Raw genomic sequence first — 72,089 nt, 5'->3', positions numbered from 1 at the left:
AATGTTATTTTTAGCATTTCTTGTTGTTATTTTCAACTCTGCCTCTCAACAAGAAAGGAATTCAACTCTATCCTGATCCTGAACCTTTGGAATGTTATGCATGCAACACTTCTCTCTAGTGTTGTTGCTCTAGCAACTCTAGAAACAAGAAATATCCAACCTGAATCAGAATGATGCCTCTGTCATCAAAGTCTCTGATTGTTATTGCCTCTGTCAATTGAAAACTCTACGCTTCTGTTGACTCTGCCTTTCTGCACTGTTGTCAACCCTTCTCTACGCTCTTCAGCATCTGACTGCTCTAGCCTCTGTCACTTTGATCTCTGATCGCATCAATCCTACTGATTCCTCACGCTACTATGTACTTTGGGCTCCCGTAGCAAGGTACGGTCCATGAGATAAAACCTCTCAATGAACCCTTCCCAATTTCAGCCTTCATGGGACTATCACTTCACATCACCCCACCTCACACCTAGAGGTATGGTTGCATGTGATCCCTCTACCCAATTGGCTCAAAATTTCCCCCTACTAGAGGTCTCTGCATGAGTGGATGCCTCCACTCGGTCTCCTCTCAGCATCTCCAATTTTGGCTCCTCCACAATTGTCTGAGACTTCTTCTAGGACTGCAAATTGAGAGGTAATTTACTCTCCCTCTCAACCACCAAGTATCTAACCTTTTTCTTGCTCCTCGAGGCTTTGCATGCATCTTGTACCTCAAGTGCATATAGGTTCTTGGCTAGCACACCAATCTGTTTCATCTTTCCCACCGTCACAAAATTTTCTGGAAAAAAAAGAGTTGATTTTAAATCAGTGATATCTCCCTCATCCGAACTCCAATTCAGCCGATTTTTTTTTGAATTTGGGTATTTTTTCGCAAGTAATCCAGATCTACTATTTGTTTCTGAAAATTTTGCACAAAAAATTTCAGATTTGCTCTGCAAACTCGCGGCCCAATTTTATTTTTTTTAATACTTCGAATTCTCTTCTTCGTATACTATTCACAACTCCGATAAACTTGGCTCTGATACCATGTAGAAATTTTGGCTATAGATTAACCTGATAATGCAATATAACTAAAGCAAAATACTTTAATCTACTTCTACAATCAAACTTGCAGAAGATTAATAGATTTGAGCAAGATCAAGCGGAACACATATAACCAAAAGAAGAATCAATACACATGAAACACGGAAGAATACTCTGGGGAAAGCCTCAATTAAAAACCCCACTATCTGTATTATCATACAAGGTGGAAATACATCAATATTACACAAAGCCTTAGCTCCCATAGCTAACCAGCTCTCAGTACAATCCTCTTGGATGCTCATAGGCAAACAAGGCTTCTCACAAACCTTCTCCTTTGCCCTCCTAGCCTCCTATTTCCTTGCGTTGTTTCTCCTAGGTGATCCTATTGTTACCATGTGTAACACTGATCACTCACACTAATCTCACACCATGTAAAACTGCGCAATCCTCAAGGAACTTTGTTCCTTTTGCATGGATGAGTTTCCTTTATAGGAAAATTCCTCCAACTGATTGTACAATGTCCCTATCTTTAATCTCAACTGGGTCTTTGTTTGAACTGACATGCATGAGTTATTTATGAGACAATCCTCATTTATCTGGAGCACACTAGTTGCATGCATGCATGCATAAACTGACTGAACTCACAATTAGTTCCTCAAACTGTTTGGAACTAATTTAACTGGACTTAACTCGGTTAACTGATCTAACTAATTACAACTCATCCTTATCTCCTTAATTAAGGGATATTCTCCTTAATTTAAGGGATAACCGTTGCATGACTTCACAAAGTCTTCTAGCTTGAATTTCTCCAACTAATTAATCCAATATGAATTAATTAATTATTTTTCAAGTAGCTGGTGAGACTAAATTCGAATTTTAATTCAAGGACAAATTAAAATTGGAATATACTGAATGTTATTTTTAGAATTTCTTGTTGCTATTTTCAACACATAGGACTAGAGGGATTGTTTATGTCTACAGAAAGGATTGCCTGCACAAGGAAATGGTGAATCCATTGGGGATTACATAACCCTTCAAGCCTCCTTTGTCTTTGGTCTCTTTTGAAAAGTTTGCCCAACCTCTTAGTTATCCATAACTTTGATTGATTGTGGATCCACATTTCTGAGTGGTGTGTGGTTTAGAGTGTGAAATCTAGGTCCTTGTTCAACTTTGTTTGTTTTCTTCTAATTTTTTCTCGTCCAACACGGTTTTTTATATAAAACAGAGTGCTGGCAGCACAGATTTTTCTCATTACAGTAACGTTGAAGACCCTGTCAACGCGGATTTTGACCATTACAGTAGCGTTGGTACAAAAACGAGATTTTTTAGGGTTTCTGATGGAATACCTAGAATGTCTTGATCTCTAAAGTCTTTCTCCTGCTCTGTGTGCATAGAATTTTGACTTATTGTTGTTAGATTCTTTGTGGTTTGCAAAAGTTTGTTCCATGTTTAAGTAGTGAAAACAAACTTTGGTTGAATCTTTAGTTCTTTAGGTAATCAAATTTATTGTTTTGTTGCTTGCATGTGTTACTGATTTGTTGTCTGATAAGCATTTTTAGTTCTTTTGGAAACCAGAAAGAAATTGCATTTGTTAAGCCTTCATCTCAAAATTGATCATTACTTCTAGAAATTGCATTAGATTATATTTCATTGGAAAGTTTTTTTGAGATTGTCATTGAGCATAGATTACATTTCTTGGTGTTGAAAGTTGATAAGTGCATCTTCATTCATTTAAAAAAAAAAAAATCATGTAGGTGAACTTTAGTGAATTAAAATTCATTTACTTTTTGGTCGTTGCATTGGAATTGTGGAATTGAAAGATCGAGCTAGGAAGTTATTGTTGGTTGCATATTTGATTGTTGTATCAATGTTTGCACTTCTTCCCTACACTAGATAGCTTTCATTGAAATGAAAAGAATCATTTTTTCATATTAGTTGCTTCGTAGGAGTGTTTAGGTGACATCAATTTTTGAGCATTGAAATCAAAACATAATTCAATATCAACTTTAAAATTTATCTCAATTAACCTAAGGAGTATTTAGAACATTAACGCAAACATCTAGAGGTCTGGGCTAGAGATTGTAGAAATTTTGAATAATATAACACTTATTCACAGAGATTATCCTGATTATACACTATTTGCGGAATGCATGCATAATATATAACCTCCTCTATCATTGATCATCAATTTGTGGAATTAAAAACAATCGCATGCGCACATTGAAACATCAATCACACATATCAACATAGTATGTAATGGGGAAAGCATACAGCTGAAAACCCCCAACTATATGTATATTATAATGATAGAGAACATGTAACAATACATAGTACAATACTCCTCACAAGTACTCAGGACTATCTCCACCTGCTACACACAAACTAGCTCAGATCTGAACAAGTCACGGGTTCAAATCTCCTCCACTATTTGCCTGCCTCTACTGCGCAATCCAAGTTGAGAATAGATCAGATCCAAGTTCGAATTCCCTTTGGTTGTACTGCGCAATCCTCATTGGCAATCTCCATCAATGATTGTGCAAATCTCATTCACAGCTATAGTCACAACTGATAGTAGTCTCACCCTTTCACCCACCTCTAACACTTGTCTCCACTGAACTGTCCATGCACTGAGTTAACTAATGTATTCTTTAGTTGATTTATGAGTTAATAATTAGTGAATTAATTAATAACTAATTCACATCACTCATCACTAGTGTATTTTTCAGTTAGACTAAATACAACTAGTTCAACTAAGTCAAACTGAACACAACTCCATCAACTCCTCAATCAACTCCACCAAACTCAATCACTTGAGTTCCAACTGAAGTCCATCATGCAATAGCTCAACTAACCCATAGGAAAAGCGTATTTCCTTCTGACAGGCATGTGCCACATCTGTAGCTCAAACTAAAGTGCTGCAAGAGGATAAGATAATGTTTACAGTCCAAATATTATTAAGAGCTAATAATATTCGACTATTCTATTTTTAGACTGACAGTCTAAAAATAGACTCCGCCCATATGTCTAAAAATAGAGGTCCATCTATTTTCACCAACATGACCAATCATCCATAAATAGCATCCTGCAACTCCTAGACCATGATCCATATGTCTAAAAATAGACATAGTCTAAAAATAGACTTTGCGCCAAAAATAGCCTGCGGGCCCACTTAGTGAAGGTGACTTCTTTTCACTAAGCTCCATCATCTTGTTGCATTTTCAACAGAGATGTGCTCTGGCATCGTTAAATGTAGGAGTTGTGATTTTTTCCCACCGTTGCATCCTGGAGGTGAAATCTTGTTCCACGTATGTAAGTGTATAGCATCGTTCTCCACGTACCTTCGAGTATATCGGACGATGTTCCATGCATGAAAAGTATAAAGGAACACTCTCATCGAATGGTTACACATTAGACATCACTACTACGGACTGCATGCACACATATCGTCGAGTGTATTTTGGGAGTCCTCTATAGGTCGTTATCCATCCATAGGTAATTGAGTTTGTCGCCTTGTATACTGTGATACACTGACCACAACATTCAGGGAGATTGGTTTTCGTATTAAGTCCTTGGTTCGCCTAGTTACCCTTTTCTTTTGTTTGTGTCTTTAATTTCTAAAATCAATTAATTGACCACATAACAATATCCTTCCTATGGAAACACTCCTTAGTATATCTTAGGTTGAGACTAATGGCAACAGTTCCTGAGTCCACCAATCAAGGAAACCCCTCAGATAAGAATCCTGGTCCTTTTTCGTATTTTGGAAATATTGGTGCTCCTTATATGGAAACTTTATCCCTTCTCGGATTTAGCATTGGTTATTTTCGACCCCTATGGTTTTGAATGTCCGAACTGCTTCTCAACCGGGTTCTCCTCCACCTGAAAACATCAACCTAATGTTGATCCTAAATTTGACCCCTTTCCTTCTTCACCTGTTGTTTCTTCATCCCTTTCTTTCTCCTCGTCTGGTGAAAGTCTTGATACTAGTAACTAGAAAGCTAAGAAGAAGAAGAAGAGGATGAAGAAGAAGAAGAAAGATAAGAAAGGGGGCAACCAAGCAACCATTGCTACAAATGAAACTAATGTGGAGAAACCTTCCAATCAGCCTCGCAACATTAAATTCCCTTGAAATTTATGTAAGGGTGATCACCTTCTTAGAGATTGTCCTGGTATACTCAATGTATTAGAAGTGTGGTCCATAGGCTTACATCAGCCTTTGTCATCAGCCTCTGGAGATCATGCTGGTGACCAACCCTCAACTAGTGACAGTAAGATCCATGGGAAAAAGGATAAAGTCAAATTTCCCTGTAGGTTTTGTGAAGGGGATCATCCTATTAACCTTTGTCCTTATATGGGTGAAGCCTCAAAAGTGTTGGAAAAACTTACATATTCTCAACCTCATCTTCTCACTTGTTATTGAAAGCTTTCCCCTGATCCTCCACTATTTGACCAAGTGATTGATCAGAATTCATCTCTAGTAAATCCCACTCTCTCTTAATGTGAATCCCATGAGCCTGTTCCCGACCAACCCTTGGTTTAGAAAATGGTTGACTCGATTCCACCTTCAGTTGATCATAGCTTTCCCATAGAGAGTGAACTCCATACTGCTCAGGTTCTTATTGTTTCTTCATATTCCAATGAATTGGGGGGAAATCATCCCATTCCCACCGTACTGGGGGGCGATCCCCCCATTCCCATAACGCAAGGGGGTAGTTCTCCCATTCCCATGGTACCCCTTCCAAGTAGTATGGTTACTTCCTTTGATTGGATTCGACTTATATGATATCATCTTCCTCCTTATGTGCCCTTCAAGTTCATAATATAGGCTTATATTATACTCGTACATGACACAATTATAGATGAAGGTGCATCGGTTAGTATTTTATCTTCAACTACTTGGCAAGATTTAGGTTCTCCACAACTTATGCCTGTTACCCAGAATATGTTGTCTTTTAACAGAGGAACCAGTCAACCATTAGGGATCCTTCCTAACTTGCCTATTACTTTAGGAGGAAAAATAATCTATATCGACGTGATGGATGTCCAAGGCCATTTGGATTTTAATTTACTCCTTGGTTGTGACTATGTTTATGTCATAGAAGCTCTTGTCTCTTCTCTCTTTCATGTAATATGTTTCCCGCATGAAGGAAGAATTGTGACCATTAATCAACTTTCGTTCGTTGGTCCTAATTTGACTCCCAATCAACCACCTACCCTAAACAGTCCTTATAAGGAAATTGGTATCTCCCCTACCATAGGTTAATTATGTGGAAACCTATTCCATGCCCGCGTCTATGATGATCTAGTCAGTGATATAGTGCATCATGTACTAGGGGCATTGGAGCCTGATCTTTCCATTAGATCCCTTGATATGTATCCCTTCTAGAGTGTTGTTCTCCTATCCGTTGTGAACCACTTGGAAGCCATGGCCTCTTATGGGCCATGATCAAGGTTCCTGGATCACAGTTCCTTGTCCTGTGTCAAGCTCCTTAAAAATGAATCGAGGTTCTCAGAGAAGAGTCCCTTGTCTTGTGTCAAGCTCCTTAAAAAATGAATCAATTTTTTTTGGAGCAGAGTTCCTTGTCTTGTGTCAAGCTCCTTAAAAAATGAATCAAGGTTCTCATAGTAGAGTTCCTTTACTTGTGTCAAGCTCATTAAAAAATGAAACAAGGTGTCATGAGCATGACTCTTCCCCTGTGTCAAGCTTGTTAAAAAAATGAAACCAATCTTAACCATAGTTTGTCTCTATTTCAATCTTGTGTAAAAATGAAACCAATCTCAAGCATAGTTTGTCTATGTTTCATTCCATCCACCTGTTAGTAACCAGTAGTGCACTTAGGTGAATGAAATGAAGCTTGGGGGGTATGTACCTCGAATTGAGTCATTATGCTGGGGGCATGAAAACTTATCTCAAGCATAGTTTTTCTTTGTTTCAAGCTTGTGTAAAAATGAAACCAATCTCAAGCATAGTTTGTCTCCATTTCAAGCTTGTGTAAAAATGAGACCAATCTCAAGCATAGTTTGTCTCCATTTCAAGCTTGTGTAAAAATGAAACCAAATCCAAGCATGGTGTTTTCTCATATTTCAATCTTGTGAAAAAATGAAACCATCTTCAAGTATCCTCAAGCATAGTTTCCCATGTTTTAAGCTTGTGTAAAAATGAAACCATTCCCACTTTACCTCTCATGATTATCATTTTTATCAGCCTATTTTTGCGAGATGAGCCTTGGTTTTTTAATTCCATCATCACCATCTCTTTGGTTGATCATACGCTTTCACTTGGTTGTTTTACCCTTGCCTTAGGAACATCTGCGATGAGTGCTCATATAAGTCAGCCTCTTGACCTTTACATGTTTTGAGCAATTCCATCATGACTGAAACTAGTTGCTACCCTTTATATTACTCGTTCGTCTAAGAGGAGTCTTCTTTCAGCTCTTTTCAGACTTCCAAAATACGAAAATATTGTCGAGCACTTGTCTATTTGAATTCGTAAAATTAAATGAAAATACGTTTACTCAGTATAATTTTAACCCTTTTCCAGACTAAGACAGACTAGTTATGAAAAAGGAATACCTTAGTCCAATGTGGCTAAGAGGTTCTCTTGGATATTGTTTTCTACATTTTCGGAATCGAGAGACTATTTACGAAGAGGGACATCTGAAGTTTTGTTTTCCCCTTTTTTTCAAATTCCCTAAGCATGAAAAATATGCCAAGTTACCCCTTTGTTGGACTCGTAAAACTAAAATGAAAAAGGACTTGTCACAATGACGAGACCGACCTACTCCTTCCTAGGGCGCATTAAAAATACTAGGATGGATTCATCCGAAGGATTAACTTATACGACAAGCATATGGTATCCACTTCAAGATTGAGATTAAAAATAAAGAGGTACTTGCTAGAAATAGTGGGGGAAAATGGAAAGAAACATATATCCTGTATTTTGTATGAAAGGTGGTATGTCGCTCTTGAACATGACACTTATCTGTATCTCGTGTCAGGTTTTGGTTATCCTAACTTTGTCACTTGCCTTACTGGGTTTGGGAATCCATTTGCCTCTCATTTGAGTATATCCTATTGTCACCATGACCTATGATCCCATTTTGAGTCAAATGTTTCCAAATTCCAGAGTCATGTCACCGATATGTTCAAGAGAAGTCCCACTTGCAAATTCAAACCACTTATACCTTGTTTGAATTTTTTTACAACAATCCTAAATCACTCTTGCCAACATTGCAAAATCCTATGTTTCGTGTCGATGATGTGGGAAACATTATGGCCCTCCTTCTATGAATCACTTCATGTCGACTCCAACTCATTAACCAGAAAGGTGATCTAGAAACTCCCTTTCAGTACATTCGAGCTTGCATGCTTCAATGGTAGGTTATTCACATTCAACGATAGGTTCACATCATTGGCCTTTGATTGAATGATTCTATGAGTGTTCGACTTTAGCTTCATTGTTCACACTTGTGGATTGTGTTGTAGTACAATACTCCTCACAAGCACTCAGTACTATCTCCACCTGTTACACACAAAACTAGCTCAGATTTGAATCAATCACAGGTTCAAATCTCCTCTGTTGCTTGCCTGCCTCCACTGCGCAATCCTGCATGAGAATAGATGAGAATGGCTGATCCAAACTCATATTTTTCTTGGCTGAACCACGCAATCCTCATTGGCAATACTCAATCCATTGATTGTGCAAATCTCATGCACAACTATAGTCACAACTGACAGCTGTCTTGCCCTTTCACTCACCTCTAACACCTGTCTCCACTGAATTGTCCATGCACTGAGTTAACTAATGTATTATTTAGTTGATTTATGAGTTAATAATTAGTGAATTAATTAATAATTAATTCACATCACTCATCACTAGAGTATTCTGCAGTTAGACTAAATACAACTAGTTCAACCAAGTCAAACTGAACACAACTCCATCAACTCCTCAATCAACTCCACCAAACTCAATCACTTGAGTTCTAACTGAAGTCCATCATGCAATAGCTCAACTGACCCATAAGAAAAGCGTATTTCCTTCTGACAGCTGCATGTGCCACATCCGTAGCTCGAACTAAAGTGCTCCAAGAGGATAAGATAATGTTTATAGTCCAAATATTATTAAGAGCTAATAATATTCGACTGTTCTATTTTTAGCCTGACAGTCTAAAAATAGACTCCGCCCATATGTCTAAAAATAGAAGTCCGTCTATTTTTACCAACATGACCAATCATCCACAAATAGCATCCTGCAGCTCATAGACCATGATCCATATGTCTAAAAATAGACTTTGCGCCAAAAATAGTCTACGGGCCCACTTAGTGAAGGCGACTCCTTTCCACTAAGCTCCAGCATCTTGTTGCATTTTCAACACTCCCTCTCAACAAGATATGGATTATTTTCAACCCCTATCCTGCCTCGGTGGTATTCGAATTTGCTCCTGGTGAGCGCCTTCGTCAAGATATCAACATCCTGATCCTCTGTTGGAATGTATGAAAGTAACATGATTCTCTGCTGCACACAATCTCTGATATGATGGTAACTGATGTCAATGTGCTTGGATCTATCTTGAAATACTGGATTTTCCGAGAGTTTAATGCAACTCTGGTTATCACAATAAATCATAGTAGGCTCCAAGTATGAACCGAACAACCCGACCAGGATCTTCCTCATCCATATAGCCTCGCATGTAGCCAAACTTGCTGCCATATACTCGGCCTCTGCTGAACTGAGTGCCACGGATCTCTGCTTCCTGCTGTACCAAGAAATTGTTGTCGACCCGATACTGAAAATCCCTCCAGATGTGCTCTTTCTGTCTATTAGGCTCCCTGCCCAATATGCATCCATGAAGCCACATAGCTTCACCTCATCCTCCTGTCTGTACCACAATCCATATCCCAATGTGCCTCTGAGATAACGCAATACATGATTTCCTGCCTTCTAGAAGAGCTTGGTTGGCTTAACCATAGCTTGTGAAAGCTGGTTAACAGCATAGCATATATAGGGTCGTGTATTGACCAGATACATAAGCGACCCCACCAACTGTCGATAAACAGTGGCATCCACTACCTCCGTTGAAGTAGCATCCTCCTTCCTCCAACCTCCAGGAAGAGGAGTATCAACAGGCTTGCAGCCATGCATGTTGAACTTCTCCAGTATCTCCCATGCATACTTACCCTGAGAAACAAATAGTCCATCACTGCGCTGCCAAATTTTCAATCCCAGGAAATAATGAAGGAGGCCCAAATCCTTCATCTCAAACTCCCTAGCAAGATCATCCTTGCATGAAAGTATCAATAGCTCATCACCTGTCAGAATCAAATCATCTACATAAAGTATAATAACAAGCAACTTACCCTCCACCACAATCTGGTATAGGTTAGGATCCGCCTCACTCTTGGAGAATCCAAGTCCGGTGAAATAACTATCTATCCGTGTGTACCAAGCACGTGGTGCTTGTTTCAACCCGTATAGCGCTCTCTTGAGCCTGTGCACATACGACTCGCTTATGAAGATCTCGAAACCTTCGGGCTGCTCTATGTACACCTCCTCCTCAATGACTCCGTTAAGGAACGCAGTCTTCACATCCATCTGATGAATGTGCCACCCCATCTGCGCTAAGAGAGCAAGAATCATCCGTATGGAAGAATACCTTGCGACAGGTGCAAAGGTATCCTCATAATCGATCCCCTCTATCTGTGAGAAGCCTCGGGCAACAAATCTTGCCTTGTACTTCTCCACACTCCTGTCAGCTGCCTGCTTCACTTTGTAGATCCATCTTGAACCCACCACTGATTTCCCTTCCGGTCTTGGAACAATCTCGCATGCACTGTTTCTGACAATCGAATCATACTCTTCCACCATGGCATCTACCCATGCATGATCCTCCACGGCTTCCTCGAAAGAGGATGGCTTAGTCATGACACATTTGCTCACAAGAGCCATGTATCCAGTGTACCGATCAGGTGACTGTCTCTGTCTGCGTTGAGCTGTAGGTGGTCCTACAACCTTCTCTGCATCTTGAGCCAGTCGCTCAACTTCTATAATGCGCTTTCACCCTCTGATGGTTGGCGCTGCATGAGTGGTCTCTTCCACTCCATGAACTTCGTCCTGTGGCTGATCCACGTCCTGAAGCTCATCCTTAGGAACTAATAGCTCCTCATCTGCATGCAAGTGTGGCTCCCTCTCAAGCGAACACTTCATGGCTTTATCCTCCTGAAATTTGATATCCCGTCGCACAACAGTTTTGCGACTGTCCGGCAAATATGCACGATAGTTGTGGGGCGTATCAGTGTACCCCACAAATATCCCAACCTCTGCGGTCAGCTCCAGCTTCTTCCTGGCATCCTTTGTCACATGCATGTAAACGTTAGAGCCAAAAATCCTCAAATGAGAAATATCAGGCCTCTTACCATAATAAGCCTCCTCGGGTGTACTCATGCCAAGTATCCTGTGAGGACAACGGTTCTACACATATACTACAATATTGCATGCTTCCATCCACAAGTGAAGGGGTAGGCCCTGATCATGCAACATCGCCTGTGCAGCACCCACGATCGTTCTGTTCTTCCGCTCAGCAACCCCGTTTTGTTGTGGGTTATGGGGAGCTATGAGCTCTCTTCGAATCCCTTCTGTGCTGCAGAAGTCCTTGAACTCGCCAGAGATGAATTCACCACCATTGTCGCTCCTAAGATCCTTCACCTTCTTCCCCAATTCCTTCTCGACCAGTGCTTTGAACTCACAAAACTTTGATTATGTCTCGCTCTTCTTCTGCATGAAGAAGATCCAACACTTTCGAGAGAAATCATCAACAAAGATCACATAGTACCTGTGCTTTGCTGTCGAAGCTACTGAGAAAGGTCCACACACATCTGTGTGAATTCTCTCAAGGATCATTGTGGCGCAACTATCCTTCTCGTGAAAGGTGGCCTTCACAAATTTTCCCAAAGTACACCCCTTGCACTGATCTAACTACGCAAGAGTGCCTTTAGGAAGCCCAGTAGTAATTTGCTGCAGTATCTTCAAGGCTCCATGGTGAAGGTGGCCCAATCTCCTGTGCCACAGCTCGCCATCATCCCGGCTCACCAATCCTTCTGCCTTGCATGCCATTGCTACACAGCCATCTACATGCAACTGATAAAGGTTCCTGACTCGAACCCCTATCTTCCGGGTTTATCTAGTTGTCTTGTTGCGCATGAAAGCCTTTCCCTCGCTGAAAACAACATCATATCCCTTGTCTTCTAACATCGCCACAGAGATAAGATTCTTATTCAATCCTGGAACATGCATCACTTCCTTCAATATGAAGGGTTTACCAGACTCCCTCTCAAAGGAAATGGTACTGATACTGGTTGCATTGTGTCTACCATCATTGCCCATCTCGATGTGCACTCCAAGATCTTTCTCCTCCAGATCAGAAAACAAATCTCGATCTCCTGTCATGTGAAAAGACACACCACTGTCCAAGAACCATACCGATCCCATCACACTTGATACCAAGCATGCGATCAATGAAAAATCCAGTTCAAACTGCGAGGCTAAGGCCTCTCCCGTTGTAGATCCAACAGCTTACTTATTTTTCTTCTTCTGTGGACAATTTGTGGCATAATGTCCGTGCTGGTGACAGTGAAAACACTTCACCTTGGACATGTCCTGCTTCTTTCCTTTTGCACCGGAATTAGAAGCTTTCTTGTTCTTCCCCTTCTTTGCTTTGGCAGCCAAAGCGCAATTTTCTTCATCAGGTACCTTTGATGAAGATCTGTCCCTGGTATTCCGCCTGATCTCCTCCTGCACAAGATCTGACCAAAGTCTCTCCCATCCTGGCAATTTCTCCCGACCATTGACAGAGTCCTGATAGGAATGCCAACTCTTCGGAAGACCAAGGAGAGCCAAGCTCACCAAGTCCTCATCATCGACCGTCACCCCCACAGTTCCCAGCTCATCCCAGCATTGAGTGAACTTCGTGAGATACTTGGGCATATTGTCTCCTTTCTCACACTTAATGTTTCTGAGTTTATCCTTGAGCGCCAACTTCCTCTAGTCGCTCTTGCTTTGGAATAAATCTGTCAATCCTTTCCACATCAAGTATGGAGAAGCCTTTCCATGCAGGCTGGACACAATGTGATCCTTCACGCCCTCCAACAGAATCCTTCGACACTTTGCTGTCTTCTTTTGCCAAGCCTCAAATTGAGCAGTATCAGTAGGCTTTGGGACCTCAGCCTCTATGAACTCCTTCAGCCAATTGTCATCTAACACGACCTCCATCCTGTCTTTCCATGCAATATAGTTCGAGCTGCCTTCAAGAGCATACTCCAATCGCAATCCGTTGAAAGACATTTCAACTTTGACACCAAGAAAACACTGCTGCAAATTCGAATTCCACCAGCTCAAAACTCAACCACTTCTGATCTAAAATTCGTGAGAAAAAAGTATTTCTTGTACATAGATTGACTGTATGGGCTTTTACTGGATATCTCACCTTCCAAAAGAAGGATGAATCCAGAGGCTACCTAGACCGATTACAGACTCTGCCTGAAGAAATAAAATGTAATCACTTTCTAAATAATAGATCTGATGATCAACTCTGCTTCGATACCATGTAGAAATTTTGAATAATATGACACTTATTCATAGAGATTACCCTGATTATACACTATTGCAGAATGCAAGCATAATACATAACCTCCTCTACATTGATCATCAATTTTGCGGAATTAAAAACAATGAAACATCAATCGCATGCGCACATTAACACAGTATGTAACCGGAGAAAGCATACAGCTGAAAACCCCCAAATATCTGTATATTATATTGATTGAGAACATGTAACAATACATAGTATAATACTCCTGACAAGCACTCAGTACTATCTCCACCTGTTACACACAAAACTAGCTCAGATCTGAATCAATCACAGGTTCAAATCTCCTCTGTTGCTTGCCTGCCTCCACTGCGCAATCCTACATGAGAATAGATGAGAATGGCTGATCCAAACTCGTATTTTTCTTGGTTGAACCACGCAATCCTCATTGGCAATACTCAATCCATTGATTGTGCAAATCTCATGCACAACTATAGTCACAACTGACAGTTGTCTTGCCCTTTCGCTCACCTCTAACACCAGTCTCCACTGAACTATCCATGCACTGAGTTAACTGATGTATTCTTTAGTTGATTTATGAGTTAATAATTAGTGAATTAATTAATAATCAATTCACATCACTCATCACTAGTGTATTCTGCAGTTAGACTAAATACAACTAGTTCAACCAAGTCAAACTAAACACAACTCCATCAACTCCTCAATCAACTCCACCAAACTCAATCACTTGAGTTCTAATTGAAGTCCATCATGCAATAGCTCAACTGACCCATAAGAAAAGGGTATTTCCTTATGACAGCTGCATGTGCCACATCCGTAGCTCGAACTGAAGTGCTCCAAGAGGATAAGATAATGTTTATAGTCCAAATATTATTAAGAGCTAATAATATTCAACTGTTCTATTTTTAGCATGACAGTCTAAAAATAGACTCCACCCATATGTCTAAAAATAGAAGTCCATCTATTTTTACCAACATGACCAATCATCCACAAATAGCATCCTGCAACTCATAGACCATGATCCATATGTCTAAAAATAGACATAGTCTAAAAATAGACTTTGCACCAAAAATAGCCTACGGGCCCACTTAGTGAAGGCGACTCCTTTCCACTAAGCTCCATCGTCTTGTTGCATTTTCAACACTTTGTGTCGTCAATGTCGCAAGTGTCACAAAATGATGAAATTTGTCGCAAACAATGTATTTACCATGAAACATGTTTGTGGTTATTAAAAGAATATCCCTAAAGAAAAGGAAGAAAACTTGCCTTGAAAGCATTCTGAAGTATTTTTCAAAAACCTTGTTTTGCAAGACCAACACTACTTTTATCAGGAAAATTTGTGTTGGTAACCTCTGGTATAACACATGACTAGCGTTGCCAGGACTAATTTTACCAGGAAAATCCGCATTGGTCCTTTTTAGGTAGTTTTTCCCAAAATGGAGGAGAAGCTTCCCTTACTAGAAAGCTCGAGAACGATGATGTGGTTGCAGGTGAATGAAGATTGGAACGAGACCTCCCATTCCTGGACCTACATCATAAGTCCATGGATCTGTCCCTTGAGATGTGGAACTTCCCCCTCTTTTCATGGATCCTCAACTCCTTATTCTTCCTTATAAATTAATTTCCTACCATCCACTAATGGTTGGTTGTTGGTTGGTGGGTTGCCATCCTACTACTGGATTATGCCCATTTGCAAAGGATAAAAGTTGTTTGAAGTATAAGGCTTGGACTTGGAATCTCACTTGAAGGATGCTTCCAACATCAAGGCTTCATTGGTTGTAATGCTGCCCTTTTCATCTATTAATAATACAATACATGATTTATTTCCATAAATGTGTCAATTATTGTCCATTTATTATGATTCTCCTTGATGTATTACATAATTTGTATTAGAAAATATTATGCTTTGTATAGTTTTGTTGTCTCCACTTGATCTTTCTTGCAGGCACTCATCTACATCGGCAAAGAGGAGATCATGAGCTTGGAAGCCAAAGAGTCAAGGTCGAAAACAAGGGTATTAGCATTAGAGAGGTAGGAGATTTATCCTCCTTTGTATTTTCTAGTATGAATTAGGAAATATTGCATGTAGTCATCTTCTGTAGTTGCTAGATCCTCCCATGTAACTAGGGGGATTGTTTATGTCCTTAGAAAGGATTGCTTGCACAACAAAAGGTAAGGATGTTGAAGTCTTGAAGAGGTATCTGGTCTTGTAGCAGTTTCAGGATGTATTCCCAGCAGAAATTTCAGAGTTTCCTCCTCACAGGGAAGTGGAATTTTCTATTGAGTTGGTACCAGGAGCAGCACCAACATCGAAGGCACCTTACAGGATGAGCACTCCAGAGTTAGTTGAATTGAAGTTGTAGTGGAAGGAAATGCTTTACAAGAGATACATTAAGCCAAGTGTGTCACCTTGGGGTGAACCAGTGTTGTTTGTGAAGAAGAAGGATTGTACTCTCAGGTTGTGAATTGATTACAGGCAGCTGAAAAAGGTAACCATCAAGAACAAGTTTCTATTGTCGAGGATTGATGATTTATTTGACTAGTTGAAGGGAGAAATGATGTTATTGAAGTTTGATTTGAGATCACGATATAATAAAGTACACATCAAAGAAGAGGACATCTACAAGACTGCTTTCCGAATCAGGTATGAGCATTATAAGTTTGTTGTGGTTCCTTTTGGTTTGACTAACGCTCTAGCTATTTTCATGTGTTTGATGAATAGTGGGTTGTGTCCTTATCTGGACAAGTTTTTTATGCATTGATGATATATTGATATATTCTAAGAATGAGGACGATCATGACAAACACTTAGTAGTAGTATTGAGATTGCTAAGAGAGGATCAATTGCATGCCAAGCTTAGTAAGTGCAGCTTCTTTTAGACAAAGGTATATTACTTGGGACACGTTGTCTCCAAGGAAGGCATAACAATGGATCCAAAAAGGAAAAGATTTATCATGAAATGGGAAGATCCTAGGAATGTGGATAAGTTCATATTATTGATGGGTTTAATAGGTTACTACAGGAGATTCATCAGGAACTTCTCATAGATTTCCTATTGTATTACATCCTTACAGTGAAAAGGGAAGAAATTTGAATGGACAAGAGGAATGCATAGCTAGTTTTGAGCAGTTGAAACAATTGCTTACAAATGGTCCATTTCTAAAGATTGCAAATCCAGATAAAGAGTTTGTGGTGTGTATGATGCTTGCAAGAGAGAAATTGGTGGGGTCATGATGGAGGAGGGACAAGTGGTATGCTGTGAGTCAAGCAAACTAAATGAGCACAAGCAAAACTATGTGACTCATGATCTTGAGTTAGAAGCGATCATCCAGACATTGAAGATGTGGTGGCACTATCTTCTTGGCAGGAGGTTTGTATTAATGAGTGATCATAGTGGGATGAGATACTTGTTTGAACAACCTAATTTGAATTTCATGCAACCTAGATGGTTGGCCATGCTTAGTGAGTTTGACTTCGAGATTAGGCACATTAAGGGAAATTAGAATAGGGTTGTAGGCGATCTTAGCGAAAGAGTGTAGGTGAATCACATAGAAATTATGAGCTCATATGGGACATATTTATAAGATCAATATTATAGGTAGGATAGCGGGATGACAAGTATAGGGATCTTAGGCTCAAGTTACAACAACAGGGTACAAGTGATCAGGATGTGGATTATCATCTCAAGGCAGATGGTCTGGTGAAATTTAGGGATAAGATCTATGTGTCGATCAATAGTGAGCTCAAGAAGTTTATCTTGAGGGAATTTCATTTCAAGCCATATTCAAGTCACCCAGGATATCAAAAGACTCTAATAGTTGTAAATAAGTTCTACTATTGGTTGAATATGAAGAATGAGGTAACTAAGTTCGTCACAAGGTGTTTTGATTGTCAACAAGTAAAAACAGAGTGCAAGAATCCAGGTGGTTTATTATAATTGATTCTGATTCCAGAATGGAAATAAGAGGCCATTTCCATGGACTTCATTACATTTTTGTCGAGGACATCTAGACAGCATGATTCCATCATGGTTATGGTTGACATGCTGACTAAGGTAGCTCACTTCATTTGAGTGAAGTCTACTTATTCGGCTAGTGAGGTAGCATAAGTCTTCATCAGGTAGATAGTGAGTTTGCACGATATTCTTAAGAAGATTATATTTGACAGAGATGCCATGTTCACTTCTAGGTTTTGGAAGGAGTTGTTTGCAGGTTTGGGTACAGAGTTGGCCTTCAGTACAACTTATCATTCGCAAAAAGATGGATAAACAGAGAGGTTCAACAAGATTATGGAGGACATGTTGAGGATGTATGTTATGCACCAGTAGAGGAGGTGGGAGGAGTATCTTCCACTTGTATAGTTTGCCTACAATAATGGGTATTAAGAGTTACTAAGGATAAGTCTATTTAAGGCACTTTATGGGCAGAGTTGTAATACTCCCATCAACTGAAGTGATTCAGTGAATAGGGTACTGATAGCACCAGACATGTTGGTAGAGCTGGAATAGGAAATGCAAGTTATCAAGAAGAATATAAAGGCACACGATATAGAGAGAAGAGTTATGTAGATCAAAACAAGGCATTTAAGGAGTTTTAAGTTGGGGAGCATGTGTACTTGCACATCAAGCCAAAGAAGAGATCCTTCAAGATTGGATCATGTGTCAAGTTGACACCTCGATATTGTGATCCTTTTGAGATACTTGAGAGGATTGGACCAGTGGCCTAAAACTTGCACTGCCTCTGACAGTGAAATTCCATGATGTTTTCCATGTTTCATTGCTTAAAAGATATGTGAAGGATGTTAATCATGTGATTGATTGGCCTGTATTGTAGGTGGAGCCAGAAGGAGAATTCTAGTCGGAACCTTGGTGCATATTGCAGAAAAAACAACTCATGCTTCGGAACCAAGCAATCGAGCAATTTAAAATGCAGTGGAACCGCTTTAATTGAGGTGACAATGGTGGCACTCTTGTGCGTTGCACCTTATCTAGGTCACTTAGTGAGGCTTTACACTAGGTGCTAGATTTTGTTGTAATAATACCAATAGTGATTTGTTATTGTTTTAGGGCCCTGGTAGTCTACTATGGATCATTGAAGCACTCATATTATACATACTCATTGGTGCTCTTTTGTAGCATATGCCCATTAGTGAATTATTAGGAGACATCCACACATGTATGCATCACTTTGTACATAGCCATATTATAATGTGTGGCTGACATATGAGTGCACCATATACTCTCTAATGCAAACATGGTTTGGCTTTCTCGTGGTTGTGATGCTACACTTATAGTAATTGATGACAAGGAAATGCCTTTCAATAGAATTACCATGTAAATGATGCACCACATCATCACATGTGCACCAACACTAGGACAAATAAATCAATGTTTTTTGTTGGGAGTATGACATATGAAAATATCAATAGTGCATCATGATAGTGTGCTAGTTAACTATGGGCATGCCAAAACACCAATGCACATAATAAAATAGACATACATTATATATGTAGACCTACGACATCACACATATCTGAATGTAACATTTTGTGTGTAGAATTATTTAGAAAAATGCCTTCAGGATCTATCACTTGAATGTATTAGTTGCTAGCGTGTTTCGAACCAACTAATGTGGTTCATCATCAAGACAAAAATATGGAGAAAATCTCACATCACACATGTTTTGAAAAATATAAAATGTTTTTTTTTTATAAATAAATGGAAAACCAACAAAGTAAAAATGTTAAAAAATAATAATTAAAGGGTTGCCTAGTTTGGTGCTTGCTCCTTAAGCTCCATAACACCAAATATAGATTAAAATGAAAATTAGGAATTTTTTAGGAATAAATTTAAAAACCATTTTTCAATGGATAATGAGTAATAGTGATGGATGGATGATAAATTACTAATATGACAACGTGGAGGACTTCATGTGTGAAGGTGAACCAAAATGGAGTGTTGAGAGTGAATTTTATGGTAAAAGTAAGAATTAATTCTTATTATTTATACTTTTATATGTGGTATGTTGTGCCTTCCCTTCTGATGCATTGATGCACCTCCACTCTCGGAGCACCAATGAATTGTATTTTAGATGCATTAATTAGAGATAACTTCTTAAGTTACCTTAATTTCAATGCATCTAATGCTTTTTGATGCATTGCCAACATTGCATCTATGAAGTAATGACACTATTAAAGGACAATGCATTGTTAAAAAAATAACACAATATATTATAAAATTGTAGGTGATGTACATGACACATTAATGTATGCCCAACATTAGATGCAAATTTTGGCCAAAGGAAGAAATGCTTAATAAGAGATGCAAAACACTAAATGTGGTGCACCTTTTGAAATGTTGCACATCGTCCTTGTAATGTGAGCGGATTTTTAAAAACAAGCTTCCCCTAGTTATGTGCCTTTTTCTTAAAGGCCATAAAGCATTTATGAAACCTATGCAAACCTCAAAGGGAAACACATTTTTTATGTTTAATTGCATAGTGTGGCATACAATAATAAGTGCATGATATGATACATCAATGGATGTCTAATATTAAATGCAAACCATGACCTTTGAGACTGAATCATTTTAATCTATGTGGAGCACTATTTATGGTGCATCTTAAAAACCTCCACACATTGTATACCATTTTTTTTTAAAGAAACGTCCCTTTGTGGTAAACTATGGGTCATTGAGTACAATATCATTTCAAAGGTGTCTTTTATATCATTGCTAATCAAATGTGCCTATGCCATAAAGCACTTCTCATACAATTATTTGTATTGAATGTATTGATTTGCTATTGATGTGTTTATTGGTACATCAAGGCATAGTTTAATGAAACAACTTTTCGATTTTTTTGCTAGAATTCAATATCATAGTTATTGATTAGATTGTAATGTTTTATCATTTATATTGCATTTTTAAATGTAAAAATACATTCAACTCTTGGAAAACTTGTTGCAAAATCAAATTGTGCAAACTCAATAATTCAAAACTAGTTTTTTCTAAATTTCCTATTAAATTTTAAATAAAATCAATTAAAAATATATACCTAAAAACCAAAAAATATTTTTATTAAACTATTATTTTCTTTCTTTCATTCCACAAAACGTTGCACGGCCAAATCCACAAACATTCTTATTAAAAAAAAAAAAAATTAATCACCTTAAAAAAAGCTTACACTACACGCTTATTTCATTTTAATCTCTCTTATGTACATATACTTAAAGGCATCTGTCTTTACCAAAAGGAAAAAGAGAAGTGTCTTTATACTTTCATATCTATATGATAATATATCAATCAAGGTTTATTTTTCAGCCATGAAATTCCTTATGATAATTACTTAGGAATGTGAAATCTCATCTAATGTGTGCCTTCCACCAAAAACTTTATTCCCAACGAACTTGAGAACAAGGATGAGCTCTTTCTTTTTTTTAATACCACCGAAAGATGACCCTCACTTTTCAACGCTTTTCACTGGAATCATAAGTAAAGAGACTTTTTAGGACCATAGTAAACATGGCGAGAGCATGGAAGAATAGGACCCAAAAAGAATGTGCGCGCAATAAAAGAATGGTATAAAATACCAAATCTTCATTTAAGATAAGATACTTTATCCTCTTATATGTTTAATCCATTCATTGTGCGGATCTTGAAAGGTTGAAAGCTAAGTTTCACATTTTCTTTATTTGAATTAACTTTTAATTGGGAATTGAATTATTATAGCTTTTAATTATTTTTATTTTTTTTCTTTCTTTTTGTATATCTATTTCAAGGAGTTATATTTATTGGTTTATTAATAAAGTTAATGATCTAGGTGGATGTTGGTGGCCACCCACCTATCCTATTTGGACCCCCACAACTATTTCTTTCAATCTTTTCAGTTTCCTTAATTATAGCACAATTTACTATTTTTAGCAGTTTTTCGGGTCCTAAACTTCCAGAGCCGTTTTGAGGCCCTAAACGACGTTTTTTGGGAAATCTACCGCCAGCTAATTTTCTGTCAAAAAATTGTCTTTTTTGTCGTAGTCCTCGGAGAGATATTTCCAATGGGCTATCATGCGTGTCAAACAGAGATAATATGACCAATTCGCGGCCCCAGGAAGTTGATGTACCAACTTACCCAGAAACGGGGCCCACAATTTGACGTTTCATCTTCTAGGGTTAGGTTTTGGAATGTGAAGGGTTTTCCATTGTTTCTCAACAATAAATAGGCCTTCGAGCCTCATTGTAGAACAATTCAGAGGCATGTAGCCACCACATCTCTTCTCAGAGATAAGCTACCATCGCCTTAGCAGGTTTATTTCCATTTCTGTTTGTAAGCATATTTCAGTGTTTTACAGTAATGAAATGAAGTATTATTTCCGCTACATATCTGCCTTTATGATTATCTCTATATTTTATTGCGTTCCTATTTAAATCCGGATCAGTTAACTCCAAGGGTGTCAAGGGGAATTAATCTCATAATTTTTCATTAACAAAATGCTTGTAGTAATGATGACTCAACCAATTGAACTAACACTCGACAGTGACTCATTATAACTTAGTTTAAATAGTAAGTGTATATGATAGATATATGTTTTATATGTATTTTAAGATGTTGAATTACATTTTAAATTTTGCGTTAAAAACTTATTAGTACATGATTGATTTTATTATTATTATTATTTTTTTTTTCCTGTAAGCTTCACAAGGCTACATCTTCATCATGTCCAATATATCAACCCCAATTGGCGCAAGGAATTGAACCGATAACTTCACATGAACGAGTGCCTTAACAGAGCACCCAATCATCATCTATCGAAGACCCCATAAACATAATTGAAAATTGATTTAAAATTTACAAAAATAACAAATTAGTTTTAAATCTATAAATCATTTAAATATTTTTTATTAGTTATTAATTTTTTTAAATCTAAAAAAATCATATTCCATTCCATTTAGATGATATATAATTATATTATGATTTAAAAATTTCAATATCTAAATAATAATTAATTTTAAATTATAGTTAATTAAATATTAAATATAATAATTTTTTAATTTAAATTAAGGATTTTTTTTAATAATATAAATGATAATTATTGCGCTGAGAGGTCCTCTCCAACCTACTATGGAAGATATGTTGTAAGGTTATGTTATGTGAACATTTTGACTCGGTCGAATTACATGGTAATAAAAGTAAACGTAAAATACAATTAAAATTAAACAATTAAAGAAAATATGAAAATAAAATTATTAATAAAACGTTTTGACTAGGTGAAATTACATAAAATTCAAAAAAAATATTAATAATAAAATTAATCATTATAATGATCAATTGTTAATAATTAAACTAGCCTAGATCCATCTTAACTCCATCTTAACTCTGGATCTACCGAGCACCGAGAGGGATCAAATATCTTGAGGTGCAAACTTCTTTTAGAGTGAAAAGAGATTTGATCCCTCTCGATGCTCGGTAGATTTAGAGTTAAGATGGATCTAGACTGGTTATATTATTATTAATTTAAACTTTGTTTTTAAGGGTGGTTCACGGACATTGAGTGATCACTACATCCACAGGAAAACACATGTAGATCAACATGAAGGGATCTACCCGTCAGCCAAACTAGCAAGGTCTAACCCCAAGGACCTCGAGGAGATTTGACCCCTTGACCTCCTGATAAGTGAGGTACTTAATAACAAGAACTCGACCAAGTGAGCTATCCCTCGAGGCTTATTAATTTAAACTTATTTAAACCTAAAGTTAATATATATTTCAAAATTATATATTTCAAGTTACGACAATAAACTAGAACTTCTAAAAAAAATTAATATAAATGCACATATTTTACTGAATTAGTATTTATATTTAATAGGTTTTTAAAATGCAATGTAGTGTTATATGAGTATTTTAAAAGATATTTTATTTTATTTTTTATAATATTAAAATTATTTAAGTAAATATAGATTAATGTATTTAGTATGTCTATTATATATTATATAGTTAACATATTGTTATATTAATGATTAAGTGGTGATGTATCTATATTTATAGTATACACCTTGTTTTTCTTAATGTGATGAGATTTGTAACATGCATATAAGATATGTCTACTTAGATTTAGGTTACTATTTATATTCAATGTACTTAATGTGCCATCTCAGTTTTGTGTATTATTTCATGCATATACATAGAATTGATGAATCAACCTTTTTTATATTCGCTGTAATTTAATAATATAGGAAGTCAGAGTTCCCATTGATTTGAAATTCCAACTAGATTTCAATAATTTAGGTTGATTCATGATCACATGAATCCTTAAGGGCATCATTCAACCATGCAAAAAACTTAGATCATAGTGGAACTCTATGATCTAATTCTAATTAGATATGTGGCTAGAAAGAAGATCCCTACAATATTCACTTACTCTAATGAATCACTTCCATCACAATTTGGAATATAAAATCCACAACATTCTCTCATGTGCAACCTTGAGTTTCACAAATGTTAATGTGCCAATTATACTTTTTTAGATGGGTTTGAGCTATTGTCCAACTCAATGTGCCACATACATAGTCTAGATTTAATGTACCATTTCACAAGTTCATTAAGAATTAAATATTAAGTCACCTCTACTCATTATATAGAATCCACCTCACTCTTTATAATGCAATGACACATGAAATTTAAAGGTACATATCAGATGTGTTAAGATGAGTCTCGGTTGATGCTCATGCACACACATGAAGAGTTTATGAATCACCCCATCTTTACTCTTATTATAGAATGCACTTTGCTTCCTGTGATTGAGTGAAGCATGTATTCTCAATCTTCACAATATCAAAAAACATATTAGACTTCTTTGAGTGGATTTGGGCTAGTGTCATGTAACATTATACCAGATTAAGAGTTGATTAATCATCCTATCCACAAAATATACTATCACACATGTAATTGTTGATAAATCACTTATCCCATCCAAAATGTAAAATGCTTTTCATTTCTCTTAATAAAATGAAATATGATGAGTTTCATTAAATGAAATTTGATTCTAAAATGTTTCTAGATTTAACACAAAAACACCTACCAATAAAAATCCCCAAAAAAATAAATATAATATATTGCAACAAAAACCAAACTAATTTTAATAAAACATCCCATCACTTTATTTCTTTTACTTATTTATTTACATAATTGATATTTTATATAAGTTTCATTAAATTTTCCTAACTTAAATGTTTAATTATACATTTTTCCTTATTTAATTAATACATATTTGATATGATATTTTTTATTTATTTAATAAATATCTTATATAAATCTAATTGATTTTTATTAACTTTGCTTATCATGGTTTTCTTCCTTTATTAAAAAATAAATAAATAATTTATTAAAATAATATTTCATAATATCTTAAAATTAAATATTTTGAAAAAATCAAATAATTTAAATGCTTAAATATTCTATTTTTCAAGAAAGAAAAATGGTATTCTATTATCATATAAGCATTACAAGGCAATTTATAGACTCGTTTGTGATTCAATGAAAGATACCTAAAAAAATTAAAAATAAGGACACTGGTCCACTCCCTCCAAACACAAGATTTATGTGCTTTGTCTTTAATTTGAACTTGTCTCTTTCTCCACACCGTGACAAACTTTTTCTTAACATGGATCTTTGAAATTTCTCTATCCCACAATCACCATGACTTTAATACCATATTAAATATATGCAAGACACAAGCACAAGAGACTAAATGATATATCAATGTGCTACTAAATCACTAGTGGTGTTGTCTATATACATAGCAAGTTCCATTATTCTTTTTAGAACCAATTAACTAATTATGTGGATACATTAACATAAACATCATTTATTATATATAATTTATTTCACTTTATGACATTATTACTTTTGTACATAACATTTGTTACTCCTAAAATAAACATTATAATGGCTAACTCATCTTTAACGCTTAATATTATAAAGTAAATAGACGAGACTGTAATACTCTTTGTGCTTTGTAAATAATAGTGATTGTGAATGATTATGACATACATTACATTGATGATAGGTCCCTCAAGGTTCTTAATTTCTAGACTCTTAATTTGAGATTTATAATTAAATTTTAATGGTTTGTTCATGTTTATAATTCTATTAAATTTCACTTTAGTCTTTAAAGCTTAGTTGCTACTTAAATTTTGAAATGATTCATCATGCATCATAGAATGATTACGTAGACAATAGTATATTGTAGGCTGTAGCAGACTAATAGTACTTCTTAAGTTCTTGACAATGGGCAATGATGATGAGATTTGTTTTTGTGATCCACAATGATGATTAGAAAATATTAGACTTCAGTATTTTATTTTTTAATTTGAATTTCAAAATTAATAATAGTTCTAATTTTTATATTTTAATTTATCATTCATGTTTATGTTGAATTACTAAATTTTAGTTTTTTAATAAATATAAAAATTAGTTGTTGCACTTGTCGTCCCCAAGCCACCCTCCTTCAAAAATTTTGGATGCGTCTCTAGTCGTCAAGGAAACCCATCCCCCGTCCCCACAACCAATACAACATAGATAAAATTTTAAATGACACACACACACAGACATCTAAATTATTTTTTAAAATTATATATAAACTTTGTTATATTTTATTAATTTATAATTTGATTGTAATATAAAATAATCTATAATAATTATTTTCTATTTTACTAACAAACACACACACATATATAACCAGAAAGAGTAGTATATTTATATATAAATCACGCTCGTTCGCGTTTAAAATCGGGATTTTACATCAAAATTTTGAACTTGCTAAGGACTTCTGAAAATTCATTTGTTCCCCATCCCTTCCCTGAGAATTTTCTCCATAATTCCAACAAAAATATCCCATAATTGGTAGCTTGTGGCTATACATTCTACAATATTGATATAGTAAATATTTACACGTATAGTTTGCCATAAAAAAACATTTTTAAACTGAGAGAGAAAACAATTTACTCCTCCAATGGCACTGTACTGTTAAGATCGAGTCCATTATATTCTTCTTCAATCCTCGAGGTTGTTCTCTTCCATTTTGAGCTTCAGATGCTCAATTTGTTGTGTTAGCGCATCCACCTCGTCCTCCAGTTGCCAGATGCACTCCTTCTTTTCGAGCTGTTGCTCCTACATAACCAATGTCTCCTTTTGCTGGTGATGGACACATCTATGCAAAATAACGATACCCTCCCTGAATTCCAAATGCTCTTGCACACATTCCTTACAGTTATGCATATTGTTGTCACCTTCCCAAGCTCCGCCCTCCCTTGACCCCCCTGTCCTAGGCCGACGACCATAATTTCCCATCTTTTCACTTCGTCCTTCATCCTTACCCATGCCTTCCTCCCACGCGCGGTCTAAGCAATTCAGAGCAAAGGGATTAAATGTTTTTCACGCTCTCCCATTATCTTACCTTCTCCTGTGCTGGATCACCGGTTGTTGCAACATTTTCTATGCCGTAGGGGTTGGGTTCTCACGATGTGAGACCTCTCGAAACCATGTGAAGTACATACGTGAAGGGAGCAACCATGTTGTTGTTGGGAAAAATGCCCGGGGGGGGGGGGGGTGAATCTGTATTTTAACTTTCACAATAATGATTTTCCTTTTCAAACTGTATACGTTATTTTTCTGAAACCAACTAGCATATGTTCGTGCCTATAAAGAATGAAACCAACGTATATATAATAAACTTTGATAAACAACTAATTCATTGTCTTAAACCAGAGTGTGATGCATTTACTAAACAATAAACACATGTAGTAAGAACAGAATAAATCAACACACATGAACACCAAGATTTTTTCAGGTGAAAACCCAATGTGGGAAAAAACGACCGTTGTTGTCGTCTCAGTATTCAATCTTCTTATAATAAAAAGTGTTTACAAGTTTTGTACTGGTGCAGACTTTTCCAGTACACAGGCATATACTTGCTGAAGGATACAACCTTCACTCGTTTTCCAGCTTCTACTAGAAGGAAGCTCCAAACCATCAGCTCTTGTACTGACTGATATGTTTACTAGTATGTAGGCGTCGACCTACAGAAGGCTACTACCTTCACTCTTCCTCCAGGGACCACGTTTCATAAATTTTCAGACTAGATACTCTTGGTACACAACACTACAATATGAAGGCCACGTTTCATCAATTTTTCATACTAGACCCATCAGTAACAATGAAGCTCAAAATCAATCACCACTGCAATACAACCATCAAATACAACTGCATCAACAATCAGTAAATCTGAACAATCAGATTACTGTCACCAGAACACAAAACTGAACCCAGAACATTGCATCAACAACCAAAACCAATTGCAACCTCAAAAATCATATGTCAGAATGTATACACTACTTTAGTGAAGCCAACCTGCATGTATACGCTACTTCCTTTAACCCAACCTGCGTATACCTCTAAAGATACTGAATCATAAAACCTCTGAACCACAAACTGTACCAATCAGTGACATTATGAAGATCTACTGTCAATTTACAGAGTTCTAAACAAATAGCAGCAAAAATCACCCTTCTCACTTAATCAATCAATCAACCAGACTCAATCTCCTTATACAATCATATTTACTTTCAGATCTTATGAAGACATCATTGACAAACAATAGTAAAACAACAACACTGATCAGATAGATCAGTCATCTCTGAACAACAAGTTTTTCTTCTGCATACGCTACTTGGAAGTGCCGAATCAACGTGTATACGCGCCTTCACCAAGGCGAACCAACGTATAGATCTGCAAATAATAACTTATAACTTCGCAGTTATTTCAGACTTCAGACATACCAGATCATAACATTTAAAGGACAAAACATGCGTTAGCATTTAGATCTAGTCCATCCATTATCAGATCATACAATGATAAGTCATTTCAGGTCTCATGATCCTGATCCAACATTGTATCCAATGATGCACAAGATATTTCAGATCATATCATAACCACAACCTTTACAACATAAAATATACTTCAGATAGATGTATTCATGGAAAAACCTTTCACTTGCACACTTAGCCCTTTGATCTTCTCCTCCTTATATAGTTTTAGCCTTTCTCAATACCTCGGACCAAAACAACACTTAGAACCTGTGGTATTCTTAGACGAGATCAAGTAACCATTATTTCGCTCAATATTGTGGGCTATTACCATGGTATGGACCCTTGGTATTCATTAATCTTAATTTTCCATCCCATATGCACTTTTCCTCTTGTGAAAGTGTGTGCATACGTATACGCGCCTTTTGTTCTGTGAACCCGCTTGTATATGCTATTTGGACTAGGTGAACCAACGTATATAACTTAAAACATTCTTTTTCTTCAATTACTTGATTATGATATGTAGTCCTTTGTCCCATCATCCCGTTCTTCTGTACCATTACCTTATTACCTCTGAATTGACCTATTACAATGTGAGTTGCCCTTTATCAAATCTGAACTGACCTGTGAGTGGGTTGCCATCAAGGACAACACCTATACCATAATGCCAACAATTGTTACAGCGAGGCAAGCATATCAATGCCACGAGGTGCGAGGATGGGCTGGGCCGAGTAAAGGTTGATGAGACAGGGACCGGGGAGCGGGAGATGAAATGGAATGGAGAAGGGTGGCATATCAGAATGGAATGGAGGAATATCAGAATGGAAAGGAGGCTTATCAGAATGGGATGGAGAAGGGTGTCAAGGGCTAGGGAGGAGAAGTGAAATGGGAGATGAGGGGAGGGGGAGGAAGGGTCGGGGGGTATAATAATGAGAATGAAGGGAGAGAGGGGGGCACAAGGGATATATATTTACGAACCCCAAGTTTTCCATATTGTTTTGATTTCCTAATCTCTTGGTCGAGCCAAGAGTGCCTACCCTAGTCCAATGATTGAAAACCTTGACCATGATTAGGGAATGTATAGTGTTTCCTCTATCTCATTCACTATACTTCTTTCTGCATTCAACTGGCAGGCCAAATTTGCTTGCTTATCTGCTTCCTAGTTATTCCCTCTTAGGATGTGAAAGAATGACACCAGATCAAAGAGAGGAATCATACCTTGGGATCTCTGAATGATTTGATTTAGATTCATGTTGTTTGCTGATGAATTGTATTTCATATGTTTTATAATCAACATTGAGTCTCCTAAGACTTGGATCTTTTTGATGCCCTTTTTTTGAGCCAAGGAAAGTCCTAGAAACAAACCATAAGCCTCAACTTGATTGTTTGTCTTCCTACCCAGGTCCCAAGCATATATGTTTTCGGTGCCTTCTTCAAGATTAATAAGAATCCCTCCCCTTCTTGCCACTCCAATCTTTATATTTTAAATGAAAAAGATACATGCTTCAGTTCCTAAAAAGTTATTTAAATTCAATAATAAAACTCAACAACATTACAACAAAACTCATCATATAACTTCTTAGAATTAAACTTGGTAAAAAAAATAAAATTCTTACTAACTACCCAAAATAAAATCAATTAAAGTGAATGCTAATTATTATCCTAATAAATTAATTCATAATTTTTAAAATTTAATTAAAATCAATTTACATGAAAGTTAATTATTATCCTAATGAATTAATTCTTTATTATTATTATTATTTTTTTAATTTAATTAAAAATAAATAAATCAATCGACAAACTTTTATATTAAATTCTATGTAAAATTTGAATTCAAATATTCAATAAATTAATATCATATCTCAACTACCGAAGCGCAAACCTGCCAGGCCCACCACAACGCAACTAAACCATCATGGAAGAGGCACAAAATGGTAGAGGCCAGATCTGATTGGAAAAAAGTCTTGTTCCTCGTGTAAAGTATCACCTTAAATCATAAAGTTAAAAAATAATAAATCTATGGTTAGCGTGTCATTTTTAAAACTATTTCCAGATCCCATGGAAGTTTGTAAAGTTTCACCTTCAATCATAGAACGTAATAAAACTATGCTTAGTCTGGGTCACAGTGAACCATGCCCAAGTCCCAATGGAAGCTTGTGGGTCAGTTTCATTCAGATGGGGATATCATACCTGATATTCACAGCAATGTGGGTCTCTCCAAACATCTTACGCTATAGCATATACCCTGTCTTCCTCACAGACAGCATGAAATGCAGTTTGCACATTGACATTGTGGCATACAGAGCATATGAAGATGTTTTATTACAATGCAAGAACACTGGTATCATTCACATGGATAATCTGGGCATCCAGCTTTGGTGTGTTGGGTGACATTGGTGTGAACTGGGGAATTCTGTCATCACAAAGACTGGCTCCCTCTATTGTTGTGAAGCTGCTACAGGCCAATCACATTATGAAAGTGAAGCTCTTTGATGCAGATCCCAAGGTCTTGGAGGCTCTGATCGGCTCTGATATTCAAGTCATGGTGGGCATTACTAATGACTTGCTGGAAACTCTCAGTTCGTCTTCTGAAGCTGCTGACATGTGGGTTCGTGACAATGTCGTACGCTATGCTTTCAATGGAGGAGTCAATATCAGGTACATCCTTATATTTTGGCTTTCCATGTGTCTGTACCAGTTCTATTTTAGTAGTAGTTTTGGAAATCTGATAGTCCACTACACTATAACTAAGAACAGCTCTCTCCAGCAGGTACTTACATCTGAGAAGCTCAACGAGTTACTGAAGCTAATAAAATAGTTCATAGAATCTCAAGACCTCAATACAAAGGTCAAAGTTTAAACTAGGTTATTTTCATCCTATATAAGTTCTTGATTTGAGTGGAAATTTGGGAAACAGAAGTTATTTGCTGATCTGGCTTCTCTGTCATTATATTCCTTAGTTCTTTGAGGTAAACTGTATATATATCCAGCATTCAGATCATGTTGGTCTATTGGCATACAGTACAATGTTTTAACTTTTCACTGTGTTCCAAAACTCTTTGATTTATCCTGGGTTTTCCGAGTTTATGATTTCCCAGTTTTTGCCAATTTTCTCCTGAGCTTTCCGAGTTGATGACCCCTACCGATTTTTGCACCAAACTAATAACTTCCTCTATGATGTAGTTAGAATCCATAGTTTAAGGAGATTATATATCTGCGTCACCCATTCAGACCATGTTGGGCTGTTGGGTGGTGTTACAATTTCAATGATGCTGCTCTATGGCCTAATATCTTCCTTATTTGATGACGTTAATTTGTTACAAGTAGTTGTTGCAGTATATGGCCTTTAACATTTATAGACACAATTTTATTCGGTGCATCTACTGCTGCTGGATCATTTTGCCAACCAACAATTAGAAGGTCATCCTTCGCTTATCCCTGTGTTTAGGGGGAGATGTCATGCTAATCTTGAGCTTGCCAAGGCCATGCAGCCCTAGGTTCTCTGGTTGTCAGGAACACCCATATTTGTTACATGAGCCCAGTCGAAACTTGAATAACGTGATGGGATATGAAATTGGTATCATTGGTTTTTCGTCGGTACCATCCGAGCCGCAGTTTGCCAATTTTTTTTGCCGATGTTTCCGAGAAGATATTTTCTGTACCCTCTGCCGATTTTTTGCCGATGCCAATTTTTTCAACACTGTGCTCGATATAGAAGGCATCCTAATTGGTTGATCAAAATATAGGGTGAATGTCATAATCAGACAGATGCTATGGTCAGCCATTTTGAAGTGTTTGTTTTATAGACTTCACTGGTTGAGCACATTGGGTACAATGACTGACAACATATAACGTGTTGATCCAACATTCTGGATCATGTGACTATGAAGGGTTACGACCCAACAGTCTGGACTGACGTACACCAACTAAAGTCTTAGTCACTAGTTGTCGCTTTCTTCTATAACGTATTGAGTTCTCACACACATACACATACAACTTTCTAATGATTCTCACATAGGCAACCTCTAATGCACTCTCAAAACCAGATCACAATGGGCTCATGAAAACTTCGCTTTCATAACAGAACCAAATTCACTTAACTAGGTCTGGCAGCCCAACTGGCACACAGACCTAAATCTTAGCTCTCATAAGCAGCTTTGGTGCCAAGTTCCAACTTAATAATTGCGTGAACAGTAATGCAATTCTAGACTAGTAACCGTGAAAGAATATAAGAAGCGTAAATCAACTGTTACATTCCAGTTATAACATCTCAAATGATTAAGCACATTGATATAGTTAATCTCTAACCATAATATAAATTACATAGCAGCATGCAAAATGGGCTCCGGACCGCAATAACTATCATTTAAAAGACAAGGGCTGTCAAACAAGTTGCCAAAGGATGGATTCACCTCCCAGCCGTAGACATTCGTACATGACTGTTACACCCAAGCGGGGCTAATGATATGATAAGGGAGCACAGTTACGGGAGCATACCTCTCTCAGTGTCACAAATTACAAACAGTTTTACAACAGAAATCACCAAGCTGTACCTAACCAGGTTTGGGTCTTCTTGTTGGCCTCAACTAACTCATGTGAAAATCAGTATGCTAGCCCAAAACTACCTTGCTGATCCCAACTAAATAAAGGTAAGAGATATGCTAGATCAGGCTTTTGTAGGAGAGCACTTCTACTACAGCCAGGAATAGTATATACTTTGTTGGCTCTAACCAGACCAAGGTCTCCTTGTTAACCCCAACGGGATAAAACGAAGAGCTCATCTTCAAAAACTCATTGTTGGTTTCTTGTAGAATAAGGAGCAGGATATACGTGGAGAGCCACTGCAGCAATAATGCTCCTAGCATCAATGTCCCACTGCATACCCTCCATAGGTGCAGGTAAGCCAATTAACCAACAGTCCAATAAGCAACAACAAAAGTTGAATGGGGCTAAAGTATAGATCAAAAGCCAAGACTGCAAAATGAGCCCAAAAGTGTAGCACAAGCGTTAGGACAGTTGACTCCTCTCCCATTTCAGGGTGGCTAATATATAAAAGCAAGCTGGTTGGTAGGAATTTCAGTTAGTGGAAGAGTTAATGACCAAACTTGCTTTTGCATGACTGGAAGAAAATTGATTCTCTCCCTCATTGGATCATTTTCTCTCAATGGGGGTTTCTTGCTAATCAAGAACAGATGAAAATGATTTGTTTCATTGTTATATAATAGTCCTCACCTCCTAAGGCAATTGGAGTTAACCTCTTGGTCACTTCACCTGAGCATCCATTATAGTAAGGAAAAATCCACACGTTCCTCAAGGAATAAATAATTATTATTCATTGTTAATTGAGGTGGTTTGCATCAGCACCTTCCTAGCAACTGGCTCTTCTATGGCAGCTATTGTACCCTTGGAGTCTGCAGCTTTTATAGCAGAAACCAGAGCTTTTGAATGATGGAAGTGACATAATTCCTTATCATAGTCTCGGAAGTACACTTTTTCCATTCCTTTCACATAGTAATCACCTTCAGAGGGCGTTTCACTCTGGCCATGTTAAAAATAACGATACTGATTGGATTTCACAACAATGGCATCCTTTTCACTCAATGAATTGTTAACTTGATATGCCATTGTCCTATGCAGAGAAGATATGTCCATTGATAGAACTGGAGCTGTATACTTTGCAAATGAGTGACCTTGAAATGATCAAAGATCAAAAACTTACATATATCTATCCACTGATACAGTGACAAGATGAGAAGGAGCATCACCCAAGGCCTGGCCCTACTTGGGAACTTTTGAAAAACACATAGACATGACAGTCTTTTGATGACTTTCCATTGTGTATGGGCTGTCATCCTCCAAGAATGTCCAATACCATTACTATATTACTGCCTGCATTGGTCAGCAATCTACCAGATGGAAGAAATAAAACATATTCCAGTGGTTTCCCATGCTTAAATTGCAAATCAGTCTTTCAATTGCACAAGTCCCATAGCCGTCCTGTGTAGTCATATGAACCTGTAGCCATAGCCCATAAAGTAACACTCAATAGACTTACGCCACCGCAGCGAACATAGTCCTTATGCCCTTCTAGATTTAGTAATTCTTCCCGGGTTGCGACAACCCACTTTTCTTCCCTTGGCCTCTTCATGCCTCCTTAAGCAAAAACACTCTTAAGGGTCATCTATCAAATCTATGGTTGCAGATCGACACAGCTGGGTATTTTTGTTATTTTACAGGTTGCGCGTCTACTTCTTCCAACAGATATTTAGTATGAGCAGGGGGTTACTCCACTTTTTGATGGAATTTCTATGAAATGTTTATCCTAAGCTATTATAGTTTTAACTTTTGGTCGATCCAAAGGGGAGAGCAATATAGTTGTGACTAAGCATGTTGGAGGCAAGCATGCACCAGCTTGAGCAGGTTTTGCTAAGTTTAGAGGTGCTCTTCTAGTTTTAGGAAGGCAGTGCATTGTCTTAATTGAGTTTCTGGTTATTATTCTAAAGTCAAAGATAAGCACTGAGCTTGAGTTGGCTTCATGATTTAGACGAGGGTGTGTATTGCAAGAAAGATGGCACTATATTCTAAGTAACTCTCTCTTGCAGGTTGGGAGCACTATTCTAGCCAGTCTATTGTTAGCGTTTGCTTCTTTTAGAGAAGGCACTGTAGATTTTCCTTGAAATCCTGCAACTGCTTGAATGAACAAATCTGAAACTAATTTGTTGCACTAAGACACAGGATTTCTCTACAATGAATAAGTAGCGGAAATAAAAGAATATGCAGAGATAAAGAAACACAGTCACACACAATCCAACATAAATTTTTTCTGGGGAACCCAACTGGGAAAACCCTCTGCTAGCTGTAGAATTTTATTGACAGAATTGAGCAATATAGAATTCGTTACAAGGCAATCTGTTTCACTAGAGAACAAGCTTGTTCTCACTGCTAATACTTAGCTGAAACCTGCTTGCAAGAAACCCTGACCCAGCTCCTAAATCCTTGCGCTGTCTGGCTCCTATTTCCTAGCATTGGACAGCCCCTATTATTTAGGAATTAATTCCTAAATCTTAGCGCACTTTCTGCAAGGAAATTCTCTGTCAAGGATCTGCGTATAGGCTGCTCCTAGGTACGCTCTTCTCACAACCAGATCTCACACAAAACTCATGCTCAACAATAATGTACAATGATGTGCCTTCGTCCTCCTTATAAGCTTTTCGATCATGCTAAATCTGGCAAGTTAATTTTGGAATACAAGTTGAGTTCGACTTGCTAACTGAGTCAAACTGACTCTTCAACTCGTCCTGCCTCAATTAGAACTTGAAGCTCTCTAACTCGTCTCTTTCCAAATATAACTCACACTTGAAGACAAACAGAACTGAGCCTCCAAATCCTGCCCATGAGTTAACTGCTTCATGACTCTTCCTTATAGGAACTCATGCATGCTAAAGGAAGGCATGAGCGAGGTCTATCTTGACTAAGGTGCAAATCAAGAAGACCTTTCTCATTACACTACTGAGATGGTCAAGTTTAGCACATATTACGTAAATCCTAGTTCTCCTAATCTATAAAGGAGATACAGGGATAAGGGAAGAAACATTTGGTTTTGAGCTATTGCTTTGTCATCATTCTTCTTTCAGTTAATTAAGATATGAATGATTAAGTGCTGTTATGTTTACTTGCTGTCTACAATTTCCAAAAGTCTAGTTATTCAGATTTAGTACATTACAGTATGCTGTTCTTAGTTCTTCTATAACATGTCTGTATTTTTTCAGACATATGCGTTTGTAGATTTAGTGCTTGTTTTCTGCAGTTTTGATAGGAGATTAAGTTCTCGATTTCCTAGTGACTATGATTTGTTTTAAAAGTGCAGATCTGCTTACCACATCTTGAAAATCCATTGCCTTATTACTTATTAGAGCACATTATCTAAAATCTTCCAGGATCCATCTGTGGAGTGGACTGAGAAGGATTTCAGCATGTGTGATGCCCTAGCATCAGTGAATGAAGTTGACCTGTGCCTAAGACAGGCATTTGGATCTGTCAGAGGGTTGTGGGTGAGATGCCTAGGTTACTCTCGTGATTGGTGTGTTGTTTATGCTTGAGAGAGGCGATCTGCACTTGTGATATGTTTTTGGTCATATTTGTTTCAGCCATTGTTATCTGTTAATTTTAAGTATGTTTTATGCTTAGAGCAATTTACTTCAATTTTTCATATTAGCTCAATATCAATTCCAGATTAGCAATCACATCAGCATGATAGTAAAGTGCAGATAGAACATAAACATAAACATCGGAAGACAAGCCAAGACAAGAGGACACAAGATGTGGCACCAGCCAGGGACGAATCCCAATGTGGGGAAACCCTTGATCAATTCTTCTTATATTCTTCAATAGTTCAGCAGAGAGAGAGATAGTACAAATACATTTGAAGTCAATACTTGACTTGCCAAAATAGAAGATCAGACATCAGAGATCTTCACCATGAAGATGACACAATGCAGCAGATGATAGGCCTAGAACAGCTCAACCAATTACTCAACATACTGAAGCTTTCCTTCCATAAGACTCTCCTTCCTTTGCTGCTTCACTGATCATGTCAAGGCTGCCCATCTGGCAACTTGTGTATGCTGAAAGGACTGAAGCATATCTTGGCAAACCTGATCTCTGGTTAGGGCACAAGATCTGAGAGCTACTGCACCCTAAACATACTCCACAGTCCACCTATTTACTGCGGATAGCCTTCACACTGATCTCCAATGATATGCTGCCTTATAGGGTCTGAACGCAGCACTTAAAGAGGCCTCCAACTGCTGGCTATGGCCTGCGGCCTAGCCCAACAATTAACTATAACCTTGTCCCTTCACACAGTGACCCAATCAGCCTTTAAACAGCAGTAATGTCACAGAGATTTCCACGCTGCTAGACGCTGATATATGGCTCCTTTTAATGTTGCGTATAGGGCTCTTTAGGGCTTCTTATGCAGCGTATTGAAGTTCCTTAGACAGTTGATGAATCACACATCAAACTGCGGCTAGATTGACAGCGTAATACGTCTCCCTTTTTGCCTGCGGCCAGATCTCCTCACTGCTGTTAGGGCTTCATGACTTTCCTCTAGACAGCGTATAGAAGCCTTCTTTTGCTGCTGCCTAAACTCTTCTCAATACAGTGGCTAGGGTCTCCATTATGACAGCGGATTAGGGCCTCCTCATTACAGCGTATAGGGCTTATGTTTCACTGCTGATCAGCCCTCCTTTTGCTGCGGATAAGGCTTCTTCATAACTCCGGATTAGGGCATCACTAAACAGCAGATTAGAGTTCCCTTTTAGGCTGCGGATTTATGCCTCCTTTGACTGCGGCCAGCCCTCTTCCTTGACTACTGCTAGGGCTCTTCTTAACTGCGGCTAAGTCTCCTCTTTTACCTGCGGCTAGGGCTTTCTTCATGACTGCGTCTATGCCTTCTTGGTGACTGATTAGGGCATCACTTGACCCTCCTTTCTCTGCGGCTAGATGACTTCCTTCTTGACTGTAATTTAGGGCAGCGTATAAGACTAGGGCACTCCCTCTAAGACTCCTCCTTTAGGACTGCGTCTAGATCTCATTAGGGCAGCATATAGGTCTCTCCATGGCTGAAGCTTGATCTTCATTAGGGCAGCGTAGAGGTCCCTTCCATGGCTGCGGCTAGGGCACTCCCTCTAGATCTCTCTTTCACCAAAACCCAAACAAATGAAGAGAGAGATCACAAGAGGTGTGTGTACAAAATGACTTGAGATCCTCTTCTATTTATAGTGCAACGTTGAGATAAGTTGGGGTTAATTTGGTCGCTGGTGGACCTTGACAAATTGTCACATAACACAAATAAATTCATATCTCCATGAATACATGTCGGAATCGGATGATCTTTAGATCAATCGTACACCTCTCGACGAGAGGAATCCAAGAAAAATATCAGTTGCCATAAATAAGATGACCCACATGGAGTTTGGCCCTAGTTGCCAATTTTAACATTATCGGAACTGGAAAAGCCTGGTCTGCTACAGAACCGGCCAGTTTTGTACAATGCAACCAAGGACCAATGCAATTAAAAAAAAAACAATAATTTATGAGGGGTAGCCTAATATTCAACCCTAGGGCCCTACTAATGCTATGTAATTAATGGTAATGATAAAATCTTAAAGTAAAAGGATTAAATGAAATCATTTTCATCCTTTTACTTAAATATTTAACATTACCATTAATTGTTTCAGGATGTTTGGGAGTGGTTCCAACCTCAATGGATTTCATATGGAGAAAGTAGAATTTTAGATCCCACTCAAAATCTAGCAGACTTAATGGTTTTTAGGATTGGGGGGATTGCAATGTTTCCATTGGATTTTGTCATGTATGAGGGTATGGAACTAACTGTTGATTTTTGGTAGCATCAGATGTGCTCTAGCCTTGAAATTTGGAGGAGAGGCTAAGGCACATGAGATGTCCAAGATCCAGAAATAGTTTTGAGAAATTCCATCCGGATGAGGAGTTATTAAAATAATTAATATTTTTTAATGGGTTCCTTAGTCTAAACTTAGGTAAATAAAAATATTAATGGGTATTAATAAAGATAAAGATGAGAAGCTTCTAAGAGATGAGGATAAAGTTTGTTTTAATTTTAGACGTTGATTAGGGACTTAATCTCGGCCGTTGATTCATCAACAAGAAAAGTATAAGAAAAGACTTGAGGGTCATTTGGAGACACACCGACAAATACTCAGTATCTCAAGGAAATTCGATTCTCAAGGAAGAGGAGATCAATTTTAAAGGGAGTTGTAGGGTGGAGGAAGAGGAGGGCTTCAGCAATAGGCAGTGATTAAGGAGGAGGTGATGCAGGGGCAATGGAAGACAGCGTAGAAAGAGAGACACAGTCCATAGGAGAGACACAAGGCCTACGCACACTGACGCAAAGGGACGCATAGCCACTCAGAGCCACGCTCGGTCAATCAGAGTGACGCGGGGGTGACGCGGAAGTGGGAGCAAGGTCTCTAAAGTGTTAGATGGTCTCAGAGGGAAAGTCTCATGTGTTTTCTTTCATTTTCTCTGTAAAATCATTCCTTGTAAAAGAAATTGCTACTGAAGATTAATAAAGCCCTCATTTGTTGCACCGGTTTTCCCGCATTGGGTTTTTCCGGGGAAAATTGTCCAAAAATAACTATGTCGATGTGATTGATTCTTGTGCATGTATTTTTTCTCTGGGTAATTGTGTGATAACTGCAGTATAATTTATTTTAAAATTTGTTGAAGGAATTTTGTAAATAAGTTATTGAGAATAATAAGTAGGTGAAATAAATCAGTTGTTGCAGTGATAGAATTTCAGTTTAGAAATTTTCACATGGTATCAAAGCAGAGATCCGACAACGGGAAAGGAAAATCGATTATGGGTCAGGAGCATGTTGCAGAGGCATCCACTCAAGGGGACTCGCGCAGATTTCCAAAAGAATGCACAAGGGACGAATATTCGATGTTAACTTCCAGATTAGAAGAAGAAGTCGCTTGCCTTGCAAGCTCTGCCTCCTCGGAGGTTTGGTATATAGATAGTGGAGCTTCCTGGCATATGACAGGAATCCGATAATGTTTTTCAGATTATCAGGAAGAAAGAATGAATTTTCAGATCACCATGGGGAATAAGGCAAAGTGTACTCCAGTAGGAAGAGGTACCATAGTTTTTCAAACCGAAGCAGGAGAACGACTTCGAGCAACCAATGTGCTGCATGTGCCGGGATTAGGGATGAACTTACTTTTCGTATCTCAACTTCAAAACAAGGGCTATGACGTTTTCTTCATTAAGGAGAAAGTATATGTCAAACACCCAAGATGGAAAAACAAGGCTCAGATTGGAATCAGAAGTAACAAGTTGTACAAGTTACAATTAGAATCACCAATGGCACTGATAGGCTGTAATGGAGACAAAGACTTGAATGAGCTATGACATAGGAGGTTGGGACACTTACACCATGGGGCTCTGAGAATTCTCAGGAAAACAGTATTAGGAGTTCTAGAACTAAGTACTGAACGGGATGATGTATGCAGAGGATGTGCTCTAGGCAAGTATGCCAAAGTTGTGTTTTCCAGAAGTAACAATAGGGCAAAGAGTGTGCTAGGATTGATACACTCAGACATCTGTGGACCGATGTCCACAAAAGCTCTTAGTGGTGCTGAATACTTTGTCACTTTCATCGATGACCATTCCAGGAAGACTTGGATCTACTTTCTGAAAACCAAGGATGAGGTTTTCGATCGATTCAAAGAGTTCAAGGCTCTAGTGGAGAATCTGACAGGAAAGAAGATAAAAGTGTTGCGCTCAGACAATGGTGGAGAGTATGTTGACAAGGACTTCACTGATTTTTGCGCTAAGGAAGGCATCAGAAGAGAGTGGACAAGTCCCTACAATCCGGAGCATAATGGAGTAGCAGAAAGGAAAAACAGGACTATTGTGGAAGCAACTAGGGCAATGCTGTATGATCAGGATATGCCTAAATTCTTGTGGGCAGAAGCATGCAACACGACAGTTTATGTCCAGAACAAGACTCCTCACAGGGCATTGGGCAAAATCACTCCGGAGAAGGTCTTCACTAGGAAGACACATGAAGTCAATCATTTCAAGATATTTGGGAGTTTAGCATATTGCCATATACCCGAAGAGAAGAGAAAGAAATTGGATCAAACTGCTGAGAAAAGATATCTTGTGGGATATAGCGAGAATTCTAAGGCATATAGAGTCTATCTTCTAGGAGTAGGAAGGTAGTAGTTCGGAGGGATGTAAAGTTCACGGAGGATAGAGCTTTCAGAAAATCCTGAGAAATGCCTTCCGAGGAGTAGTCGAAAGACGAGCTATTGGTTAGACCACTTCAACCAGTGGAAACTGGTACCAGAAATCCTCCCGAAGACAAGGCTTCAGAACAGGAGGAATCTCAGGGAGAAGAGGAATTGATAGATGTACCTACTACCAGTGGAAGAACGAGCCGAGAACTCTGACAGATTCTACGGGATGCAGAAGACTTCATTAGTGCACCCAAGAATAGTAAAGGGGAGCGAAGACAACCAAATGGATACCAGGTCTTAGTAGCTTAGATTGGGGAACCTTTTAGTTTTCAGGAGGCCATTCAACATCAAGTATGGGTAGATGCTATGGTGGAGGAATACAGCTCTATAATGGTCAATGATGTCTGGGAAGTGGTACCTATGCCTCAGGATATATCAGTGGTAGGTTCGAGATGGATCTACAAGGTCAAATATGTTGCAGACGATAGTGTGGAGAAATACAAAGCCAGGTTCGTGGCTAAGGGGTATGCTCAGAAGTAAGGGATAGACTATGAAGAAACCTTCGCCCTAGTAGCCAGGTATACTTCTATTAGGACCGTGATATCTCTTGCAGCGCAGATGGGGTGGGAGATTCATCAGATGGATGTCAAGATGACATTCTTGAACGGGGTAATAGAAGAGGAAGTATACATCGAACAACCAGAAGGTTTTGAGACACATGAGAAGAAATCTCATGTATGCAGATTAAAGAAAGCCTTGTATGGGATGAAACAGGCACCTAGGGCATGGTACGATCGAATTGATGGCTACTTGTAGAAGATGGGGTTCGTCAAGAGTGACGCAGACCGTAATCTCTACTATCTGGTTGCAGAGAATGAGCCTCTAATCTTAGTGTTATATGTGGATGATCTCTTCTGGACAGGACTGTTGACCACTACGTGTCAATGACCCATAGTAGTACACCCCTTTTTTTTGCAAAAGGGATAGTGCCTGATCGATGTTTTCGTGCCATCCAATTATCATCACCAGCTTGATCATCATCTTATAAACCCAGTCTGCATGTGTATAATGTAAATAATCTCAGCAGATCCGTGTTGTGTATGTAATTACCTAGGTAAACTTATTTTTCTGGTGACGATCTACATTCTGGGAGGTTTTTTGTCTCACTGATCCATTCTCAGATGATCGACAGAGTTTTCCTTCAGCCTTACCCCAAAGCTGGAATGGATTTTGTCACTTGGATCTTAGGGGAGTCCTAGTGTTCTAAATCGAGTCTATGTAAAAGTGATTTGGGAATAATCCTAACTATTTGGTTAGGTTATTTTATTACAAATTGCTTGATCTGCTAGATTATATTTGTGTCGCAGAATTGGGTAGTTTGTGAAGGTCTATCACAAATGGGTTTTCCACCTTGAAATGTAAAAAATCATGATGTAAAGTGTCTTGAGGGTTGGAAAAATAATTTATCCCCTCATAGGTTAATTAATTAAATTTTCTGGCCAAAATTAATTAAAATCTTAAGCCAGAAATTTAATTAATTCTAGATCCTAGGTAAATTTAAATTCTTCGAAGGAAAAATTCGTCGGTCCTTAAAAATTAAGGTTTAAGAGGTCCAGGGACTAAGGTAAATTAATTATTTTGCTAAATTTTAAGCCTTTGGTCCCTGGGGTTAAGTGAAAATCAAAATTTTGAGGAAATTAATTCAAAAATTTAATTTTTGAATTAATTAAAATGCATTTAATTGAAAATTTCGAATTTCCTCAATAATTTAAAATTTGGACGGATGAGATTAAAAGAAATTTTAATCCTCATCAACGGTCGAGATTGCTTAGGATTTATCTTTAAATAGGAGGTCATTTGTCAGTTAGTTGATCCGATCTTTGATATGGAAGGTTTTACAATCCTTGTCATACCATTGGTTCAGAGGGTAAGGCTTGACTTTGGTAAAGGGGGATGGTGATCATGTAAGGTTAGGGTAAGTCTTAAGGGTTGTGTCCCAAATAATTGAGGAGGGGCAATCAAATTTATCTAAGACTAACTCAAGTGATGAAAATTGGGAGTCAAAGGGGAGCATCTAGAGGAGGTGGGATGAGAAGATGTGAGGGCCCCCCTTATCAAAGAGGATAGTGGTTCGTGGTGGGATTGACTGGGGAGAGATGGGTGGAGGTAGGGGATAGAGTTAGAGGGGAAAAGAAAGGAGGGCATGGTCAGCTAAAGTGATATAGGATACTAAGAGATGGCATTGAAAGGGGAGAAGGCAGTGATTGGCCATGACAAAATCCACTACACTAGCACCACTACCATGAGGAAGGCATGTGAAGTGGCTAGAACCCAAAAAGCAAGGGAGACCATTCAAGATCAGAAGCTCATGAGATTCACCCTATTGCAAAGGTGTCTCCCAGATGCTGCAAGAGGTCCAAAACATTGTGAGAAGACCAGTGAAGCCCTAGTGGTTCTGGATCAATCTCCTATATACAAAGGGCATCTTTAGGTCGATTGTGGAGTGAAATTCAAGAAAATGAGCTTTCCTATCTCAAATAATTGCATGATATCAACATACAAATCTAGGTAAATACCCCCCTCTAAATCTACATGAACGATGAAGTGTGAGAATGTGGGTAGAAAGTAGTAAACATCAATGTAAATGTCTTTAGGGAGGGGAGCTATGCCTCTAACTAGGATCCACATGAATCTAGCAAACTCGTTTGAAGCTACCATAAAATCTTTCCCTGGAGGGAGTCCCTAGTCAAATGAGCTACAAGCCTACACCACTTGATCCTATAACACCACCAAAACTCTTGGTTATCCTCTCTACAAGTTGAAAACCAATGATAACTAGGTATGCTTAGAAGCGCCTGAACATGACTTGTGTGAGTCTCAATAATAAAAGGGATATCTAGTGAATTGAAGTCATCAAATATCATTTGTGGTGATGTCCAAAGAGTCTCATTGCCATTCTAGTAGCCTAAAAAAGCCTCTAACGCTTGCTACCTCTATCACTGGGCTTGTCATTTGGAGTACCAAGGGTGGGTCCACCTAGGAGGGTAAGAATCTTGGATGATCACCCTTAGGTCCACAATGACTACTCATTTTCTTGCTTGACATGTTGCAACAACTTGCTCTTGAGCATTAGAGCTAAACAATCCATGATTTGGTGAGATTATCATTTAGGTTGATTTGGTGAGGAATAGAGAAGAGCTTACACTTCGTTCGAAGGGCCTGGAGCTAGTCACCTATTGTGTTGAAATTGGAGAAACAAAGTGGATTTGAATGCATACCAATCCCTCTCAAGGCCAATGTTTGGAATGTCTAGTGTATCTTGGAAGAATGTGGCTTTGACCATCAAGGTGTTGAATGAAAGGAAAGGCGAAAGGAGCCCCCTCACCTTCAATTTTATCTCTCAAGTCCATCTTGTGTGCTCCTTCATGAGCTTGGCATTATCAACTTCCTCCACCTTGGTGAAGAGGGTGGATTTGCTCTTTTTTCAAACAACTTGTGCCCATGAGTCTACCTAGTGGATCACTTCCTTCTTCATGGTGTGACCTTTAGGAAGGGGCACTAAAGATAGGTTGATATCAACACAACTTCAGACTCCAGATTAGTGTAGACTCGTGGGATCATCCCCCATCCCATGAGACTTCAATAACATGACTAGATCAGATCCCTTCCCAGGAGATGGATGAGATCCCGTAGGCCTTAGCAATGAATTGCCTCTTCTAGATACGAATGCAATGGACGATCTAGGAATCCCACCAATTCTCTCTTTGGACATCATAATATACTAAGCTTCCTTCATTTGAACTCGAATGTTAGGAGAGATGGGTTTATTCCATGACAAACCCACCTCCTTACTATTGGTCCTTTCTCTTGGATCTTCTCCTCCTATACATCTCCACCTCGGAGTGGGTTTCTGGGTTTGGGATAGAGGGATGCTCATGTCTCAGGTTAGATCTCACTCCCTATTCTACCTAACTTTACTTTTCGCATCTTTCTTTTTACAAGAGACCTTTTGGTACTATGATTTGTAATGGCATCACTCAATAGTCCCTTTGACCTACTTTTGTGGTCATTAGTGTAATATTTCAAATTGAAATGTACAACAATAAATAGAGACATATACGAGGAAACAACAACAATAAACAAATTCTAGGCATACACATCAGAATACACAAGAAAATGCGCCAAATACCTGAGCCATTTTATTAATACAGAAATTTGAGTACGTAAATGGCAAGGAATGATAGAACCTGAGCCTACTATGCAAGCTAGGAAAAACCCAGGTGATACAACTTGGCTCCGGAATAGATATAGGCTCCCAAATTGAAGTGCAAACTACCATATTAATTCTATTGTTGGTTGCTGAATGGAACTGATGATTTTACTCTGAAAAATGCCTGGAATGAGTTGAAAATTTTTAGATGGCCTCCTCACAAGAAACCCAGAAAAGACTAGAAATGGTTTGGCCTAACTCAAAACCAAGTTTGAGCCCACCAAGTGATGCGAATTACCGGCTAACTAACAAAACACCCTGCTGAAGGAAAATGGTTTTCTGGCGTGAATACCACTCGGAAAATCTTGCAAAATTAACTGGGGACTCCTCTCAATAAACCCACAAAAACCCAAAAATCGTTTGGGCTGAATCCAACATCACCCGTGACCCCTAAAGAGTGCGAACTTCCCTCTCTGTCAAGCAACTTGCACTGCTGGGAAATGCTCTGTTGAATACATGCTGAATCCACCCTGGGAAGCCTCCCAAAACTCATAAAAATCTCCTCTGAGAAATACCTCCTAGCTCTAGCTCTTATCTCTCCTCAATTCCCCTCTAAACCCTTGCAAATTCACCCCTAGGAACTCTTGCGCACTTGGTGGGAAAGAATAGATTTGGCCCCAGGAATTCCCTCTGATAACCCCTGTAATTTAATAAGAACTTTCCCTGCTTGTGATTGAATTATCTGCAAAATCCCTGGCCCAAATTTCAACTCTTGCTGGCTCTTCTTAGTCCCACGAAATTCTCCTCCTGTGCCTTGGGAAAAACACGTATCCACTGATAAATGATCTGCGTTGTGGCTCCTATAAAAGCCCTGAATGGACTCCTCTTTGCTCTCCTATGGTGACACTCGAAGTTCACCAAAGGTAGAGTGGAATTCCCACTCGGGAAATCCTTGTGCTAAACAACACGGGTTGTCTTGGCTTAGCAACTCAAGAGAACTAGTGATGAAAGTTAAAGTGATGCAAGATATGCAAATGAGAGCCCCCTTGCTCTATTTATAATTGTTGGCCTCTTACTTCCTTGGTGGTCCCCACTCTACACTAGTTTGCTCTCTTTCTCTTTCTCTCTCCTCCTTACCACAAATGCGCACTTCCCTTTTTCCCTATCTTGCTCCACAAGTGCACACCCCTCTTGGTTGAATTCTCTCTCTTGTGGCCCCCACATTCCATTGCGCTGTAATTTGTCTTTTCGCCTGAGCCCCTCAAGCCAAAAATCGTCCCCAAAACTCGCACTATAAAATTGTGCTATGCGTAACACCATACCAAGTCTCCTTGCTACCCACCTTAGATGAAAAATCAAAATTGGGAACATTACAATCCTCCCCGCCAAAAATTGCTTGTCCTCAAGCAATGCCTGAACAAGCACCCTCTCTAACTATTGATCACCACTATCACCACCAATAATACCAAGGTCCCAAATGTGCCACTGAGTCATCCCCAATCTCTACATTGTCCTGTCATGAAGGAATCCCTCGATACCAGGATCCCAAACCATCCTGATCAATGTGAAACACCCCTTGCTCCGCTCATTGTCTAGCCAGGTATAGGTACCAAAAGCCCTCTACATACTATCAATAAGTAGAGCATCATGATAATGTAGGACTCTGTCCAACTCCCCATGAAGTTGCCGTACCGAGTAGTCCACCTCATGCACTCCAAGAGTAAACTCTTGAAGATACAACCCAATCCCTGTGGGGATGAAGTCTCTCCCACATGAGCTTCCCCTGATATCCTCTTGCTAACCAACCTGCCATGTTGATGAAATCCCCCATGCCATCAGCGAGTCACAAAAGCCCAATGGAAGATCTAAATGATCTCCCCCTGTAGTGGCCAACTCATCCCTAAAGGTCGCTGAGTTGTCAAGTACTGTGATGTTTGGATCCCATGCTAGTCTCAAAAGGGTGCCACCATGTTGTCGTTGCACCACTTTGACTCTAACAGGTGGCCATCGTGCGAACACTGTATCCTCCTCCCTTGAAACCTGGCGGCAAAATATCGATGAAGGCCAAGCTCATCCTGCCCAGGTATCTTTATGATGTCAATATCTACCAATCCATTGCTAACCCTGATCTTGAGCTGCAACTGGAAAAACATGCCTTGCCATACAATGGAGGCCTTAGTGATCCTTCGTGTGTCAACCCCAGAGTGAGCTAGATCACCCTTTGCTATGGTCTTGTGCCTCACGAAATGGAGTGGCTTGTCAGCCAATTGAATCCCTGGATCCCATAACCATATCTGTTGTGGCGTAGTCCTGATGACTACTTAAATCCACCTGCCCCACATCTCTACTCCCTGCATGTAATCGATATATAGACTCCACACAACATGAATCAATCTAGCGCATGCAAAACTGCCCTTCACTTGCCATACTACATTGTGGGATCTGCTACCTTGTCTCCTGAAAACACACCTTGATACTACCTAAAGACTAAACATCTGCCCGTAAGAAAGGTCAACCACCCGCTGTATATGTTCTCGTGACACCTCAGAGTGCCTCGCCTGAAATGTGTCATGCATCCCCTTAAGTGTGAACTCAAGGGTGGAACATATGATATCTCCGCAGCAAACCACGCACTCCCCAAACCTGTACTTGTTAGCTTGTGCCTTGACCCAATGCCACCACTAAGAAGTCTCTCCCTTGGTGCGCTGAGTTCCATCCGAATAGCTCAGGTTAGCTCCCTGCCCCCTGTTGTTCATGCCCAAAGTGTCAAAGGACAACAACCAAATCATCTGTGCCTGCAAGTGATGTAGAAGAGGGACAGGTGTGCGGGTCCCCATGGATACCATCAAATGTCTCTCATCTACGTCCTCGTCGGTCCTAGGTGAACTACACCCAAAGGTATGAATGATGTCCCTGTCCATAAGTCTCCTTGGAGGCAACTCTACAAGACCCCGTTGTGTAGCACTATACGCCCTTGCATACCATGGAGTATCTCTGTATTCCTTGGCATGCCACTGTACAATACGACCTATTCGTGTACATCACTAAATACCCCTTCCTATTGTTATACCCTCTTGTACTGTTTCGTATCTTGCTTGTGTCACTATAGCTGAGACTCATTGCGATTACTCAATGCGATGTGAGTCGCTCCTCCTACTCCACAATGCAATCCAATACACTACAACGCACCATCATGCATCTCCATGACCACCTGCAAACCACTGCTCAATGTTGTATGCTCCCACACACCACTGGATGCCATGGCTTAAAGCTGAGACAGTACGCGTCGACCCGCACTTTACTGGCATCACCACCACCACCGTTGCATCACCATACCCTCTGATGCATGGATTTTCCCTCCAAATTGTTGATTTCTGGTAGCATTAGATGTGCTCTATGTCTCAAAATTTGCAGGGAGGCTTAGACACATGCATTCTCCAATACCCAAAAATCATTTTGGGAAATTCCACCCAGAGAGTTTTATTAAAATAATTAATTATTTTTAATGGGACCCTAAGTCTAAACTTAGGAAATTAAATAATTAATGGGTATTAATCTAAACTGTGGGTGAAACTTCTAGAAGAATGCGAAGATCAAGTCAATATGATCCTAGCCATTGATTAGAATCTAATCTGGGCCGTTGATTGATCAACGAGAGGATTATAAGAGAAGGCTTGATGGGCACTTGGAAAACACACAGAGAGAGTTCAGAAGATCGAATTTTTGAAGCAGAGCAGCTGTCGGTGAGAAATTCGAAGTGAGCTTTTGCAGTGAGGGGCAAGGATAGTATCCGAAGGGAAATCTTTCCTGGTCGGAGAATACTAAGTAGAGAAGACATAGGGAGATCCAGTAGTGGCAGTGCAGAGCTAGAGGGGCTGACGCAGAGCCACACAGAGGCAATGCAGAAGCCGAGAGGAAGTTCAAAAATTTGCTAAAGGAATTGATTGCAGAAGTTGGTAGCCGGGGTGTGAGACCGGGAGGCAGAAATCGAAGTTCCTAGGCATCAAATCGATCAACTGGAGGAGTGATGCTGTCCCAAAACGGTTTGACGCTGGGTTGACGTAGACTCTGCGCAGAGGCAGCCAAGGCAGTCATTCAAGGGCTGGATCAGCCAAGATTTCTAGTGATAGTGTGAGGTAATCTCACAAATCTCTCTGTCAGTGATATTCTCTGTAACTAGGTTGTCGGGAAGGCATCCAGAAATTGTATTCATAAATTACCACTCCATATTAATAAAACCCTCAAAGCTGCTGCACCGGTTTTCTCGCATAGGGTTTTTTCGTGGACATTTGTCCAAAAATAACTGTGTAGATGTGTGTTGTGTCTCTTTCCTGTTTAGTTTCTTGTTTTGGCATAATATTTAAATAGTGAATGTTGCGGTTGTATTTACTTCGATATTTACCGTAGAACATTGTAAATAACTTGTATGGATTAACAAGTAGGAGAATGAACATTAGGTTGCTGCAGTAAGGATTCCGAGTTTTAGGAATTTTCACATGGTATCAGAGCTGCAGGTGAAGCAAGAAGAGCATAGCTGGTAGATCCAGTGCTAAAGGGAGAAGGGAATTCGAAATTCCTGCAGAGGCAACAATTCGAATCCCCAGAGGGTTTGCGCAGTTCAGGCCAGGAAGGCTATATTTTCGTGGTAAATCTCTCTTTGGGTGAGTCGACAGAGAGGTAAGATTTCCAGATCGAAATTAGTTAGCGGCAAAGGGAGAAACGCATCAGAAACTTCAGCTTAGAGGGTTTTTTCTAGTGGGACGCAGTTTTTTGCAGGCAGTTGCTGGGCAAAAAGACATCAGAGGGAAGAGAGAGACACGATTGAGGGAATTCTTCCTCAGAGGACTTCCAACCAAGGAGTCTGAATTCTCACTAGCTGAGTAGTAGTGGAGAGGGGCAGATCTACAAGCTCCAGAAGGGAGTGCATAGGCCAGTCCAGTGCTATGCAAAGGAGAGAGGAGGTTATTCGACTTTTCGATTGGCAGAGATGGCAGCCAGTGGACTGAGAGATCAGGATAGGTTGGATGGGGCATCCAACTATGTGATCTAGAAGGCAATGATGTCATGCCTTCTGGATGAGCATTTTCTCAAAGTCTACGTCGACAGCGTGGTAGCTGAGCCCACAAATCCAGATCAGCTCAAGAAGTACAAGGGAGAAATGGCGAAGACAAAAAGAATAATCCTCGACAGAGTGAAGGATCATATAGTCTATCAGATAGTTGGAAAAATATTGCCAAAGAGATGTGGTATGCATTGTCGATGCTGTATCAAGGATCTTCCGAGCAGCGGAAGATGTACTTGGAGCAGAAGATGATATCTACGCAGATGTAGAAGGGGAATGCATTGATCCGTTCCTCACGGAGCTTCAGGAGACTTGAGATGAATTGGCAGCTTTGGGGTCAACACCTCAACGTTTTGAGATGGTAAGACTGGCCCTAAATTCAGTATCTGAAGAGTGGCAAGTCTTTGTCCAGAGCATCCTGGGCCGGGCAACTTTGCCACACTAGGTTGAGATGTGGGCAACCCTTAAGGAAGAGGAGCTGAGGAGGGACTTGGTCAAGTGTAAACTTGACGGAAGTAGCAGCAGTGGGTCGAAGCCTAAGGAGGAGGATGAGAATGTAACCCTCGCATCCAAGGGGCAGCCGAAGCAACGAAAGAAGAAGAAAGATGTTTCTAAGATCAAATGCTTTAGGTGTGGTGAACTCGGTCAATACGCAACACAATGTCCTCTCAGGAAGAAGGACAAAGATGAGAAGCATGATCTGAAGGTTGTAGCCACGAAGATCGAGGTGGATGAGTTTGCCATGATAGTCGAGATACCTCCAAGAGGGAGGTGGGCTGATTTAGAGTTGTAGTTCGAAAGAGCTACAGATGGGTAGGATCCTTGAGGAGCCCACTTCTTGGATCAATACCTTGCTACGGGAGCCTAGATCAGTAGTAGCAAGATGGACTAGTGTCAGTTGGTGTAGAGGAGTGCAGGAGTGGCAGTTGTAGTGGCTAGGAGCGCCAGAGACTGAGCAACACAGAGCAGGGTTGGCAGCAGTGCAAATGGCACAGAGCAGAGGTCAGCAATAACACAGAGGATTTAGAGGGTCAACGTTGAGACTAGCAACAGTCAGACTCCAGTAGCGAGATACATCATATTGAACACCAGTTCAGTAATTTGGGATGCTTTTCCGTTGGTGATGCAGTAACAGTAGTAGTTGGAAAAGGTTGCAGTGAAGATGCAGTTGGCAGTGGAAGTACCAGGAACAACACAGATGCAGAATTGAGAGGGAGTTGCAGTACGGATGCAGTGTTGACAGTGGCAGGGTCAACAACAGTACATATGCAACGTTTGCGCAGTAGTTGGTGGACGGGATGTTAGACACTAGCAGCGCAGAGGAGATGTTACAAAACAGAGTAATGCTTCAGCAGGGTGCATTGCTAGAGCACATTCCTCGCTAAGAGAGAGTGTTGGTTTCTGGTAGCATCAGATGTGCTCTAAGTCTCAAAATTTGCAGGGAGGCTTAGCCACATGCATTCTCGAATACCCAAAAATCGTTTTGGGAAATTCCAGTCGGAGACAGTTTTATTAAAATAATTAATTATTCTTAATGGGACCGTAAGTCTAACTTTAAGAAATTAAAATAATAAATGGGTATTAATCTAAACTATGGGTGAAATTTCTAGAAGAAGGCGGAGATCAAGTCAATATGATCTTAGCCATTGAATAGAATCTAATCTGGGTCGTTGATTGATCAGTGAGAGGATTATAAGAGAAGGCTTGATGGGCACTTGGAGAACACACAAAGAGAGTTCAGAAGATCGAATTTCTGAAGCAGAGCAGCTGCCGGTGAGAAATTCGAAGTGAGATTTTGCAATGAGGGGCAGGGATAGTATCCGAAGGGAAATATTTCTTGGTTGGAGAATACCGAGCAGAGAAGGTAGAGGGAGATCCAGCAGTGGCAGTGCAGAGCCAGAGGGGCTGACGTAGAGCCACGCAGGGCCACACATAAGCCGAGAGGAAGTCCAAAAATTTGCTGAAGGAATCGATTGCAGAAGCTGGGAGCTGGGGTGTGAGACCGGGAGGCAGAAATCGAAGTTCCTGGGCAGCAAATCGATCAACTGGAGGAGTGACGCTGTCCCTAGAGGGTTTGACGCTAGGCTGCCGTAGAGACTACGCAGAGGCAGCCAGGGGCAGTCATTCAAGGTCAGTCATTTAGGGGCTGGATTAGCCAGGATTTCTAGTGATAGTGTGAGGTAATCTCACAGATCTCTCTGTTAGTGATATTCTCTGTAACTGGATTGCCGGGAAGGCATCCAGAAGTGTATTAAGAAATTACTACTGCATAATAATAAAACCCTCAGAGCTGCTGCACCGGTTTTCCCACATTGGGTTTTTCTGGGGACATTTGTCCAAAAATAACTGTGTAGATGTGTGTTGTATCTCTTTCCTGTTTAGTTTCTTGTTTCGACATATTATTTTAAATAGTGAATGCTGCAGTTGTATTTACTTTGATATTTACCGTAGAACACAGTAAATAACTTGTATGGATTAACAAGTAGGAGAAGTAACATCAGGTTGCTGCAGTAGGGATTTCGGGTTTTAGGAATTTTCACACAAATCCTCCCCGAGGGACCTAATAGGTGAATCTCCCTATGTACCAATAGCGATGCCACCATTGCTTTGCTCCTCCATGTCCCCTTTGCCCCACATAACTATGAATAATCTCCAGCCCCATACAAGGCACTGTCGAGTGGCCTGCCAATGCCACCTCCTTTGACAATCTCCTTCCAGGGTGTGTGGATCATCCCGCGACCCCATGGACAACCAGCATACCAAGATGACTGATGGAGTCCCCTCACAAACTGTTTGGCCACTGGTGCTGACTGAAACTCCCCTAGCGAATGTGTGCGCTCGAACGCTGGGTCTACTATGCCACCAATGCCGTAGTTAATCTACGTATCTAGTAAATGGTATGTAGTCTATTGTCACTCACTGCTTTTTAGTCACCAGTGGCTTTAGAAGCCAAATAGCAGTGATGTTTGATGCCAAATTTTTAGCCACAAAAGCAGTCTGAGCCAAACTAGACCCTCTCCAGTGCGTAGTGCTCGGAAAGAGATTTCTGGTGGTATATAGAAGTCCAAAAAAGGGTTCCTGGATCAGAAGTTAGGGCCTGTTGAAGAATCCCTTTAGAAAGCTCAGAAAACCCAAAAATGGCTAAGTGTTGAAGAAAAATCGCAATCGGGACTTAGGACAGTTCATCGCAAGCGCATATTGGTATCGACGGGGACTAGGAGGCAAAGAACATTGGCGATTGTAGAAACTGCGATTCGTCGATATCATATATCGGCGTCAGCGTATCAGGGCACCACGTTTATCGGCCGATCGACGGGATTTAAGTCTTGAACGCTGGCGGGGAGGGGGGCGATTGTGATACAGTGTAATATTGCCGGGGGGCCGAGAAATTCATTAACAAAGAAAAGCATGGCAAAACCAAGGCCTGACCGACCTTTTTCTCTCTCCTCCAGGGGCCACATGGCGGCTTTTGATTGGTCCTCGGAGCTGATGTGGTGGCTGATGTCAATGATGATGTGGCACGTATGGATGATGACGTGGCAAGGGGACACGTGTCACTCGTTTTTGGCATTTTTAGGGGTCCTATAGGGCTATTTCTGAGTGCCACATGGCACCACTCACAGGGTGACACGTGGCAGTGATGACGTCAGAAATGACGTCAGTAGGTTATTGGCGATCGACGACATTGGGTCTCGGGTTTATCGACGATTGCGATGCGATGAGGAAGGGTCCTGGACGCGATATATTATAAACGACGACCTATAAAATTTTTGGGTCCGGGAAATCGACCGATAAGGGACTTATTGCGATATAAAGAAAAAGGCCCACCGCATGTTTATTGAAGGCCTTAAGCACTTTAAGGAAAATCCCTCGGTCTCTGCCTGTGTTCCTATGGGGAAATTCATAAAAGGGGCTGAAACAAAGAGGGCCTAAGACTCAATTGAAAGCGCCCGCCAATTCACCTGTTTGAATGATTTAACAACCCACTTGTTCGCTTGTTCAAATGGTTAAAAGCCCGCGATACGCTGATAACACTGCACAAAGCCTTTGAAAGATGGATGAGTCGGCCGCTGGGCGTTTTACGAGGATTATGGGCGCATTTAAAGAAAGATGGCCTGCAACATGCCTCTATCAGTCAATGCCAAAGGCATTTTAATGGCAGAATTGACTTAAGTCGGTTGATGTATAAATGAACCGCCTCAAAACAACTGAAAAGAGTCTATGACAGCAGGGATGTGGCTCCTTCTGAGGCCTCCACTGAAGCAGCAAGGGGACACCTCCTCCTTTCTCTCTCGATTCTCCTTCTTTGTGCATTTATTTCTGTATTTCTTCAAGAAAGGGATTTGATCCCATTGTAATCTTTTTGGGGGCAACAAAGCCTGTCATAGAGCCGAGACAGCTAGTCTAGTATGACAACTGGGGCTTGGGCTCAGATCTTTTTTGTAAACTATAATGACAGTACCCCTATCTTATAAAAAGGGGGAAAAATATTATGTAGGGGGCTGGTTCTGGGCTGGTTTCAAATATTCTGACCCGCGAGGGTCGAATTTTGTGATGTCACTTTGGTTCAATTTGCTGTATTCATGGGATTTCACTGATATCATTGCCGAATGTATGGACTGGTTATTGGTTTCTCTAAGATAAATGATATTTTCCTGATTGATTCCAAACATGTTAATGTGCAGTAAGTTTTCCCTTTTGTAACCTCTTTCCAATTTTGTATTTCTTCCTTAAAACAATGTTAAGGCAGCTGTTATGTTTCTGGCTGATAAATGGATTTGTCTTCACTGCTAAATAGAAGAGAGTACCTGTGCGAGACCACATAATTACTTCTGTTATCTTTATGCATGCAGTACCTGTCATCCTTCAGATTTACTCGTGTCTGTGAGTAGCTTACAGTACCTGTGGTGGCTCAGACTTACCTCAACTATTGAACAGAGATTGATACCCATTACTATGCAAGCCTGAAGCTTTACATCAACTCCCCCTATTGCTGTCATTCCACCTTCTTACTCTCTCATGTTTCTGTTGAAATACAGTGGTTGAGGACTCTGTTTATTACAACCCTCTGCACTTGATTTCCTCCTTCTCCTCCCCCTCTCCTTCACCACTTCAACTTTAGTTCAAGCTGTCTCATTTCCATGTGTAGGCCACCAGAAGAAGAAACCATTTCTCTTTGAGATTGCTCCATATACCCCCAACATCTGGATTCATGAGTTGGCTTGAATCTCCCTCATTAAAGGCATATTGAACCAAACCCTCTTACCACCATCTTCATTTCGTGACAATTGGAGTGCTGCAAACCCCTCTCATACCATCTTACAAGCACTCCTCTATTTAAGATGTCCTAGGCACTGGTCTACAATCAACCCATAGGCTGTCTCTAGGGAGCTTTCTTTGCCTCTTGTTGTACTTGTGTTGCAGGTGCAAGATTTAGCCACAACATAGTCCCACTTGGATACTAATGCCAACTTGGGCCTCCAGTATCCTTGATGCCTGAACGCGCTTGTTGACCCTCACTCTGGCCTATGACCAACCCCATGTGAAAATTCCTAAACCATAATCCTTACTGCAGCAACTGATGATATTTCTCCTATTTGTTAAATTCCTTTAAACAAATAACTTGCAGTTTCCTATGACAAATATCGAAATACATACACTGCAACCTTCACTTAATTAATTTATATGCGGAAACAAGAGACTGAGCAAGAAAGAAAATACAACACAATTGACATCGTTATTTTTGGACAAATGTCATCGGAAAAACCTAATGCGGGAAAACCGGTGCAACAAATCTGAGGGTTTTATTAATATGCAGGAGAAAATCTGAGTACAATTCTTGGATGCTCAATTAGCAATCTGATACAGAGAGAAACTGGACAAAATGAATGGTGAAATGATCTCACCCTGTCATTGGGAGAATCTGAGTCTGATCACGCTGAACTGGAGCCTCTGCGCAAAACTGCATCACTCCTATGCAGTTCCTGCATCACCCCTGCTGGGTATCACACTGCTCCTTCTCTGGACCCTTTGCTGGCTAGAAAATCCGAATCTCTGCCTCCCGGTCTCACACCCCGGCTCTCGGCTACTGAAACTCGATTTCCTCAGTAGGAATTCGATCTCCCTCTAAGGCTTGCGCTGCCACTGCATCAGCTTTGCGTGGGCCAGCGTCTGCCTCTCTCTGGACGTCATTTTTGCCCTCTCTCTTCCTTGTACTCTTTGGCCCAGGAAAACTTCCTTCTTCCAGATACTCATTGCCCCTCTCTGTAAGATATCTCCATGATCAGAATTTCCTCCTGAGAACTTCTCACTTCAGAAATTCGATCTCTTGATCTCTTAGTGTGTTTTCCAAATGACCCTCAAGCTCCCTTAAATAATCTCCTCGTTGACATTCAATGACCTAGATTAAAAGCTAATCAATGGCTAAGATCATTTTAGCTTGATCCTTGTCTTCTTCTAGAAGTTATATCCACAATTAGATTAATACGCATTAATATTTTTAATTTCCTAAGTTCAGACTTAGGGTCCCATTAAAAAATATTAATTATTTTAATAAAATTGTTTTTGGGTGGAATTTCTCAAAACGCTTTTTGGGTTCTTTGAATTACATGTGCCCAGGCCTCCTTGCAAAATTTGAGACCTAGAGCACATCCGATGCTACCCTAAATCAACACCCCATATGCTTAGCTCTCTCCACGAGGTACCAACTCAGAATCTCTTGCCATCCAACCCCAAGGAAAGGATCAAAAGCAAGAAGTTCCGTACACGGAACTAGTCCCCCATCCTACTAATGTTGCTCCATACGCAACTCATGTCGCCTCATCTCACTGATCTGGTCGACACATAAACTCTGTCGAGGTAATTCTGCATCTCTCTCTCCACTGTGCAGAGGTAGCCTAGCAATCCTTCAAGCCCCATCTATATAAGCCTGAAGAGAGCTACTGTCTAGAGGTACTGCAACTCTGCTAACGGTCTGTGCATTTGTCTGCTCTAAATCGGTGGCTGGCCCAAAAGATGATTGCTCCTCCTCCACCATGGTCTCAACATGAGTCACAGACTGCTCCTCCATGACTAGCTCACGTCCTTCTATGTGTTCTCCATGCTGTTGTAGGAGGGTGCCATCTGGGAACTCGATCATGGCTCCGGGTACCTCTGTGTCTCATGGCACCTCATCTAGGGATGGCACCTCATCAACAGATGGCTCTATAGGTGTATGCTCTACTCTCTCCACCAAGGTGTCAATCAGTGCTATCAAAGAGGTCTCCAACAATGGTGACTCCTGCGCCACACTAGGTATATTGATGTGCTCCTCACCATCCTACGTGTCCTCATGCTCAACCTCCTCAGGCTCCTGACATCTAAGGCCTTGTCTCCACCAACAGAAACGCCTCCTGGTCTCACCCCTAACTGCCCCTGTCCACTCCTTGAGGAGGTCTGTTGCCCTGATTTTGTTGATTTTCCCCACATGGTGTAAATGGATTCACCCTCGTGGCATGTGCACCTGTAGTGTCTCTGTCATAAGGAGGAAGATGGTACTGGTCCATCATCTTCCTCAACTGGGCCAACATCTCACTGTTCCTACAAATCCCATCTCGAATTCCCTGCATACTCCCTTTTTGCGTCATTGGAGTGTCCATAAATTCACCAATCATTGCTCATGCATGTCTAACACTTCCATGATCTTGCTAGCTTCCCCACAACTGGCCACTATAGTATTCCAAATTGAATTTTACAACAATAAACAAAGACATATACAAGGAAGCAACATCAATAAACGAATTACAAACATACACATCAAAATACACAAGAAAATGTGCCAAACAACTGAGCCATTTTATAAATATAGAAATCTGAGTACATAAATGGCAAGGAATGATAGAACTTGGGCCTGCTATGCAAGCTAGGCAAAACCCAGGTGATACAACTTGGCTTTAGAACATATATAGGCTCCCAAACTGAACTGTGAATTGCCTCAGTAATTTTGTTGTTGGCTGCTAAATGGCACTGATGATTTTGCTAAGAAAAATGCCTGGAATGAGTTGGAACTTTGTAGATCACCTCCTCACAAGAAACTTAGAAAAGCCCAGAAATGGTTTGGCTTAACTCCAAGCCAAGTTCGAGCCCACCAAGTGATGCAAATTACCGATTGAATAGTAAAATGCCTTGCCGAGGGAAAATGGTTTTTTGGCTTGAATAAACCCACAAAAAACCCTTGCAAAATTAACTAGGCACTGCTCTCAATAAACCCACAAAAACCCAGAAATCATTTGGGTTGTATCCAACATCACCTGTCACCCCTAAAGAGTGCGAACTTCCCTTTGTCAAGCAACTCGCCCTGCTGGGAAATGCTCTGTTGAATACATGCTGAATCCACCCCGGGAAGCCTTCCAAAACTCCTGAAAATCTCCTCTGAGAAATACATCCTAGCTCCAACTCTTATCTCTCCTCAATTCTCGTCTAAACCCTTGTGAATTCACCCCCAGGAACTCATGCGCACTTGCTGGGAAATAATAGATTTGGCCCCAAGAATTCCCTTCGAATCACCCCTACAATTTAATAAGGAACTCGCCCTGCTTGTGGCTGAATTATCTGCAAAATCTTTGGCCCAAATTCTGACTCTTGCTGGCTCTTCTTAGTCCCACGAAATTCTCCTCCCGTGCCCTGGGAAAAACACGCACCAGATGATAAATGATTTGCGTTGTGGCTCCTGGAAAAGCCCTAAATGGACTCCTCTCCGCTCTCCTATGGTGACACTCGAAGTTCACTAAAGGTGGAGTGGAATTCGCGCTCGGGAAATCCTTGTGCTAAACAACACGGGTTGTCTTGGCTTAGCAGCTCAAGAGAACTAGTGATGAAAGTTAGAGTGATGCAAGATATGCAAATGAGAGCCCCCTTGCTGTATTTATAATTGCTAGCCTCTTACTTCCGTTGTGGCCCCCACTCTCCACTAGTTCGCCCTCTCTCTTTCTCTCTCGTTCTTACCACAAGTGCACACTTCCCTTTTTCTCTATCACTCTCCACAAGTGCACACCCCTCTTGGTCGAATTCTCTCTCTTGTGGCCCCACATTCCATTGAGTTGTAATTTGTCTTTTCACTTGATGAGCCCCTCAAGCCAAAAATCGTCTCCAAAACTCGCATTATAAAATTGTGCTACGCTTAGTGTTACCGCTCAAACTAGAAAGGGTCCTAAAAGGGGATCCTTGAAGGGCTACTATTAGGCTAAGGTCAACAATGGAGCGATAACCCACTGTCATCTCGGCTAAGGCTCCCTAATCTTTACGAACTTTCACTGATGGGAGGAGACTCGTTATGATAATGATCACGAAATGGATGGACCAATGATAGGGCGAGGGGTGATCCTGGAAGCCTATTCACAAGACAGGCTCAAATATGTGGCTTGCTTGTCTTGGAAGACAAGATGGAAGGTTCTCTAGGAAGGGCCTGGGAAAAAATTCTAGGGTTAGGTTTTGAGTATGTCTTATAAAGGAGATTCCTAAGCCCTAGAATTCTCGTGGAAACTTGGGTTCCAGGTGATCTTTGAAGAATTAGCCTTGATAGTGTGTGGGACCACACAAGACCAAGTGGACCCGAGGTTCGGTCAAGGGGATAGGATTTAGCAAGCAATGATATGCTTGACCTAATTAGGGAGGGGAAAGGGATCAAGGAATGGATTTTCAATGGAAGGCAATGCAAGGATCCTAGTGAGGTTTCTAGCCTAAGGATCCTAGTGAGGTTTCTTGTCTATGGTTTTAATTCTCCATTTGAGGAGTTTGTTCCTACATAATAGGAATTTAGTTTCTCCTAGTTTAGTGTGTGGTTGAGAGAATCTCTCAACCACACTACTGTACGTCTAAGATAGAATTCCTATCTTGAGACTATTGATTGTATAAATATGTGTAATTTCCTCATTCATGATAACATAATATATTGTTGTGTGCTATTTTATCTCTTGCGATATCTCAAGACCCCACTGTCGGAATCACATGTATTTCAGAGGCTTTTTGAGGACACACCAGTGCAGTTGTAGACCAAAAATCAAAGTATTTGGATGGCTAGATCATGAGATAATTGATGCCTTGGGTGACTTAGAGGACTAGACTTGGAGAAGAGGACAGGGGAGAAGGAAAATTGGTTTAAGGTGATCACCTTTGGGTGGACCAGTGCCTAATCCTTTGGGGCGATTGGGGTCAGGTAGAATTATGACTATGGAATTTTCTAGGTCAAGGAGGCCTCAAAGACAACTTCGCTTAGCACTAGGGCAACAACAAAAGCAACTTCAAAGACTTTATACTTCGTTTTGCAAGATAAATGGCTTGTCAAGATGAATTTCAGTAATGAAACATCCCTAGGAACATTCATTCATTATACATGGCCCATACATGAAGCATTCACTATCCAGAAACAAAATTTCCACAACTTCGCATAAGAGATGCAACAAATAAGCCCTAGTATAGTGAAATCCCAGCAACAATGTATGTGACAAAATTAGAAAGAAAGAATAACATTAAAATGTACTTACATGTATAAGAATATATCCAACCATCCAAAAACTTGCCATCAAGAAGCTCCAAGACATATGAAAATTATCCAAACATCAAAATTCATTCCATGCTCCAAAAATTCGTCCTCCAAGAAGGATAGCGAAAATCTCTAAAGAGATACTAGTTCCAAATCCAAGTGATGATGATAAAATGAATTCACATCACTTGTATTTATACATTTCTAATGAGTTCGATTTAACTAATTAGGCCTACATTAGCCCCTGAAATAAAATAATGTGCAAAATAACTAACTTTTGGTGACAAGCCCACCAAACTAGCTCATAAACAAAAGAATAAGCCTCTCAAGAGGTTGAATGATCAATAATACATGTCGTTGGGCCTTCTAAGAAGCCTGATGAAGTCCATAAGTGCCATAATGATGAATAGGACTCCCAAAAGTAGTGGACAAGGGGTTGGCCCCTTGTTCTCCAAATAATAAACCTGTGGTGCTCCCAATGGGTGTGGGGGCACACAAGTAACCTCATGGGTCTCCAAATAGATCGAAGATGCCTGTAGACCATCTGCAAGGGCTCAGATGATGGTGTAAGTGATGCCACATCAACATACAGGTCCTAGGTCATCTGCCAAGTGCATGGTACAACTGTGGGGCCGATTGGGCATGGTGAACTAGGTGCATCTTCCTCGTCCAATAGGTGAATCTCGAGCAATCTCTGAACATCTCTGGGGATCCATGGAATGTTGTCTACTACTCTGGGAGCCCATGGCTCTCTACACACACCCTATATTTGCCAATGTAGCCCTCTGGAGGGTTAGGACCCTGTATAGGGAGACCAAACCCAATATGGGGACCATCTGCAATCCTGCATAAGATCCAATGTGTCCCCTATCCTTCTAGTACAACAAGTCATTTAAGGAAATCGAGTTAAAAAGCTTACAAACCATGAACAACAGGTGGGCACTTCATAATGGCATGCCCTTCCATAATGGGCTTTGGCATGTGCTAATGTCTCCAAGCTCCAAATGGGGTTAACCAAGTATCTTATTAGGTGGTTTTTACTTTTAAAGGGGATAGTATGTCCAAGGTACATCCTTCAAAGGGTGGTGGCCTGTGATAAAGAGATGAACGGGATATGGAGTGAAAGGGGAAGCCCTGGGCCACATGTTGGGGTACAAGGGTAGCGAGTAAAAGGGAAGCCCACTGTTGGGTATATAATGAATAGGAGGGGGCAATCATGGTACATGAGGTGCCCCAACCTTGATTTTTCCACCCTTCTTTATATGCCTTTTGTCTTTTATGATTTTTCTTTAATTAACTGCTCGAGGCTCAAGGGATAAGAGCATGATGTGTAAGATATAGCAGTGGATACCCCCTTTAAGGTAGGGCGGTTCATTGCCTACCAGGGGTTGGGACAATCATGGGTTCCTGAATGATAAAGGAGGCTCATCTAGGGCCTATAGGAACTAAGGTGATGGCCATGATGATGGGGTAGAGCTCATGTATTGGCTTTTGCCCACATGCTAAATGTTTGTCCCGACCATCTTTTGCATTTTGTGGTACATCTTTCTGTTGAATGTGACCAATTATGCTTTTACTTTTCTTTTCAGCTGCATCAACCTCCGGGGCATCATTCCAGGCCCGACCCAAGGTGTGGGCAAGGGGAGGGGGAAGGCTAACCCTATGTGGACCCAGTGGAGGAATGTGGACCTAGGTGGGAGAAATGATGAATGGGGTTATAATGAGTGGAAGGGGAGTGATATATGTGGATGAGGGAGTGGGACCACACAACCAAAATCAGGGTTTCCCATGTAGTACCATCCCTAAAGCCCAAAGGTCAGTAAAAGAGATCCCATGGGACTAGGGTCCAAGGTTAACATCCAAAAGAGGTCTAGGGGACAAGAGCACAGACCTAGCCCACTCTTTCCACCGAATCCCCCCATTAATCCATGCCCAGAAGTATCCATGATAAGTAAACTACAACACTCAATTACCAAATGACAAGGCATGCATTTAGGTTTAGGAGGCCCACGTTCAAACATATGATCATTACAGATGGGTGAGGGACCACATGGCTGGCTCAGGTGGCGGAGAAATGGCACAACGAGCTAGTTGGTGGCTGCAAGGGGCTGCTGGCTGCCTGCCGAGGACCATCTTGGAGAATTTTTTTCTCCTAGGGATATCACCCACAAAATGGTGGGTAACACTTAGCACCATCCCAAGTCTCCCTGCTACCCACCTCAGATGAAAAATCAAAATTGGGAACATTACAATTAGTTGGACATTAATTTTTTTTTCTTATCTTATTTTGAGGTCTAAAATCTCATTGTGTAAGCCATCACTAGGGGATGAAGAGCATCATGCATCTTATTTTCAACTAGCAATTGTTTGAGAATCAAGTTCTTGGACTCCGCCTTCACCACTCGGTTTGAGAGGGACAACAACTCAGTTTGCAGCTATTTCATTATCTTAGTGAAAATTTAGAGTTGAGCCACCATTATAACCAAATCTGTGGAGACAGTACTGGGTCCTTAGGGCTACCTTGGGTTGCTACTTTATTTCCTTCTTATTGAGAACCCATATGCTGGAAACTTGTACAGTCCTCCTTGGCCTAGCTTAGGCTTCCCTGTTGGAATAAACAGGTCGCAAATGCTTTGTGGAGTGACATTATCAGTGGGGGGATCCCTTGTTATAATGGGAGAGCAGGAAGAATGTGGGGGTGTGGGGGGGATGGGGTTATAGTAAGGAGGGGTGAGATGATAAGAGGGTGGGATGGGGAAGAGGAAAGTTGGGGGGTGGAAGAGTGGTTCCACGGGAAGGAAATGTAGGGTCTGCAGATAAGGGAGAAGAGCTGAGGTGGACAGAGCCATGGGCGTGGGTAGACCAAATACAAAATAGGCTTTCATAACACTTCCTTGTTGGGCCGAAGTCAACATGGTGTGAACAATCCAAAACAGGCCGAATTTTGAGGAAAACCATGGGCCAATTCGGGGATGAGGAGTAGGTCAAGAGCAGGGCCGATGTGGATATCTACTTCAAACATAGTCTCTAGCTGATGTATGCTGCTTATTCGTTGATTTGGGAGAGTCCCTAGCCACCTTCATCTCTTACAAGGATCAAAGATATGTTGCCTTTACATAGGATCTTGTGTTTCACACCTATTGAGCGATGTATAGAGGACGTAAATATATTAGAATGAATCCTTTGACAGATTGGCATCTTTTACTGAAACAGGAATGTTGTAGTAATTATCAAAGGGCCACAAAACATTGCCTTGATGCACATCATCTTGGTAGCAATTATTAAACAGTGGCCCAGAAGTATACATCAAACACCAACAACACCACAATGTAAATGCAGTTGAAACTGATTAATAGAGAATATCATCACAAACCAGTTATTGACGTTTTTGCAATTATGATTGGTAAAAAACATAAGATTGATTTAAATGGATCCTTGAAAGATAGGTGGCTAAATCATTAATTCTTAGGTTAAATTTTGTGCTATGAATCCTTGTCAACCATGCTTGAACACCCTTATTCAATGCTTTGGAGAAGTTCTTGATTGCCTTCAAAGATACTAAGGCAAGGGGATGTGGAGCTATGGACAATCGAATCAAAGCTGCAGCTCTTACCTCTGCATTCTACACACCTCATTTGATGCAAAGGAATGGGGGTTCTTGGCCATGCGGAGGAATGGACAATCAAAGCTGGAGCTTTTGTTCCTGCATTTTGCACTCATTATGTGTGAGGGCTGTGAAGCTTTAGGCCACATGGAGGAATGTACACTCAAATCTGGAGCTCTTACATATCCTACACTCTTCAATGCATGTGGAATGCAGGGCAGTATAGCTAAGGATACCAAAGATACAAAAGGTTCCACCCTTTCCATTATGATCAAGAAGGAAAGCCTCCAGATATTCATATAGATAAAGATAAGGTAAGATAAACTTGTTAATGTCTGACAAATAACCACAAAAGTAGATCAGTGGGACTAAAAGTTACATCTAGTGTGAATGCAATGTGGGAGTGCAAAAGTAGCTCCTAGGTAATGCCAAGAGTACAACAAAGAAAGCAAAGAGAAAGTGTAGCCTACCTAGCAGGCAACGTGGCACTAAAGAATAGCAACATGTGTACAGTCCACCTATCAGAAGAAGCTGCCATGTGGCAGTTTGAGGAAAACCTGAAGCACATGATTTTGGCAGAATTTGAAATGCTGAGCTGGGCAAACTGTAACTGCATCTTGGGGTATTGTTCTGGAAATGGATACAAAGTCCATTGGCCTTCCACATACTTGGGAGCGCAAGCATAAAGGAAGAATCCGGTGATGGAAGAAGGGGCTGACCAGTAAGAGAAGAGGTTGGATGGGAAGTTCTAATAGAAAAGGTATTGAAGAGTAAGCAGAGGGAAAACAGACGATTGTCCACAAGTCGGATTGACACTGTTTCTGTGCAGTTTGTAGGACAGAGAGTGTGACATACAAATTCCAAACCACTGGTTTGAGGAAGAGATCTTGATACAGTGAGTGCAACATTCTCTTTGCATTGTGTATTTCCTGAGCTTTAAAGCCAGAGAGCCTTATAGCCATGAAAGCACCATTAATAGAATAGCCAAAGCAAGATGGTCATTTTGAAGCTGGAGTTTTCCCATACTGGTTTCTCCAAGGTATCTCGTGTTATCTTTGTATGTGTAATTGAGTCTTAATTCTGTTAACACAGACTTGTTAAAGAGATGACAGTCACTATTAATGCACAACAGGTTTTCTAGGAAATGTTTTATGTTCTTGATTATTCTGCATTTTAGAATCTGTGTTGGTGAGTCGTTTTGGCCATAGGCCATACAATTACTGATCAATGACCAACCAGCTATATCATCACCATGCCTTTACGTTTCCTCTGTTATACTTTGTAAGCTTGGGTTGGAGATGCCTTATACAGGGACTCAAGTTGTTTTCAAACTTGATATCCTTATATAATTTTTGTCCATTCACCTGCAGAATTTGCAGAATTTTCCCCTTATGAATGTGTATAGTTTATTTCTTCTACTATGCATGCAGACCTGTGTTTTGCTATATTTTAGACTGTCAAATATTTTGTACATGGTTTTCTTGAAATATGTGTTTAATGCCGTCCTGAGGAGATGGAAATTCTTTATCTGAAGAGGAGAAGGTTAAAATTACTGACTGCAAATTTGGAAGAATTTCTTAGGATATGGCACCGTGGAGCCTACTGTCATTTTTCTCAGCATTAGCTGCCAAGAATGATAGGGCAGCAGGCAGCCCAAGAGAAATGGACTGGTCCCATGAATTATCCCTTTTTCTCAACTGTGATTTTTTTATGAAAGTGTAAATATTCAGGAAAATATGCCAAATAAAAGTGGAGATTTGGTGGGAATGCTAGATAATGAGATCAGAAAATTGATGCAGTAGATGCATGAAAAAAATCCTTGGCAAACTCCTAGCTCTAGAAGCTGCAAGGAGCCCCTCCATCTCATGGATAGCTAAAACAAAGCCTTGTAAATGGTAGAGGCTGATTTCTTTGGGATAGATTTATTTTGTTTTTGTTTTTGCCGTCAGCACCCTTGTTCCTCTCTCCTGGAATCACCTAATTGCCAAAAATTCAAGCACGGTGGGCTCTGTTGGACCTCTAGGTTACACTGATAACTCGTGATCATCTGCTACAAGTTGAAAATTTTAAATTCATTACAACGTGCTGTTTCTGACTGTTGACTGTATCATGCAGGTATATTGCAGTTGGTAATGAACCATTTCTCATGAGTTACCAAGGTCAATTTCAAGCATTTGTACTTCCTTCTGTGATCAATGTGCAACAGTCTCTGGCAAAAGCAAATCTTGTGAGTGAAGTGAAAGTTGTGGTTCCATGCAATGCAGATGTTTATCAGTCTAATCTACCTTCCCAAGGAGCCTTCAGGCCTGATATAAACCAGATCGTGGTCCAACTTGTGTCATTTCTTAGTAAGAATGGTTCTCCTTTTGTGGTTAACATATACCCATTCCTAAGTCTTTATGGGAATGCAGACTTTCCTGCAGACTATGCTTTCTTTGAGAATAGCACTCATCCATTAGTTGATGGAGGCAATGTCTACACCAATGCTTTCGATGGAAATCTTGACACACTTGTGGCAGCCCTAAACAGAATTGGCTTTGGGCAAATGCCAATCATTATTGGAGAAATTGGATGGCCAACTGATGGGGCTGTTGCTGCAAACATCAGCAATGCAGAAAGATTCAACCAGGGCTTGGTTAACCATATACTAAGCAACAAGGGAACACCTCTCAGACCTGGCATTCCACCAATGGAAGTGTATTTGTTCGGTCTGTTAGATGAGGGCCAAAAGAGTGTTTTGCCTGGGAACTTTGAAAGACACTGGGGAATTTTTACATTTGATGGACAGGCTAAGTACCGCATTGACTTGGGTCAAGGATCTAAAGAGTTGGTGAATGCTGTGAATGTTCCTTACCTTCCTTCAAGGTGGTGTGTTGCAAATTCCTACCGTGACCTGTCCAGTGCTTCAACCCATGTCCAGCTTGCATGCTCAAAGGCTGACTGCACGACACTTTTATATGGAGGCTCTTGCAATACGGTTGGAGAAATAGCAAATGTATCTTATGCTTTCAATAGCTACTATCAACAGCAGAATCAAGCAGAAGAGAGCTGTTACTTTGATGGTCTTGGAATGATAACATTTGTGGATCCATCAATTGCAGACTGTCGCTTCGTTGTTGGGATAAGAGACTCGTCTGCATCTGTTCTAAGCAAGAATATAAGGAATTTTCTGCTGACCCTGTGGATAGTTATGATGTATTCACTGGCCTTTACTTGTCTATAATTGTTTACTGACCTCTGCTCGTCTATGATTCTTAGCAATTATGTATTCTAGATATCCCTCTTTACAGATATCCTGATATCAATATGCTAATTTATTTGTAGAATAGGTAGGATCATAGTTATATGCGGGTGTTTCCACTCTTTTCATGAAGAATTACTTGAAACAGACCAATTTGTCAGGCAAGCTTCCCCAAGAGCCCCATTACATGATCCAAGGCAATATATACTAATAGCAGCAGTAGTTTGGGGACGTAATGCAGAATCCCCACTGACCGTATTTTAAACTACAGTCTTGAAGGTGGCTTTTTCTTTGTATTTGCATTCTAATCGTTATCTTTTGGATCCTCAGAGCCACCTTGGGGTAATACATGATAATCTATATGTTTGTTCCACTCTTCCGTTGTATGGCGTTGGCAAGAAACTCATCCCTTATTTAATAGGAAGATTTTTCACCTAAACAGGAGTACAAATGAATGATTCTATGGATTACAAGTGGTCAGTATTTGAGAATGACAGATGTTTTCTTGTAGAAAAATGTTTACTAAATGGATGTCCATGTTTTTTGAGTCTGAAAAGCACAATATTATGTGATCTTGTGAAAAATTGTTGACCTTTTATTATCATCTTCCTTTTACTACAACAATTAGTTTCCACACCATTTTTTTTTGCTGTAAGCTAATGTTAGTATGGAGTCATATCGTTCTTGATGCAAAGCAAGGTTGCACGAAACGGGGAAACGGGTACGAGTTTCCGAAACGGGAAGCGATACGAAACGCGACCTCCCCAAATTTTGGAAACGGGGAAACGCGAATATATATATATATATATATATTAGGAATTTAAGAAATATGTGCAATCATAAAGCATATATGATACATTCTAATTTATTACATTATGATAAAATTGTCAATTGTCAATGCATAGACTATAAGTATCTAAATTTACATCACATTTACTCATGAATAATCACATAATGAAAATAGAAATATCCAAAATCAGTCACGAGAAATTTCTAATTTTTTGTCTCGTGGTTGATTGGGAGTCTCCTCCTACATAGTCGAATGACCTTAGTGCTCTTGATTAAATACAAGTTTCATACCCTAGTACCCTACATTCTCTTGATTATTGGGAGTCTCCCCTGCATAGAGGGCTTTGTTCTCTCGATTAAATACAAGTTCCATACCCTAGTACATGATAAAATCCAATGGAAACATTGAAATCCCCCCAATCCCGAAATCCTGAAAAACAGATAAGTTTGCTGGATTTTGAGTAAGATCTAAAATTCTACTTTCTCCATATGAAATCCAATGACGGCGAAACCACTCTCAAACATCCTGAGTCATTTCATGGTAATGTTAAAAATTTAAGTAAAAGGATGAAAATGAAAAATAAAGGAGAATATCACTTTTACTTTAAGAATTTAACATTACCATGAACTGTATATCAACACTAGGGCAAACAAATGTAAAAGATCTACATTAGGAAAAAAAAATTTAAAAACAAATGTTTTTTTTGGGGAAACGTGGCCCGTACGGCTTGGAAACGCGTTTCCGGCTGTACGGCCACGTTTCCGTTTCGGGAAACGTGGCCGTACGACCGGAAACGCGTTTCCAGGCCGTACGGTACGGGGAAACGCGTTTCGTTTCGTTTCCCCTGGCGAAACGCCCCCTAGGGCCACGTTTCCTGCAACTTAGATGCAAAATATTTAGAGAGGACTTTATTTTAGTGGCCATCTTAAACTTTTGTTAACAGCATAAGTAAATTACATTAATGATCCAGGAAGCTCATTACTGGAGATTCATCGAGTTATTGATGCCACTTTTGTGGATATTAACAACACAGCTTCGTCATGTGCTGGAAACTCAGCTCACTTTTCTACATGTCCTTCAAAACAGTTTGAAAAATTACATTAAATGGATGGTAAAACTGGCTTCTTAGAATGAGATCCCAATGGTATCTAATCAGGAGAGCCCTGGTCAAATATTTAATACCAAAACAGTGATGCCTCTGTATGGATTTTGGAAACATGCCATGTGAATTGGAGTGAAACCTGTAATCAAGTAAAGCCATCTTTGTTTTCTTAAAATACCACTCTCCCCACAATTTGAGAAGAGGATTGTAGGATGGATAGAATTTTAATTTATTTTATTTTTAATTAAATTCTGATTTTGGGCTCGCAAACCTCAAGCCTCAAATGTAACTCCATCATTATTAGCAAAGTTTTTTTTGGATGTAGTTCGCGGATTCTGGAGATTTGCCCATATAATATAATTTTTTGATAAACTCGGTTCAAATTACATAGATGATACAACATACTACAAAACACCATCGTTTCTGGGTAGTTGACGGGTCTATTGGTTGTCTACTATGAAATTGGGTCAGGAAAAAAAAGTGAATGAGTGTTTCTTCATCATTTTGGTTTTTATAAACGTAGTAGTTTAACTGTTAGATGCTTTGTTTTTTCTAGCCATTTTTTTGGTTTATTTAGAATTTTTTTTGGAATAGCTAGTTTTGATGGTGTAATCTGCAGAAATCGAATACCCCAAGATTTTTGAAAGTGCCGAATCTATTCATATATTCAAAAATGCATTTTAAACAACTAAAATTCAAGATCTTGCCAAAAATTATATCACCACATTTGGCAAAAAAACAAAAATGTCTAATAGTTACACTGCTCCTAAATAAACAGATGACTAATTCTGACTCATTTGACACATGAGTGAGTTTCGCCAAAGTTAACCTGGCTTGCGTTTGATATGTGAGCCAAGGCATACTCTAAAGTCAAAATTGTATCACCCAAGGCCAATTCAGACTTGGAAGAGCTCACTTGATTCAGTTTCCTTGAAAAGAAAAATAAAAACAAGAGTACACGTGAACTTAGTGTTAGATAAACTTGACCCTGTGGTGGAGTTGAGGTTACGTCAACAGTTATGGTTAACAGTTGTGGTTTTGGGCACCTAGTATTGATGACTCATGGTATTACATGTAGTTGAAGCCCTTAAAAGGCTTGTGTATTTTCCACTGTAGGTAGCCATGGTTGAGCGGTGAAAGCTCAGGTTGTTGGCCGGCTTGGCTGTGTTTTAGCCAAGGACAATAATAGATCTATTGTTGATTGGTTTTTTCCCCAATTGTGGTTTTCCAAATAATCATGATGTACATGGTTTGAATGTGTGTTTCTTGATTGTTATATTTTTTTCTCCCGAACCCTAACAAGTGGTATCAGAGCTCTGGTTGGCAAGGGCCCTGGCTAGCTATTCGAAATGTTCCCATCCACGAAGGAGTGGCGCTGGTTGAAGCAATAGCTCGTTGCACAAACCAGCAATGTTCGTTGAGTGATGGTTTGATGAGGAGCAAGAAGAAAATGAAGTCTGAAGGCTTTGCCAAGGCCTGGTTCGATGAGAAGCAAGAAGAAAATGAAGAGGAGGCAGAAGCACCAACAGAGGGTCGCGGGGTGAAAAGAAACCACGGGGAAGAAGAGGAATAACACAGAGACATTAAAAGAAAATGCGGAAATCGGTGAGAGCTGGAAAGAAAGAACACTTTGTCTGATTTGTCTAAATCTGCTAGAGCCGAAAAGGAAAACGTCTGTGTGAATTCTTCCATTCGATTGCGTGAAGTGCTGCCAATATTGTCCATCTCAGCGTGAGAAGAGGAGGACGTGCTGCGTGTTAAGCCGTGAGTTGCAGCGTGCTGGGAGGAGGAGCACGTGTATTCTCTGCGTGCTGGTAAGAGGAAGCTAGAGCTGCAACACTGCATGCCGTTGCTGGTTTGGGTGCCGGTAAGAGGAAGCCAGAGCCGCAACACTGCATGCCGTTGCTGGTTCGGTCCATTTGCTAATTAACAGTTGAGGAAGAGCCCTACGCTGCCGGTCCATTTGTTGGTTTGCGTGGCTGGTAATGTACAAAGAGTTATTCGGGATTGATCCTAAGCAATACAGCTCCCTCTCGATCGAAGAGTTGGTGGCCAAAGTTGAGGAAGATGCCACTGAGGCGAAGAGGAAACAGGAGGAGCGCGTTCCGTGAATCTGCTTGAGAAAAAAATAATTAAGGGTTGGGTCAGAGTGTGAGTGTGACAGAGCAGGACAGCAAGAAGATTGTTTTTCCTTCTTCTCTGCATTGACTATTTGAGGAGGAGTATCCTTTGCTGCGTGAAGGTGCCATGTATTCTATGAAGGAAGGCCAAATCCCATCTCTGCCTGGAGTG

General features: G+C 39.9%; 1 protein-coding gene and 1 pseudogene across 1 annotated transcript; one reads left to right on the top strand and one right to left on the bottom strand.

The window, feature by feature from the left end:
• Positions 1-30,590: 30,590 nt before the first annotated feature.
• On the top strand, positions 30,591-68,344 carry LOC149172588 (glucan endo-1,3-beta-glucosidase 8-like). The gene is made up of 2 exons (XM_089427746.1): positions 30,591-31,138; positions 66,780-68,344. Exons 1-2 carry the CDS (start codon positions 30,789-30,791, stop codon positions 67,885-67,887), a joined length of 1,458 nt encoding a protein of 485 aa, XP_089283872.1. The 5' UTR covers positions 30,591-30,788; the 3' UTR covers positions 67,888-68,344.
• Positions 33,809-34,552, bottom strand: LOC149172589 (protein SLOW WALKER 1-like; annotated as a pseudogene).
• Positions 68,345-72,089: the final 3,745 nt, after the last annotated feature.

This window comes from Pinus tabuliformis, chromosome 4_2, assembly GCF_031772625.1.
Source record: "Pinus tabuliformis cultivar Carrire ecotype Pingquan chromosome 4_2, CPIR1, whole genome shotgun sequence".
Lineage (NCBI taxonomy): Eukaryota > Viridiplantae > Streptophyta > Pinopsida > Pinales > Pinaceae > Pinus > Pinus tabuliformis.
Note: the sequence above shows the minus strand (reverse complement) of the source record. Positions and strands in the feature narration are given on the sequence as shown.

Excerpts from the sequence above, each read along its gene's own strand:
- LOC149172588 (XM_089427746.1), top strand. The coding sequence starts at position 30,789 with ATGAAGATGTTTTATTACAATGCAAGAACACTGGTATCATTCACATGG. Across the intron at positions 31,139-66,779 it reads AATGGAGGAGTCAATATCAG|GTATATTGCAGTTGGTAATG; the intron begins GTACATCCTTAT and ends TGTATCATGCAG.